Source organism: Callorhinus ursinus, unplaced genomic scaffold (assembly GCF_003265705.2).
Source record: "Callorhinus ursinus isolate GAN/ISIS: 27379988/994484 unplaced genomic scaffold, GSC_fseal_2.0 scaffold124, whole genome shotgun sequence".
Lineage (NCBI taxonomy): Eukaryota > Metazoa > Chordata > Mammalia > Carnivora > Otariidae > Callorhinus > Callorhinus ursinus.
The window spans coordinates 477,175-542,352 of NW_027397186.1; the positions used below are offsets into that span (position 1 = coordinate 477,175).

The window sequence follows — 65,178 nt, forward strand, 5'->3', positions numbered from 1 at the left end:
AAATTGTCCATCTTGTCACCTATTTTCTTGAACATATTAATTATGATTATTTTAAAGTCTATGCCTGATATATCCAATAGCTTAATCTCATATAGGTCCATTTCTTTTGTCTATTTTTTCTTCTCTTGTTTTCTTTTTCTCCTTTTAAAAATAATTTCCATTTGTCATGTCTCTCAGTGTGCTTTTGTTCCAATGTTGAACATTATGAGAGAAAAATTCTAGAAAATTGAGATGACATTTTCTTAATTTGTAGAGGATTTTATTTCGCTTTGCAAAGGCAGTATAGAAGTAAATTAGCTTAAGCGAACCAACAATTGAACTATTTTGAGGTTGGATTTCAATTTTTGTCAGAATTATTCTATTTCCAGTTCACCCTTACTTCTAGGGTGTAATCTTTCAGGGGTACTAACTGACAGCCTGGGGTATTTATCATTTTCTCCAACCTTGGAAGTCCCCAAACTCCAATTTTTATATTTCCCCTGTACTTTGAAGGTGCCAATAACTCTGTTTATCTTCCCAGCCTCTTAACTGCCTATTTCTACTTGGCTTCTTGGCTTCTAGCTCTACACCTATTAAGAATTGGTGAATGCATCAAGGAGAAAATTAACTCAGATGGCCCATTTCATTTCTTTGTAATTTCCTTTTCTCTAGGATATTAACCCATCAAACCCTGGCTGTCTAGCTGGCTTTGAGTTCTAGATTTTGAATCTACATTTAGCTCTGTGTAACTGCTGAAAGCTCTATTCAGGTTTCTGCCTCTTCACAGCTCCTTTTCAGCCTCTTCACCTATGTTGATAATGAACTGATCAATGCCTCAAGGGGAAAATAGATGTAAAATGTCAGTTTTGCCTCATTAAGTTTCCCTTCTCTCCAGGATTTTGATACCTCAATCCTGGCTGCTTTGGAAGCTCTCTGATGTCTTTCAATAATTTGATCTGTTTAAATACCATAACTATTTTTCAGCTTTTTTTGTCCTAAGTGGGAGGATTAGTCTTCTATTAGTAGGTCATTATAGACAGGAGCAGAGTATCTTTCACAACTTCAAGCATAATATTTTCATTACCATCCCATGCAAAATGTTTTCTAATTTTAATTATAATTTCTTCTTTGACCCATGGGTTATTTAGAAATGTATTTCCTAATCCCAAAAAATATGTGGACTTTTAGTTGCATTTTTATTATTGATTTCTAGTTTACTGCGCCATGGTTGAAGAACATACTCTGTATGATTTTAATCTTTTTGAAATGTTAAAACTTGATGTATGGCCCAGGATATGGTCAATTTTTATATATGTTCCATATGTTTTTTAGTTGTTGAGTGTAGCTTTATACCAACCAAAGTTTGAACTAACTAGGTCAAGTTTGCTAATCATGTTCAAGTCTTGTATAGTTCTGCTATTTTTATTTGCTTATTCTGTCAGCTATGAAAAGAGATATGTTAAAATTTTCCACTCTATTATTTTTTGTAGTTCTTTCCATTTCTGTTTTATATATTTTGAAACTATGTTATTAGCTGCATACAAATTTAGATTTGTTACATCTTTCTGGCGAATTATACATTTTTTCCTCATGAAGTATCCCTTTTTATCTGTAGTAATGCTTTTTGATGTAAAGCACATTTTATTTGATGTTAGCATATCTTTACTTACTTTTAGTTAGTGTTTTCATAGTATATATTTTCCATTTTTACACTTTCAAACTTTCTGTATGTTAAAGTTTTTTTTTTCTAAAGATTTTATTTATTTATTTGTCAGAAAGAGAAGAAGCACGAGCAGGGCGTTGGCAGGCAGAGGGAGAAGCAGGCTCCCTGCTGAGCAAGGAGCCTGATGCTGGACTCCATCCCAGGACCCCGGGATCATGACCTGAGCCAAAGGCAGACACTTAACTGACTGAGTCACCCAAGTGTCCCTCTGTATGTTAAAGTTTTTAGGTGTATCTTTTGTGAACATCTAGCTGGGTTTTGTTATTTTTATCCAATATTAAATATTTGTGTTTGAATGGAAGCATTTAGTCTGTTTTTATTTAATGTAATTTCTGATACATTTAGGGTTTAATTTCTCATTTTATTCAGTGATTTCTATTTGACCTGCCTACTCTATGTCCCAATTTCTTATCTTCTTTTCAAATTATTGAATTTTTTTATTATTCTTTTTTCCTCTATTACCTTGATAGTTGCACTAATTTACTATTATTTAGTAATTACTCTATGTATTACAGAATACATTCTTGATTTTCTAAAGTTTACTATGAATTGGCCCTTTTACCTTTTTCCTAGACAACTCACAGGATTTAAAATGCTAACTCCACTTACCCTCATCTCAATATTTATGCCATTGTTGTCATGCATTCCAACTTTCTATATGTTTTCAACCTAATTCTCTTTATATTTCAAAATTTTAAGAATTCTTACAATTGTTTCACATAGTCAAGACTCACATATTTACACTTTCCTTTGTGCTTGTTTTCCTGCTTTGAAGGAAGAAGTTTTCATTATACCTGAAGAACAACTTTTAGTATTTCTTCTAGTATGAATTTGCTACTGATATATATATGTTTTTGTCTGAGAATGCCTTTATTTCACTGATACAGGTAAAGGATATTGTCTATGGGAATATAAATCTGAGTTGGCATTAATTTACTTTCAGCACTTTAATAATATTCTTCCATTGTCTGGCTGTATTTTACCTGTTGAGAAGTTAGCTATCAGTCTAATTGTTGCTCCTTTGAAGGTAATCTAAGGTTTTTATTTTATGGCTACTTTATTTATGTATTTATGTATGTATTTATTTATTTTTATTATGTTCAGTTAGCCAGCATATAGTACATCATAAGTTTTTGATGTAGTGTTCAACAATTCATTAGTTTCATATAACACCCAGTGCTCATCACAACGCGTGCCCTCCTTAATACTCATCACGTGGCTACCCCATCCCCTTCCCCTCTGTAACCCTCAGTTTGTTTCCCAGAGTCCAGAGTCTCTCATGGTTTGTCTCCTACTCTGATTTCTTCCCATTCAGTTTTCCTTCCCTTCCCCTGTGGTCCTCCTCTCTATTCTTTATATTTCACATATGAGTGAAACCATATGATAATTGTCTTTCTCTGCTTGACTCATTTCACTTAGCATAATCCCCTCCAGTTCCATCCATGTCGATGCAAATGGTAGGTATTCATACTTTCTGATGGCTGAGTAATATTCCATTGTATATATGGACCACATCTTCTTTTTTTTTTAAGATTTTATTTATTTATTTGAGAGAGAGAGAATGAGAGATAGAGAGCACGAGAGGGAAGAGGGTCAGAGGGAGAAGCAGACACCCCGCCGAGCAGGGAGCCCGATGCGGGACTCGATCCCGGGACTCCAGGATCATGACCTGAGCCGAAGGCAGTCGCTTAACCAACTGAGCCACCCAGGCGCCCCACATCTTCTTTTTTTTAATAAAGATTTTATTTATTTGACACAGAGACAGAGAGATCACAAGTAGGCTAAGAGGCAGGCAGAGGGAGAGGGAGAAGCAGACTCCCCACTGAGCAAAGAGCCCGATGTGGGGCTCAATCCCAGGACCCTGGGATCATGACCTGAGCTGAAGGCAGATGCTTAACCGACTGAGCCACCCAGGTGCCCCTGTACCACATCTTCTTTATCCATTCATCTGTTGAAAAACATCTCAGCTCGTTCCACAGTTTGGCTATTGTGGACATCGCTGATATGAACATTGGGGTGCATGTGCCCCTTCTTTTTACTACATCTGTATCTTTGGGGTAAATACCTAGTAGTGCAATTGCTGAATACTTTAAGGTATTTTCCTTGTCTTTGATTTTCAGGAGTTTAACTATAATATGAATAGGTGTGATTCTCTAAAATTTATCTTGTTTCAGATTTGAAGGACTTATATGTGGCTTCATGTTTTGCAAAGTTCAGAAAATTCTCAACCATTATTTCTTCAGATATTACTTCTGTCTCATTCATTCTCTCCTCTCTTCTTAAATTTCTTTTTTCCTCTTTTCCTAAATTTCAAGTACACATATGTTAAACCTACTCTCTGTATTCTCTGTCTCTTACCCATTCTTAATTTTTTCATTCTTTTGTTACTCTGGGGTTTATTCTAGATCATTTCTTTCAACCTACCTTCTTGTTGAATAATTTTCTTTTCGTCTATATGTACTTTGTTGTTAAATCCATCTATTCAGGTTTTTTTCCCACTTGGTCATGGAGCCCAACGCAGGGCTTGAACTCATGACCCTGAGATTAAGACCTGAGATGAGATCAAGGATTGGATGCTTAACGGACTGAGCCATCCAGGTGCCCCCCATCTATTCAGTTCTTAATTAAGATTTTTTAATTTTTCATTTCTAGAATTTCTGTTCTATACTTTTTTATAGTTCTCATTTATCTGCAGAAATCCTCTATATCTCCTTAAACATACTAAGCATATTTATTTAAAATCTATGTCTGAAAACTCTAATATCTGAGGCCCCAATGAGTCTTTCTCTATTGTCTATCATTTCTGATGATTCCTGTTAATTTTGTCTTGTTTTCTTGTGTACATGGTTGTTTTCTATTTTGTGTCATATACTGTATTTTATAAAACTTCAGAAATAATTTGAGGATGACACTGTTTCCCTCCAAAGAAAATTTATATTTGTGCTGCTAGGCATCTAGGAGCATTAGAACTCTGGGATTACCTTATTCTACTTTCCAGTGATTGAGATTATTAAAAATTAAACTGATATCCTTGTGACAGTCTGTCTACCTCTTGTTATTCTGACTCTGAGGTGCAGCTTTTTCAGCATCATGATCTGAAAGACATTGAACTTCATCAGGTACATTTTTTGGCAAGATTTTGATCTTGATCTTGATCAATATCTGAACTTTGATCTTGATCAATATCTGTCTTCCTAGCCTCCATAGGCCATCCAAAATTCTGCATAACCTCTCAGCAGTCCCCTCAATAACTGTATATGCTCCATTGGGAAAAGTGGCCTAACATTAAGCTCAACTTCCCCCAATCCTGTTCTGAGCCAGTTAGTCTTAACTATCTTGTTAGCCCTCTAGTGCCCTCAGGGAAGTTAAAAACTATGTTTGGTCCTGTTTACCCAGATTAGCAGAAGGCTTGGTTTCATTCACTCATCTCCCATTTTTGTAATTCACCATTAAGGACTTTTGGTAAATTTTTGTTAAAGTATACCATATATACAACAAAGTGTACAAATCCTAAGTGTTCATCTCAATAAATTTTCATGAAATGAGCAAGAAACAAAACATTAACAGCATAGTGGAAGGTTCCTCCATCCCCCTACCTAGTCAATAATGCATCCCAAGGGTAACCACTATTCAGATTTCTAACACCATAAATTAATTTTGTGTGTGTTCTTTAAACTTTATGTAAATACAATCACATGGTACATATTCTTTTGTATTTTTTTGTTAACATAGTCTGTGAGATTAGTCCATATTGTTGCAGGTATGATATTCATTGCCATTTATGAATATAAACTCCATTTGTGAATATACTATATTTTATTTATCCATTCTACTGTTGATGGATATTTAGAATGTTTCCAGTTTGGGGTATTATGAATAGTGTTACTATAAACATCCTTATATGTGTCTTTTGGTGAACATATGCATGCATTTCTGTTGTGTGTAAGATCATCAGTTGTGCATATTTTTGGACTGAAGCCAAAATTAAGATTTGGAGCCTGGAGTGTAGCAAACTAAGCAAGGTAAATGCTGCCTTCTGTGGGCCTGTCTGGAAAGCCAGATGACCTTGCTCAAGAGGCAGATTTGTTCATCTCCTTGTCCCATTGACCTTAACAGTTGGTGCTGCAGCTAGAATGTGTTTTGTCTTAAATCCTATCCTCAGAAATAACATTTTAGCAAAAGCTACTGCAGAAAACTCCCTAAACACATAAAATCATGCACTTTTTTAAATCTAGTATTTCCAAGACACAGGAGCAGAAACATTAAATAAATATTTAAAATTTCCCTTTCATGCCTTATTTCATGAAATCTGCTTTCTCCTGGATTCAAGAGAGAAGATGGATATTAGTGGCTGAGCAGAGGGGGAGTGAAGAGATGGGCTATTGCCCCCAGGATTCTAGAAGACAAAAAGTATAAAGAGAAATAGTTGCTCCATGTGAAGATAAATTCCTTCCCTGGAAATTAGAGAAGGACAAATTTTAACAAGTAGAAATTAATTTTCTATTAATTTATAAAATTAATTAAATTTTCTTTTGGCTTTTAAGAGTGGCAAATAAATGGGTGACAGGTCTGGTGTGCTAGGGGAAGGGAGACAAGTGGGCACACTCTTGAATCACTGCTGGTGGAAGGGGGAACTTGGGGACCATGGCTCATTGGTGATGTGTATCTCAGGTGACCAAGAATTGTGAAGAGGTGATCTTCTTGGTCTTGCTATCAGCTTCCTGTTGAACTTAGAGAGATGTGTTTGTATCTGAGTGAGGAAGGAAGAAAACTTCCCTGGTTGGGTGCAGGTTGGTGTGAAAGTGAGCATTACCTGGGGAGACTTGGGGTCAGGGTAGGGTTGGGGGCAGAGACATGAAGGGGTAGAGTCAGATTTCCCTACACCTCCAGGCTACCCACCAGCTCATTTTAGTTCTCTAAATGATGAATGGGGTCAGGGGAAGAGTTGTTGCTGGGAAACAGGAGTGAAAGGTGAGAATCATTTGACAGAGTCCTGAATCAGTGAAGGGTAAGAATTGTGGTTTATGGGGCGCCTGGGTGGCTTAGTCGTTAAGCATCTGCCTTCGGCTCAGGTCATGATCCCGGGGTCCTGGGATCGAGCTCCACATCGGGCTCCCTGCTCCGCCGGAAGCCTGCTTCTCCCTCTCCCACTCCCCCTGCTTGTGTTCCTTCTCTCACTGTGTCTCTCTGTCAAATAAATAAATAAAATCTTAAAAAAAAAGAATTGTGGTTTATCACCCAGACCTTAAATCTTCAACGACGATCTTTTGGTTTCCTTGTTTGTCTGTAGGGGGCGGCACAACTCAAGGGAAAGGAAGAGAAACAGTATATGATATTTAGTAGAAACTGAAGTGTTTCTTCAAGGAAATGTGGGGCTTGAACTGGCCACAGGGGGGTGGTAGGAGCAAACTTGAAACCAGAGCCCACTCTGACACTCCCATCCTGTCTTCAAAAAAGAAAGAAAAAAGCAGTACTTAATCCCAATCCTTTTTGGCTCTGGGGGAAGCAGCGACAAAAATCAATGGGGCAGAATTGAGGGTAGATGGGTGTTTGAGGGGAGAAAGTGAGGTCAAGAGAGTACCTGGAGGGCAAGGAAATGGAAAAAGTAAGCATTTGGTGGTGCTGGTTGGGGGGTGATGAAAGTGTTTGGAGCACAGGGTGGAGGTTGTGCCTGAGACCTATATGGGAGAGATTTGAAAGCTAGATTTCTCACTCTGGAGAGAGGGCATTTATGTGCCAGTACATCTACCAATCCCCATTCTTTCTTGCCTACCTGTAGACATAAATTTAGGCAAGGAAGGAAGGAAATTGCTCCAAACAGTATGATATCCTGGAGATAAGGGGTAGGGATAGAGATGTCAGCGTCAGAATACAGGGTCTAGAGGCAACTTAGATTCTTCCTCTCCCAAACTTTGGTCTCCTTCCTTTTTACTTTGATGCCGGAAAAGTCAAATGTTGTACCACTGAGGAAATAGGGGAATGAGTTTAAAAGAGGTAAAAGCCAGAGAAGAAACATTTGAAAATTAAGACCCTCAGGGAAGAAAGAAATATATTGATATCCTTGTGTTCTGAGTGTTGACATGTCCATCCGATGAAACTCAGATAAAATATCTATGTATTTGCATTGCCCCTAGTCCCAGGTTGGATGGCAGTTAGTGCAATTTGTGTCCAGGAAAAGAATGTCCAGCAATCACCACAACTAGGTAGCTTTTAGAAGAGGGTGAACCTTCTGTGACCTGCGTAACTGGAGAATGTACTCAAATAGGTGCTTTAGTGAAAACAGGACTGGAGGTCAGGGGTAGAATTTACTACAGTGTTTACCTACTAATCAGAGGAGGTTGCAACCACATTAAGCTTCAGACAAGGTGAGGACAGTTAAGGGTTCTGAACTTTAGTCAAAGATCTAAAAAAGAACACACACACACACACACACACACACACACACACACACAGATCTAAGAAAAGCAAAGTCCATAGTATGAGGCTGAATGAACCATGAGCAGTAAGAACACAGGGACTCCCAAAGAGGACACTGTCCTAATAATAAAAGAAAATCACCCTTTCCCCAAATAAAATCACATTTTTTTGTGATGCTTAAGGTATTACAACTTTGAGGTGTGTACTTGACCTCTCTAAGTGTCCTTTCATTCAGGGAAAAATGTGGTTTGCTCAGCCCAAGGATGCTGGTTTTTCATTTAGCCATGGTATCAATCGTCATTCGACCAGCCTCTGCGTTGTTGGAAGCACGATCCCCACTCCCGACCCCGCTATTAAGGAGAAGGCTTTCTGTGCTCTGGATAACTTAAATGCAAGGGTTGAAAACCAGGGCCAGATTAAGATGTCCATCAGTGGAGTGTGTCGGGAGACTGTGTCACATTGCTGCAACTCATTTCTGCAGCGGGCCGGATTCAATTTGTTAATAAGCATGACAGTTATTAATCACATGCTTGCCGAGTCCGTTTCAGACTTGAAGTTCCCTTTGATATCCGAGGGAAGTGGATGTGCCAAGGTTCAGGTTTTGAAACTGTCGATGGGTTTGTCTGAAAAGCCAGTCTTGGCAGGGGAATCGCTGGGTGCCCAAACGCTGCTCTCATTCGTGTCCCTCTTGATCAGGAACGGAAACACACAGGCTCTCCCCGACACCCTGGCCTCTTAGATGGCCGCCTCGAGCGGAGCGGAACGGAACGGGACGGAATCCACCCAAAAGCCTGCTGGTGAACACACCCTCGTGTTCTCATTCAAAGAGTCTGCAGTGGGTGCTGTTGGAGATCCAGCCTTAGCCAGTCACCGCATCACGGGGTGCAAGTTACACTTGCTACGTGGAGGACCACACTCTTCTGGGCCAGGCAGGGGTCCCCCCAGAGCTCGGAGTAACTTCTTGGTTTTGCAGTCTGCAGGCCGTGTGCGCTGTCGGTTACTCCCTTGCGGCCTTCCTCCTGCGGCAAAGGGATCCTTTCAGCCGCCAGCCGTGGCTACGGAACATCCTCTAAGAGCATGGCGAGGGAGGCCTTGCCCGTGGCGGTCTCCCTGTCCAAGCCGGGCCGCTTTGTGGAGACCAGACACGTGTCGGGGCTCGTGCTGGAAACGCATCTGTTGCCGCTTAGGTCGAATTCTTTCCCATTTACTCCTTCTTCTATGCGAGCTGATGGACGGAGAACCTGTGCGTCCACGAAGGACACGCCCCTTGTCTGTGCTGTGCTGACTTAACCTCATCCACCCAGGCCTACGTTTGTATGTATCATCAATAAAGTTGTGCGCTTTGATTGGCGAAAACGAGACGTGGAACTTGTCCCTGAGTTTACAGTCTGCATGCAGAGGAAGACGGAAGTAGGAGACCAACGCTGACTCCCTGGGGCTATGCTCCCTGACAGGGGCGCGCTTGTGGGCGCTCACAGGAGGCGGGGGCGGAGGTGGGCGGGAGTGCTCAGGATCAGCCTAGAGAAGGGGCTGGGGGCCAGGGGCGGAAGCCAGGGAGCAGAGGTGGGGCTGGTGGCATCAGGACTGCAGGACACAGCACCCGGGAAGCCGGCGGCACAGTGCCTGGCACCTGGAGCAGGGAAATCCCTCGAGGAAGGGGTTTCTCCTGGACTGCTAGCCTGGGCAGGAAGGGCAGTATCCTTGGGGTCTGCCTACACATCCCCGGGGACCACCTGGCAACCCATCGCCGGGCATTCAGTGCCCAAGTCTAGCAACGATGGCTGCCGCTCGCTGTGTGGCCCCTTGGTGTCCTTCTCTCTCTCTCTCTCTCCTGTGAAGCGGCTGTTAAACCCACTTCTGGGCCCACTCCCTTCCTTGGGAGCCCAAACCCCAATTCCTGGCAGAGGAAGAAAGGTTGGCCCCCACTTCCTTCGGAGGAACCTCCTTTTGGCCCTCTCCCCGGTCCCTTCGGTGACCTCCGAGAAGGGGCCCGTGGAGCCCTCCGTGAACTCCCGGTCAGGGTGGTAGGGCAGACGCTGGGGTGCCTGGCAGGGCTATGGCCGGTCCATCGGGAGAGACGTCTCCGTCACCCCCATCCAAGCTCCCGGCCCCCCTGGGAGGAAAGGAGGAACCCAGCCCTGTGCACGGAACCACTCCGTGGACCTGGAGGACTCAGGCAGCCTCCCCGCTGAGCGCTGCCAGAGCCCTCCCAGCAGCCCTTGGCCCCTGCATCACCAAAGCCAGCTTCCCTGAGTGGTTGTGACGTGTCAAGCGATGGTCCTCTTCCCCTAAGCCCTGGCCCACAACACAGGCCACAAGAAGCTTCCCTTGGGCAGGGCTGCCTCTGTGCCTGGTGCCCTCTCCTGGTCTCCCTGGGATGCTGCTCCGGGCCACGGTGCCCTGGGCATCAGCACTCTGCCTTCTGCATGCTCTCCTCCACACACACCATAGTCGTATTTGTTCCTCCCTCCTCCCGGGCTTTGGGTGGCAGGTGGATTACAACTCTTCAGCTTGTACCCGACCCCTCACCCTTCGGGCTGACTAGCAGGTACGGGAGCTGGCCGGGTCCCAGGACCATCTCTGGGGAATCTTCCAACCTGCAACGGGGACACCGCCTCTCCCCAGGCACTGGCACCTTGGATGGCCAGCATGTGACTTGTGGTTACTGTGACAACACACCCCCAGCAGGGCTCACACACACACACACACACACACACACACACACACACACAGCACCCCCGCCCCCCCACCCCCGGGGGCTTCCTCTGCTGGCTGCAGGGCCCTGTCATGTTTCCTAAGAGTTGCTAATGTGACCAACACTTTCTCCCAAGCCAGCCTCACGGGGACTGGGCAATGTTTCCCAAGTAGGGGTGCCCTGCAGACAGCTCCCACACCCACTTGTCCCAGGGGAGCCTGTTTGGCCAATGCTGTCTTCAGCGACACCCCTTCACGCTCAGCTTCCTGAAGCACAGCACAAAGTCAGAAGATCTCCTTCCTCCTGGCTCGGGGTCCCAAATTAACAGGCACCTCCCCACTCCTCTGCGCTCTGCCAAATCCCCATTCGAGTGCTGCCACAGGCAGTTGTCCCCCCTCTCCAAGGCAGGCCTTTGGCCCTTTGGGGCCACAGCTGACTTCTAACACAGGGAGGACCGTGGAGACTGTCTGCTCATCTCCTGAGCAACTGTCTGTCACAGGGAAGCCCGTTGGCGTCCAAGGGTCTCCAGGGTGGGACCCTGGCCCAAGGCAAGAGCTTCCGGTGCCTCTGCTGGCACTGCCCTCCCCCAAACACTCCCCCCGTGTCGTGTAGCTCAGGCCCCTGGTCTGCCCTTTATGCCTTGGTTGCTTGCTGTGCCAGGCAGGAGCCCTAGGGGCGGCGGAGGGGGTTCGGGAGCATGCCTGCCAGTCAGGGCCCAATGGAGACATTCAGAGGCTGTCAGCCCCAGGAAGACTGTGGTGCACCGCTCCCACACACACACCTAATCCAGAATGGAACGGCGTGGGGCCACCAACACTGAACGTGCCCACCTGCCTGGTACAGTGAACAGATTCTTTCTGGGCTTCCCCGTGGTAAATGTTCGACAAGGGCATCAAAGCTGCAGCTTGTCACACTCCATGGGGAAGTGCCCCGCCTTGAGGGGGCCCACCCCAGCCTAGCCTGCCTCTTGGGTAAATCTGGGGGGCCCGTCCCCGTGGACTGCCTTCCAGCTCCACAAAAGGCCTGGTCTTGCTTCTTACGCATCTCCTGAGGACGTCCACTTTGGGTACCTGTAGGTACCGGCTGCACACCAACTCCCGGTGCCCTCCCCAGCTTGCTACCTCTCCTGGGGGTCTTGGGATTTGCCCTCCCCGCTCCCCGCCCCCATGAAGGGCACACACAGGAGGTTGCACACACCCGGCTTCCAGGCCCATACAGCCAGTCTCAGACTCTGCCTCCTCACCGGGACCCCATGCGCCGGTCTCAAAGCCGTTTCCACCACCAACCCCTCCCTTTGAAGTGCCACCCACGGACAGGCACGGCCCTCACCAGGTCAATCTCTCAGCTGCCACAGCGCCATTCCGCTTCGAGTTTGACAACTGTGGCCAGGGCTGGCCCCAGGCTCCCTTAAGGGCCCCCCCACCCCCAGTTGTTCTAAGATGCAGATGGGCGCCTCACCACAGTCCAGCACAGTCCCGCAGAGGGTTGGCCAATTCCTTGTCTGCTACACATGCCGCAGGCGTCACCTCACACTCTGTCACTTGCCTCCTCTCTTTGCTCAGGGCCTCCAGTTCCCCCTGAGGGCAGGCTCCTTCTCCCTTAGAGCCTCTTGTTTCTATGTGTGGCTTAGGCTGCCCTCCCTCATGCCCTGATTACAGAGAGAGTCTCCTGTATGGTTTCCTAATTCCTTCACACTCTTCCCCTGAAAGGGTTGTCTCACAGATCTCCTTGGAGTTTACCTTTGTGCAAGGTGGGAAGGGTGACCCAACTTCACTTCTTTCCCCCAGCGGGGAACAGGGTAACCCAGCACCACTTATCACTCCGTTCTCCTGCTGCAGTGTGGCACATCTGGGAACCTCATGCACCCTGCGGAGCATCCCCTCTGTGGCTCCCTGGTGTCAAGTCTCCCCGGGACACACCTTTCTCCCAGGAAGCTCTAACTGACTCGGGGACCCTCAGCTCACTGGGGGGCCCTATGGCAAGGGGTGTGTGTGTTAGCAGGGAGGTGGGTGTTGGTGCTTGTGAGCAGGCCTCTGCCCCAGGTTCCTTCTCAGGACATATTCTGGCCCAGAGGAAACTTAGGAACGCTGTCCCCTGACTTACTTTAACAACATGGGAAAGTGGGGACTGGTTTCTTCCCTCACCAAAGTAAGTTGATTTGTGTGAGAGTAGAGCAAGTTCATTTTCTATGTATAGAGTTGCTCTCCTTGGCTCATCGTTGTCATTAGCTGCACTTGAAATATGGCTGTTGGCACATGTTGAACTCGTGTTGCGATCGTTTCCCTCAGCCCTTTCCTTGATTTTTTTTTTTTTTTTTTGGTGTGGTACTTTCAATCAATCTGGAATTTAAGTTTTCTGTTTTTGTCAATGTTTTCTATTGAACTTTTGTGTTTTCATTTATTTAGGACAGTCTTCACATCCCACGTTTACTAGAATACTTTTGCCTATATTTCCTTCTAATAAAAATACAATTTTCTTTTTAGAATTAGCTCCTTTTTTAACCTACTAGTGGTGTGTATGTATAATGTGTGTGTGTTCGTGTACCTTTGCTTTGATGTAGACTTTGTATCTTAATTTTCTCTAAAGGTATAATTAGTTAATACTAATGCCATTTACTACAGAACCCAATTTTCCCCCATAATTAGGCTCCAGTTTCCATGTCTAGAACAGGAACACAGATTTATATGCATTTTCTCATTTAGGGGATCCAACATGCATGTAGTCTTCAGTCACTGAGCTTTTGATTCTACTTATCAGTAATTTACAGTTAGCTTAATGTGAGAAAATGACAAACAAAGACTGATACGTAAGCCATAGTAATAAATCCCACCCAATACCATTTACTTTTTTTCCAAAATCTTAGCTCAACTCTCTCTTGTAAAAAATAAATTTCAAAACAAACATTTAATTCACTTTAATGAGGAAAATAAAGAAGATTTTATCATTTTGGAGCAATGAACATCCAACTATGGCTGAAAGGTACACCCTGAGAATTAAGTGATTTTAATGAACCCATTGAGGTTTATTAAAACTGTGTTAACCTAACATCAGGAAGGGACACAAGATACAGGCACCAATGTCCCTGTTCATTTTGCAGTGTAATTGTCCCGGGATGCTGCGTTATAAACATTCTCATCGTCTTCAATGCTTGAAGCATCTGTGGAATTGGGATTGCTCATCCCAGTTCCCACAGAAGATAGACTGTGGTGAAGACATGCATCCGGTGTGCACAAATATCTCTAATGTTAAAGCAAGATAGCTCATGACACTTCCCTGGTGGGTCCTCACTGCGCTGGTCCACATCAGTGTCTTTCTGCTTCTGGAAAACTTGTTGGAGATAATGTGGAGACACCCATCCAGTCACCAAGATGCCGCAGATGATGCATGTGCTGGTAATTAGCTTCCCGACCAAGGTGACCGAGCGGGTGTCCCCATAGTCCACAGTAGTCGAGCTGATAGTGGCCCACCACTAGCAGATAGGGATGCTGGTGAGGCTGGGCATGTGGTCGTCTTTCTCCACAGAGTAGATAAGCACAGAAAAGATGGAAATGCCCACAAACAGAAAAAGAAGGAGCAGCCCAACCTCATGGTAGCTGTGTCTCAGTGTGGCACCTAGAGACCAAAGTCCTACATAGTGCCAGGCAAACCTGAGAATTTGGAAAATCCTCATAAGCCTGAGGATCTCAACCACCTTGCCCGTGTTCTCAATGTCTTCACTCTCTTCCTCCTTGGTGTCTACAGCCAAAGTGGCATAGAAGGGAATAATGAAGGCAAGGTCAATTTATGTTCAGAGCATTCTTCCAGAATTTCTTTTGACAGGGAGCAGCACCCAACAGGCTGGCAAAGTCGCAGGCGAACCAGGTGCTGCACGCAGTCTCCAAACCTTCCAGCATGGCGTCATCCACTTCTCCATCTTCCTTCTGGAACTCTGATATACTCTGGACACACACGGCCACAACGGAGGCCAGCATCACGCTCACGGAGGAGATGGCAATGAGCTTGGCAGAGAGGCAGGCAGTAGGCTGGGTTTTCCATTCGAATCCAGATCTTCTTCAGGAACTGACCAAATCACCCCTTGTCAAACTTCTCCAGCTCCTTCTCAGAGAAGACTCTTCAGAGGAGGAACTGGTATTCGCGCCATTGCTCTCCTGGTCCCAGTCCTCCTCCGTGGTTTTCTTCCTTGCGTTCCTGGTAACACTGCAGCCGAAACTGATGAAGAGCTCTTCAATGCCCTGGTACTCCATCTCCTGGCAGAACAAAAACACGCACAGTTCCTCTAATGACACTGCAGCTTTCCTGTGTAATAAAAATGCAAAACACATCTGAATAAGTTCCGATCAAAATAGTACACTCTTTATTGGCCTCATTTGTGGTAATTGCCCGGCTCCAGAATGGCCTCTTTTGAGTGGCAGGTGAGCAGCTTTCTGAGTCTGGTGTGAGGAAACTGCACAAGGGTGCTTTGGTCAATGCACTGCTTAAAGCTCCCCCCCCCCCCCCCCCACGTTAAAATTGACAAGTTCCTCCTCTTGTCCAGGGCAACGGAAAAAACTCACCAAACACCGCGGTGGATAGAGGAGGCAGGGAGCTGGACAGGAAGGGAGATGAGGAAGTTCACACTGCACCCTTGTGGTGTAGATGTCACACTCTCTGCCCTCATTCTGTCCAGTGGAATGTCCATCATCATCCAAGAAGCTCCGCCCTTCTTCCCTCATGGAATGTGTGGTGCACGTAGGCATTTCGTGGCCAAAAAGAAGAGAAGAATCCTGTTCTTTGGTTGTATCACCCAGAGCAATTGCTGGGAAATCGCTCTCCCAGATTTGGGTGAGATAAGATCCTCCACCGACGGGCTCCTTTGTCATCTGTAGAACATCTGTAGAACCCTAAGCTTCTCCTGTTGACTGCGTCTGCTTTGTGGCACGCACTCTGCCAGGAACTGCAAGAGTCCGGGCGACTCAGGCTCGCTGAGCTCTACGATGCCGTCTGCCCACCTGCCCGCTCTGCAGGGATCAGGCCTCGCCACGCAGCCCCGCGCCCGCCAAGGTGGCGGCGTGAGAGCCAGGTGGCCCGCCCGGGGTCTGTCTGTCCGCCTGTCCTTGCAGAATCCAATATGTAATGTTTTCATTGTAATTGCCCTGAGTTTATGGGTTAATTGGCAAGCATTGGCATCTTTATAATTTTCCCATCTAGGCACCCTTATCTAAATCCTTCTTTCACTTAGTGAAGCTTGCTTTTTAATGATCTTCCCCATTTCTTTTGTGGTTTTATTCCCATATATTTGTCTGGGTTTGTTCACTTATGAATAGGCACGGTCTTTATACCTTCCCTTGCAATGCTATTCTACTTCGATTCCACTGTACCTAGGCATATGTCAACACACTAGGCGTATCTGTGGTTTCTGCTGCTTGTGGAACAGCAATAAAAAAAAGGTGGGGGGAATGATCAAGTGCTTCACCATAGTCACTCCTAAAGAGGAGGGAAAAGGAAAATGACAAGAATTAAGTCCTATTGTTCCACAAATGCTTTCCCCGCCCCCAACTCTCCCTATAGACCCTTTCTTTCTTTTTTTTTTTTTTCATTTTACTTTTATATTCTCTTGCTCCCTCTCCCCTAGCAGTGGAGTAGCTCAAACTGGTTCTTCTGGTTTATTCGATCATGTTTTTTTAACCCTGGCAAGGTCTCCATTAAGTTTAGCCGTTAGTATTCTATTGTTCTTTGTTCTTGGATGTATGGATATGGGGTGATTTTGAAGGTACTTTGATGGCTCAAGTGATGACCACAAATAAGTACTTCAAATAAGGGGCGCCAGGGTGGCTCAGTTGTTAAGCATCTGCCTTCAGCTCAGGTCATGATCCCAGGGTCCTGGGATGGAGCCCTGCCTGCTCAGCGGGAAGCCTGCTTTTCCTTCTCCCACTCCCCCTGCTTGTGTTCCCTCTTTCGCTGTCTCTCTGTCAGATAAATAAATAAAATCTTAAAAAAAAGTACTTCAAATAACCATGTCATGTATCTCCCTTTGAATAAATATTTGCATCTCACAAGGACTAATTGTCAATGTGTAAATATGTATCTAGAGTTCTGTATTTTTCACTATCCAGACTTTTAAACTGGGTAGTAGATGGATTTGGTGACTTTCTAAACAGGATAGGGGGCCGGGGGGGGGGTGGAGGTAAAGGAAGTGATGGGGGGGTATGTTCCCACCAACCTTCTCTCTCAGCCTTTTCTAACCTCCCACTTGGGCTGCCCCATGCCAGACCCCACACTTTTTGAAGCTTGTGCCTGGGGAAGTGAGAAACTCACCCTAATGCTTTGAGATTTTCTGATATCAGATCTGGTCATTTCTAATCCCCACTCCCTCTAGGGTTTCGATATAGGGATTGATTTGAGCCAGGAGACGGGGCTGGTTGTGATTCCTTCTTCTCTCTCCCTCCACAAAATTCCTCTCCAATGGATACTTCCTTTAGGTCCCAAGTTCTCACTACCTATAGCATCTAGCAAAGATCTATAGTCAGAGTCTTCCAGGCCTGCTTCCTGATATGTAATGAGAGCTTTTGGAATTTAGCAAAACTCTAAATTGATGGCTATGAGGTTTTTTTTTTCTTTTTTTTAATTTAAATTCAATTAGGCAACATGTAGTACATCATTAGTCCCAGATATGGTGTTCAACAATTTATCAGTTGCACATAACACCCAGTGTTCATCACATCATGTACCCTTCTTTTTTTTTTAAGATTTTATTTATTTATTTGACAGAGAGAGCGACAGTGAGAGAGGGAACCCAAGCAGGGGGAATGGGAGAGGGAGAAACAGACTTCCTGCTGAACAGAAGCCTGATGCAGGGCTCGATCCCAGGATCGTGGGATCATGAACTGAGCCAAAGCAGACGCTTAACGACTGAGCCACCCAGGCGCCCCTCACGTGCCCTTCTTAATGCCCATCACCCAACTACCCCACCCACCTCCCCTCCAGAAACCCTCAGTTTGTTTTCTATAGTTAAAAGTCTCTCATGGTTTTTCTCCCTCTTTCATGACTTCCCACTCAGTTTTCCCTCCCTTTCCCTATGATCCTCTGTGCTGTTTCTTCTATTCTACAGATGAGTGAAACCATACGATAGTTGTCTTTCTCTGATTGGCTTATTTCACTCAGCATAAGCCCCTCCAGTATCCACATTGATACAAATGGTAAATATTCATCCTTTCTGATGGCTAATATTCGATGGCTATGAGTTTTAAAAATTAGCTTTGAGAACTCTAAGTTTCTTGAGCAAGGTACAGGCAGTAGCTTGCTTCTCTTTGTGTGAGGCTATAATCCTAAGTAGTTTTTTAAAAATTTTTAATTGTTATGTTAATCACCATACATTACATCATTAGTTTTTGATGTAGTGTTCCATGATTCATTGTTTGCCTATAACACCCAGTGCTCCATGCAGTACGTGCCCTCTTTAATACCCATCACCCGGCTAACCCATCCCCCCACACCCTCCCCTCTAGAACCCTCAGTTTGTTTCACAGAATCCATAGTCTCTCATGGTTCGTCTCCCCCTCCGATTTCCCCCCCTTCATTCTTCCCCTCCTGCTATCTTCTTCTTCTTCTTCTTCTTCTTTTTTTTTTTTTTAACATATCTGTACCTCTGAAACAAATAATCCTAAGTAGTTTTAATGGTGAATGGGCTACATGAGAACATTATTTACAGGGGGAATTATATTTAGTTTAGTTAAATATTTTTATAATATTATCATTTTTACTTGCTGAAGGGACTGCACCAGACCAAGGTTAAGAATGGGCAGGGACACAGGGGGCCAAGTGGGCAACCAGGACACTGCCCTCCCATGTTTGCCTCAGTCCTTGGGGGTTAGAACAAGAAACATTGTATGAAGAGTTAGGAAGCTCTACAAAGCATGTATCAGGCATCTCACATAAAATGATATCCACAAGGCTGTGCAAAGACAGATCAACCAATTCTTTACATTTCATCTTAAATTTATTTTAAAAAATTAGTTACATCCTAATGGTTCAAAGTTCAAAAGATAACAAAGGGTATACGTTAAAAATCTCCTTCCCACCTTTCTGTCACCTCTACCCAATACTCCCCCACCACAGGCAATGTTACCAGTTTCTTGTGCACAATTCTAAAGAATTATATATATATGTATATATTCACACACATATAATAATCTTGTCAATCATTTGATATCACTACATAAAAATGTTTTTTAGTTTATAGCCAAATAGTATTTTGTTGCATGAATATGTCATAATTATTTAGTCAGTCCCTTATGTGTGGATATTTAGCTTTTTATTCCCCATTTTTTCTTGATATTGCAAATAATTATTCAATGCTTATACATATTTCCTTTTCTTCCCTTCTCCTTTTCCTCTTTTTATACACCCAATTTTCATTGATCAAGTTATATTTTTTAGTGTTTCCCTTTGTGCTACTGAATATACTTAGACCCTTATTGCCACGTTTGCCTGCTTTAGATGGTATCTTTTTTTTTTAATTTTTATTTTTTATTGTTATGTTAATCACTGTATATTACATCATTAGTTTTTGATGAAGTGTTCCATGTTCATTGTTTGTGCATAACACCCAGTGCTCCATGCAGAACGTGCCCCCCTTGAATACCCATCACCAGGCTAACCCATCCCCCCACCCCCCTCCCCTCTAGAACCCTCAGTTTGTTTTTCAGAGTCCATCGTCTCTCATGGTTCGTCTCCCCCTATGACTTGCTCCCCCTCATTCTTCCCCTCCTGCCATTTTCTTCTTTTTCTTTTTTCTTAACATATGTTGCATTATTTGTCGCAGAAGTACAGATCTGCGACTCAACAGTCTTGCACAATTCACAGCGCTCACCTTAGCACATACCCTCCCCAGTGTCTATCACCCAGCCACCCCATCCCTCCCACCCCCCACCACTCCAGCAACACTCAGTTTGTTTCCTGAGATTAAGAATTCCTCATATCAGTGAGGTCATATGATACATGTCTTTCTCTGATTGACTTATTTCACTCAGCATAACACCCTCCAGTTCCATCCACGTCGTTGCAAATGGCAAGATCTCATTCCTTTTGTTGGCTGCATAATATTCCATTGTGTATATATACCACTAGATGGTATCTTTTGACTGCAGCTACTAAGGATAAGAAAATCAACATATTTATATTACCTCCCACCTTTTTCTTTCCTCTCCCAATTGCTGTTAATTATATCATTTCTATTTCATCTGGGTTATCACCATTACATTTGTTCCATAACCATAATTACCACATTTGCTTTGGTCTTTGTCCTAAATTTACATAGACTTGACATCAGTTGCTAGAGTTTTGCTACAGTTTCTTTCTTCCCTGTGTTTCTGTCACTTCTGCTTTCTTCTTTGTGATTCTCTTACATTTTCCCTGAGGCCTGACAGCTCATATTGTAGTTCATTCTTATCTTGCCATCCCTTTCTTGAGCTCTTGCTTAATTGCTTCATTAAAACTTTCTAATTCGTGGTGAAATATTTGGTGACAATTTTTATCTACTTTTTTTCAGATGAGTTTCCTTTATCTGCCATGCATTTTTCAGGTCCTTTATCTCTCTCTGTCTCTCTCACCTGTCTTTACCATTTTGATTCCCCATCTTTGAGGGATATCAGGTTTTATTGAACCAGTTTTTTTTTTTTTTTTTTAGAAAATCCATCAAAGACAAGGGTCGGAGTTGTTTTCCCTGATACCAAGAATTTTCCTTATGTCCCAAGTCATTAGACAGAGGTAGCTAAGGGTTCAGTCTCTCCTCTTCCTTGCTGCTTGGGGGAAGACTTATCTCCAATGCTACCTTGGGGACAGATTACTTCTTGCAAATTGACTTGTCTCTGTTATTCCTTATTTTGCCCATTTGTCTATGCTTCTTATTATGAATCTTCTGCTCTGTGGTGGCTCTTGTTGTCAATTTGTTCATGCTTCTTACCTTTAAGAAATATACAAATTCATTAACAGGATATTTCTCACATTAAATGTTTTTACTACAATACAAAAAGAAAGAAATACACAAACCATCTCTCCCCTTTCTGAAATTCAGTATTATCTAGCGGCTGACTTGAGGATGTAGAAATGCAACTAGAGAGTTCCTGGAAAATTAACTGAACAGACTGTCAAGCATAAAACCAATTTAAATTAATGGAGATGCTGTCTGTGAAGGAGTTAGAGCTCAGTGTACTCCCAGGCTTGGTTTTGACAGAGTCTCTAGTCAGGCCAAGAAAGGCAAACAACTCCATGTTTTCTGCCAGCCTTTCTGAGCTTTCTTACTACACGGCACAGGGGGCAAAGAAACATACAACACAGTTTCTTCCTGTCCTGGCAACTGAGCTCATGCCTATTAAGAGAAAAATGGGTAACACAAAAGATGCTTAAATCACATCCTATTGCATCTTTAGTTGAAGTGGCTTTTCATCACTAATTTTCCAGGCATTCATCACTCTCCATTGTATTTTCTGTTTTCTTTGCCTGTATTCCCCAGTACATGGTAAGCTCTATGAACACAAGAATGGTGACTGTTTTGTTTACTATTGAATCTCCATCTGCCTCACACATAATTCGTGCTCAGTGCCCACTCAATTTGATTGTCTAGCATTAAAGCTGCCATTCTGATTCTGGACAGGAGTTTGTGCTTATCTATTTATTTTTGAAATATTTTCAATAAATATGCATTATGTTTGCAAAGAGAAATTTGTTTTAAAAATGAATTAAACAACATTTACAGTACGGTCCTAATTAATTTTTAAAATGCAGAAGCATGAAAAAAACACCAGGATGTAACACACTCTATCTTGAGGTCTTGCTCTTAGGTCTCTTCTCTTTTCATGAAACTCATCCACTGCTATGGCTTCAGTTATCATCTATATGTTAATGACTCAAAAGTCAATATATCCTGAGTTTTGAGATTAATTTATTTAATGCCTACAGATTGCATATCCTGCAGCTTTTTCATGTTCAACATGTTCGAAATTGGAGCCATCATTCTCCAGTCCCACACCCAAATGTTTCCCCCTCTGGTCTTCCCTGTCTCCGTGGACACAACCACCAACTACCCAGTTGTCCCTGCCAGAAACCTAGTTATTACTGACTTCTTCCTTCTCCCTCATCCTATATTGCTAGCTTGTCTCAAAGTCTCACTGATTCCACTTCATTACTGTTTTTCTATAAACATTAATATTTCTCAGACCAATACATATATATGATAACAGTGCAATTAGAGAATTTATGATGAAAATGAATAATTTCCTTTCCTGCTCTTCCCTAGACATAGTACCACCCTCTAGAGTCCAGTGGCAACCTTTCTTAATTTTTCTGATTTTAGCTCCTTCTGTCACTCTGGTTTTCAACCAGGGTAATTTTGCACCCCCCCAGGGGAAATTTGTCAGTGTCTGGAGACATTTTTTGTTGTCACAACTGAGGACAAAGGCACTACTGACATCTTATGGATAAAGGCTAGGGATCCTGCAATGCACAGGACAGTCTCCAGCCCAAAATGTTAGTAGTGCCAAGGCTGAGAACTATTCCTGTGGTTATCTTCAAAATGCCAAAAATACACTTGTACCTCTAATGACCTTCTGCTATGAAAATAGGACACTGAAGCTCATTTATTTCATAATTCGTCCTCCCCCTCTCTTACTCCTAATGTTTATAGTATTATTAGTAATCATAGTTTAATCACACAATCAACAACTATTTATTGAGCACTACGTGTGCCAGGCACTATTCAAAACATTTGGAATTTGGTAGCAAGCAAGACAGAGATAGCCTTTATGAAGCTTGCTTTCTTAAGGAGGAAATAGGCCATGAAATCAATTAAAATAAAGAAAGTAGCTAAATGTAACTTTAAATGATATACATAAACATTTATTTTTTCCTAAACTTTCACCAGGATTTGTTTACTTCTCGCTTTATAGAATGAGGATACCAGCTCTACTGGTATCTACTCTCTTTTCTTCTTTTATCATCTTTTTTTTAAAGATTTTATTTATTTATTCATGAGAGACAGGGGGAGAGAGAGAGCGAGAGAGAGGCAGAGGGAGAAGCAGGCTCCCAAGGAGCAGGGAGCCGGATGCGGGACTCGATCCCAGGACTCTGGGATTACGACCTGAGCCGAAGGCAGACGTTCAACCATCTGAGCCACCCAGGCGCCCTTATCATCTTCTACATAGCAAGTTCTGCCAGCTGTATTTTATTAAGTCTTTTGCCAACTTGAAATATCATCCCCAAAGTGATATGTGAGTCATTTTCCAAAACTATACCAAATAGATTTGAGTATTAGGACACAACATGGCTCAGCAACTAGCATCATTTTATATAGTTATAATCATCTAAATTCTGTTCATGATTTTCAACTTCCAGAGTTGAAAGCAGAAAACTTTACTGGGAGACTCAGTTGTTACAGAATATAATATAAAAGTAAACTGGCACTTTCTATATAGTTATGGATGATATAGATGTAGATGTAGATATAGATATGGTATATAAAGAAGAAATATCAGCAGCATTCTCTCCATTAGAAGCTCAAGCTCCTTTTGCTTTCAAGACTCCATGAAGGCATCATAGCTTTAATGATGACACCAACTGACTCCTTCAGCTGCTTTCACAAGTTCAACCTAGGTCTTTTGTGGGATGTTGGAGTGTTGCCTTTATATCCATTTGGTCACTTCAGATGGTTCTGAGAGCCATGCAGCCATGGTCTACTTATCGCCTGTCTTCTGGTGTGGTAGAGCTAGGTGTTAAGTTTTATCAGGCTACGAATGCATCTTACCCTGGGGATATTTACTTAATAACTTAGGCGCTAGTTCAAACATGCCCCATCTTATCTGGAATAGTCACATCCTAGAGACATTTGGGATTAGCTTCCGATTTAATGTAGCCCACTATAGTTTCTTAGAAATGTTCTGGAATCCAAGGTCAAGGCTCTTGAGTCATTTAAGTGATACTGTTCTTAGACTCGAGATTCCATAGGTTCTTTTTCCTTATACATCATCAAATGCTGAACTCTGTCTTAATTTGTTGCCTATTTGAAGCAAGTACACATTTTCTTTTGTTTGTATATCTATCGTTATGTAAAAAACCACTCCAAAATTCAGTAGCTTAAAACAGCCATCTTATGTGCTCCTTGTTTTGTGGATCAGGAATTTGCACTGGACTTGACTGGTTGGTTCTTCTGCTATTCTTGCCTGAGGTTATTCATGTGGCTGAAGCCAGCTGGCAGATTAGCTGGGGGCTGATTTTCCTGTAGCTAAGGTAGCTAGATAGAACAATAAAAATAGAAGATGCCCAGTTCAATTTGAATTTCAAAAAAATAATAATTGTTTTAGTATAAGTTTGTCCCATGCAAAGTTTGGGGCACACTTATATCGAAAAATGTTTTATGTTCATCTGAAATTCAAATTTAACTGGGAGTCCTATATTTTATCTCTTTCTAGGGGTTATCAGTCGGAACGGTTCATGTCTATTCTACATGTTTTTTTCCTTCAGCAGGTTAGCTTGGGCTCCCACACATGGTGGTTTCAGATTAGGAAGGGTGCAAGCCCCATGGAAAATGCACTGTTCAAGCCTCTTCATGGGTTATGTTTGTTTATGTTGAAACTGCCCCCAAAATTTCAAATGGCTGGGTCCAGAGTCAATGTGGGAAGGGACTACACAATGGTATGGATACAAGAAGGCATGGTTCATTAGGAACCATCACTGTAATATTTTCTTAGAGGTTCTGCTAATTGCTTTTCCTCCCTTATTTGCCTCTAATTTTTCTAACCTCTCAACTGATTTTACAAGTCCCCTTTTATTCATGAGTTCACCCACTACCTCAAATCCTCTGCCATTTTGTTCCACTTTGGTCTGGTCAACCAAATGTGCTGTTTAGCTATTATCTTAACACTAACCTTTATTGCTTTCCCAAGTTTGGATCACCATTTCCTTGATTCTGTATTTCCTTTTGACTTGAGTACTACCTTGTTTAGTTGGAGGACATGTTCAAATGACTCCTAAGAGAAGGTCCACAGGAGATAAATTTTCTGAGTACTTTCAGTCTTAAAAACATCTTTATTGTCACCACATAACTACTTGATAGTGTGTTTAGAGATAGAATAATAGAGAAAAGCATATTTTCTAAGTATTTAAAGGCATTTATTCATTGACATTGACCATCCAGTGTTATGAATAAGAAGTCGGATGTCAATATGGTCTGTAGATGACTTTTCCTCTACCCTCGAAAGATTTTAGGGTCTCCTTTTAATCTTTATTATTCTAAAACTTACTTCAGAATGTGTCTAGGTGAGGGTCTTTTTTTAAGATTTTACTTATTTATTTGAGAGGAGAGAGCATGAATGGGGGAAGGGCAGAGGAAGAGGGAGAAGCAGACTCCCAGCTGAGCAGGGAACCCCACATAGGGCTCCACCGGGGGCTTGATCCCAGTACCCTGGGATCATGACCTGAGCCAAAGGCAGACGCTTGACCTAAAGAGCCACCCAGGCGCCCCGTGAAGGTCTTTTTTTATTGGTTGTATTGGGTGAACAACGCATCTTTCTTTGTAATTAAAAAAAGAGAGATACAAACAAAAATGAGATTATATGTATATATCATCCATAATTAATAAACATTAACACTTTCTTGTATTTGTTTAATATCTTTGTATTAACAGATCAAATTAAACTACATATACTGTTAGAGTCACACTTTCTTCCATCCCTTCCCAGAGGTAATTGATATTGTAAAATTGATGTGCAACTTTCAGTACCCATTTTAAATTGTTCTAGAAATATATCTATCCAAAATAATATATAGCATTGTTTTGTATGCTTAAAATTATATAAATGGCATTATCCATATCTTTCTACAAATTGCTTATTTCACACAACATTAGGTTTCTGAGAATTGTCTAGACTGATATATAGAGATCTAGCTCACTCAATTTTACTGCTTTATAAATTCTATTATATAAATATATGATAGATTACCTATTCAAAAACCTACACAGCAAACATCAACCTTACTGCAGAAACATCGACCATTAAAATGGGAAACAAGACAAGTATGCACTGTATCATCAATACTGTTGTTCTGGAGGTCTTTGACAGTGCAATGAGATAAGAAAAAGAAATGAGCTATAAAATATTGAACAAGAAGAGATAAAACTGTCATAATTTGTAAACTATGTATATCTACTTAAAAGTCAGAAAGTAAAAAGCAGCAAAATAATAAAACTAATAATAGAGTTCACAAAAATGTAGAATGACAATGCTACATCAAGAACTTTTATACAAATCAACAGTAATTGTTTTTTTTCAAAGATTTTATTCAAATATTTGACAGACAGAGAGAGATAGCGAGAAAGGGAACACAAGCAGGGGGAGTGGGAGAGGAAGAAGCAGGCTTCCCGTGGAGCAGGAAGCCTGATGCGGGGCTCGATCCCAGGACCCCGGGATCATGACCTGAGCTGAAGGCAGACGCTTAATGATTGAGCCACCCAGGCACCCCACAGTAATTGTTATTTTTGAATGAAAAAATATATATGTACAAAATTCAAAAGGCATAAAAAAACAGAGAAAAAAATGAGTCTCTTACTGACTTTTCCCATACAAGCCCAATATATCTGTCAGGAGGTAGAAACTGCTATGCCATTCTTTGTGTATCATTAAAAGAAAATTTATACAATCTTAGAAAATGTAAAATTACATATATGATGCAATAACATAGATAATATTTATGAAAATATACACAGCACTGTTTATTCAGCTTGCTTTTCTCTCACACAAATAAAGTAATTTTGGTTAGGGAAGAAACCAGTCCCCACTTTCCCATGTTGTTAAAGTAAGTCAGGGGACAGCGTTCCTAAGTTTCCTCTGGGCCAGAATATGTCCTGAGAAGGAACCTGGGGCAGAGGCCTGCTCACAAGCACCAACACCCACCTCCCTGCTAACACACACACCCCTTGCCATAGGGCTCCCCAGTGAGCTGAGGGTCCCCGAGTCAGTTAGAGCTTCCTGGGAGAAAGGTGTGTCCCGGGGAGACTTGACACCAGGGAGCCACAGAGGGGATGCTCCGCAGGGTGCATGAGGTTCCCAGATGTGCCACACTGCAGCAGGAGAACGGAGTGATAAGTGGTGCTGGGTTACCCTGTTCCCCGCTGGGGGAAAGAAGTGAAGTTGGGTCACCCTTCCCACCTTGCACAAAGGTAAACTCCAAGGAGATCTGTGAGACAACCCTTTCAGGGGAAGAGTGTGAAGGAATTAGGAAACCATACAGGAGACTCTCTCTGTAATCAGGGCATGAGGGAGGGCAGCCTAAGCCACACATAGAAACAAGAGGCTCTAAGGGAGAAGGAGCCTGCCCTCAGGGGGAACTGGAGGCCCTGAGCAAAGAGAGGAGGCAAGTGACAGAGTGTGAGGTGACGCCTGCGGCATGTGTAGCAGACAAGGAATTGGCCAACCCTCTGCGGGACTGTGCTGGACTGTGGTGAGGCGCCCATCTGCATCTTAGAACAACTGGGGGTGGGGGGGCCCTTAAGGGAGCCTGGGGCCAGCCCTGGCCACAGTTGTCAAACTCGAAGCGGAATGGCGCTGTGGCAGCTGAGAGATTGACCTGGTGAGGGCCGTGCCTGTCCGTGGGTGGCACTTCAAAGGGAGGGGTTGGTGGTGGAAACGGCTTTGAGACCGGCGCATGGGGTCCCGGTGAGGAGGCAGAGTCTGAGACTGGCTGTATGGGCCTGGAAGCCGGGTGTGTGCAACCTCCTGTGTGTGCCCTTCATGGGGGCGGGGAGCGGGGAGGGCAAATCCCAAGACCCCCAGGAGAGGTAGCAAGCTGGGGAGGGCACCGGGAGTTGGTGTGCAGCCGGTACCTACAGGTACCCAAAGTGGACGTCCTCAGGAGATGCGTAAGAAGCAAGACCAGGCCTTTTGTGGAGCTGGAAGGCAGTCCACGGGGACGGGCCCCCCAGATTTACCCAAGAGGCAGGCTAGGCTGGGGTGGGCCCCCTCAAGGCGGGGCACTTCCCCATGGAGTGTGACAAGCTGCAGCTTTGATGCCCTTGTCGAACATTTACCACGGGGAAGCCCAGAAAGAATCTGTTCACTGTACCAGGCAGGTGGGCACGTTCAGTGTTGGTGGCCCCACGCCGTTCCATTCTGGATTAGGTGTGTGTGGGGGAGCGGTGCACCACAGTCTTCCTGGGGCTGACAGCCTCTGAATGTCTCCATTGGGCCCTGACTGGCAGGCATGCTCCCGAACCCCCTCCGCCGCCCCTAGGGCTCCTGCCTGGCACAGCAAGCAACCAAGGCATAAAGGGCAGACCAGGGGCCTGAGCTACACGACACAGGGGGAGTGTTTGGGGGAGGGCAGTGCCAGCAGAGGCACCGGAAGCTCTTGCCTTGGGCCAGGGTCCCACCCTGGAGACCCTTGGACGCCAACGGGCTTCCCTGTGACAGACAGTTGCTCAGGAGATGAGCAGACAGTCTCCACGGTCCTCCCTGTGTTAGAAGTCAGCTGTGGCCCCAAAGGGCCAAAGGCCTGCCTTGGAGAGGGGGGACAACTGCCTGTGGCAGCACTCGAATGGGGATTTGGCAGAGCGCAGAGGAGTGGGGAGGTGCCTGTTAATTTGGGACCCCGAGCCAGGAGGAAGGAGATCTTCTGACTTTGTGCTGTGCTTCAGGAAGCTGAGCGTGAAGGGGTGTCGCTGAAGACAGCATTGGCCAAACAGGCTCCCCTGGGACAAGTGGGTGTGGGAGCTGTCTGCAGGGCACCCCTACTTGGGAAACATTGCCCAGTCCCCGTGAGGCTGGCTTGGGAGAAAGTGTTGGTCACATTAGCAACTCTTAGGAAACATGACAGGGCCCTGCAGCCAGCAGAGGAAGCCCCCGGGGGTGGGGGGGCGGGGGTGCTGTGTGTGTGTGTGTGTGTGTGTGTGTGTGTGTGTGTGAGCCCTGCTGGGGGTGTGTTGTCACAGTAACCACAAGTCACATGCTGGCCATCCAAGGTGCCAGTGCCTGGGGAGAGGCGGTGTCCCCGTTGCAGGTTGGAAGATTCCCCAGAGATGGTCCTGGGACCCGGCCAGCTCCCGTACCTGCTAGTCAGCCCGAAGGGTGAGGGGTCGGGTACAAGCTGAAGAGTTGTAATCCACCTGCCACCCAAAGCCCGGGAGGAGGGAGGAACAAATACGACTATGGTGTGTGTGGAGGAGAGCATGCAGAAGGCAGAGTGCTGATGCCCAGGGCACCGTGGCCCGGAGCAGCATCCCAGGGAGACCAGGAGAGGGCACCAGGCACAGAGGCAGCCCTGCCCAAGGGAAGCTTCTTGTGGCCTGTGTTGTGGGCCAGGGCTTAGGGGAAGAGGACCATCGCTTGACACGTCACAACCACTCAGGGAAGCTGGCTTTGGTGATGCAGGGGCCAAGGGCTGCTGGGAGGGCTCTGGCAGCGCTCAGCGGGGAGGCTGCCTGAGTCCTCCAGGTCCACGGAGTGGTTCCGTGCACAGGGCTGGGTTCCTCCTTTCCTCCCAGGGGGGCCGGGAGCTTGGATGGGGGTGACGGAGACGTCTCTCCCGATGGACCGGCCATAGCCCTGCCAGGCACCCCAGCGTCTGCCCTACCACCCTGACCGGGAGTTCACGGAGGGCTCCACGGGCCCCTTCTCGGAGGTCACCGAAGGGACCGGGGAGAGGGCCAAAAGGAGGTTCCTCCGAAGGAAGTGGGGGCCAACCTTTCTTCCTCTGCCAGGAATTGGGGTTTGGGCTCCCAAGGAAGGGAGTGGGCCCAGAAGTGGGTTTAACAGCCGCTTCACAGGAGAGAGAGAGAGAGAGAAGGACACCAAGGGGCCACACAGCGAGCGGCAGCCATCGTTGCTAGACTTGGGCACTGAATGCCCGGCGATGGGTTGCCAGGTGGTCCCCGGGGATGTGTAGGCAGACCCCAAGGATACTGCCCTTCCTGCCCAGGCTAGCAGTCCAGGAGAAACCCCTTCCTCGAGGGATTTCCCTGCTCCAGGTGCCAGGCACTGTGCCGCCGGCTTCCCGGGTGCTGTGTCCTGCAGTCCTGATGCCACCAGCCCCACCTCTGCTCCCTGGCTTCCGCCCCTGGCCCCCAGCCCCTTCTCTAGGCTGATCCTGAGCACTCCCGCCCACCTCCGCCCCCGCCTCCTGTGAGCGCCCACAAGCGCGCCCCTGTCAGGGAGCATAGCCCCAGGGAGTCAGCGTTGGTCTCCTACTTCCGTCTTCCTCTGCATGCAGACTGTAAACTCAGGGACAAGTTCCACGTCTCGTTTTCGCCAATCAAAGCGCACAACTTTATTGATGATACATACAAACGTAGGCCTGGGTGGATGAGGTTAAGTCAGCACAGCACAGACAAGGGGCGTGTCCTTCGTGGACGCACAGGTTCTCCGTCCATCAACTCGCATAGAAGAAGGAGTAAATGGGAAAGAATTCGACCTAAGCGGCAACAGATGCGTTTCCAGCACGAGCCCCGACACGTGTCTGGTCTCCACAAAGCGGCCCGGCTTGGACAGGGAGACCGCCACGGGCAAGGCCTCCCTCGCCATGCTCTTAGAGGATGTTCCGTAGCCACGGCTGGCGGCTGAAAGGATCCCTTTGCCGCAGGAGGAAGGCCGCAAGGGAGTAACCGACAGCGCACACGGCCTGCAGACTGCAAAACCAAGAAGTTACTCCGAGCTCTGGGGGGACCCCTGCCTGGCCCAGAAGAGTGTGGTCCTCCACGTAGCAAGTGTAACTTGCACCCCGTGATGCGGTGACTGGCTAAGGCTGGATCTCCAACAGCACCCACTGCAGACTCTTTGAATGAGAACACGAGGGTGTGTTCACCAGCAGGCTTTTGGGTGGATTCCGTCCCGTTCCGTTCCGCTCCGCTCGAGGCGGCCATCTAAGAGGCCAGGGTGTCGGGGAGAGCCTGTGTGTTTCCGTTCCTGATCAAGAGGGACACGAATGAGAGCAGCGTTTGGGCACCCAGCGATTCCCCTGCCAAGACTGGCTTTTCAGACAAACCCATCGACAGTTTCAAAACCTGAACCTTGGCACATCCACTTCCCTCGGATATCAAAGGGAACTTCAAGTCTGAAACGGACTCGGCAAGCATGTGATTAATAACTGTCATGCTTATTAACAAATTGAATCCGGCCCGCTGCAGAAATGAGTTGCAGCAATGTGACACAGTCTCCCGACACACTCCACTGATGGACATCTTAATCTGGCCCTGGTTTTCAACCCTTGCATTTAAGTTATCCAGAGCACAGAAAGCCTTCTCCTTAATAGCGGGGTCGGGAGTGGGGATCGTGCTTCCAACAACGCAGAGGCTGGTCGAATGACGATTGATACCATGGCTAAATGAAAAACCAGCATCCTTGGGCTGAGCAAACCACATTTTTCCCTGAATGAAAGGACACTTAGAGAGGTCAAGTACACACCTGAAATTTTTAAAGCTTTGAGTGCTCCAAGAATTTTTATGTTCATAGGGGAATAGGCGCTGTTTTACTGGGTGTGTTCGGTTGGCCTTGCCCCCACCTGAGGGCCTGTCCTCAGTGCCACCAGGGGCCCCAGGTTCAGTCCAATCCCCATCCTCACTCCAGGGCCGAGCCATAGTTGTGAAATCAAACCAAAGCTCAGGTTCTTCCTCATCCAGCTCCTGGTCATCGTCCCATTCCTCTTCCTCCTCCTCCAACTTGTCACTGTCATCTCTTCCTATGGTTAGTTTGTAAACACAGTAGCAGGCACCAGCCCCAATCATCAGTCCTGCTGCCATCCAACCCACTTCCCGAGCCCGGCCCATGCTCAAGTCCGTGCCAGCCTTTGGACAGGACAGGAGAGGGCCTTGTTCCACCTGATTGAGGAGGATTCTTAGGGCCAGGGTGAGTAATGGTGGAGCGTAGTCCTCTTCAGCCTCTCCAGGGCTCCTGTAGCTCCCTTGTGATGAATCTATGGGTGCAAAATCATATTAGGGCCTTGTGCTGAGTCTCAGTTTGTGCCTCACTACACAAATAGAGTGGAGTTTGAGTTCTGGTTGAGAGAGGTGGATTATTAGGAAACTACTTCTTTGTTCCTTTTTGTCAACCTCTACCTACCCTCAGGACCCACCATTTCTCCCCCAGGCCCTACAGAAAAGGGCAGGGGATGGGGCTGGGCTATGACAGCCAGGAGGGTGACATGGAGAGGCACACGCTCAGGTAGTTTCCTCCACTACCACCCCCTCCCCCAAAGATTCACAGGCAGGTCTCTCCCACCAACCTCTACCAATGTCAGGTAAATTTCTTCTTCTTCCCTCGTCTTCTGTTGTCAGTACTCCTTCCACGGAGATTGATGGACAGTCTGGCAGAAGGTCGGAAAGACAGCTGGCTTTGGAGAACTGAAAGTGTGGTGGATGGATCAGCACTGAGAACACGGGTCCTAATACCCACTTTTCTGCATTTTCAGCCTTTGACTTTAAAATATTTCTCACACCTTCCCGACTTTCCAAACGAGGGCTCCCCCCTCCTCCCCCGTTATCGTCCGCCATTTCCCCAGCAAAGGCCGCCACACCCCTTTCCCTGCACTGAAATGGGAGGGGGTGTGGAGAAAGAAGGGGCCAGGAGAGGGCGACTCGGACCCGGCCCGCGCAGATCCCAGCCCTTCCTCCTCCGCCACCCCCAACGCCACCCCCAGCCAGGGTCCAGGGCTCATCCCACCTTCACACGGACCTGCACGGTCCCAAGGCAGTTGGCTCCTTCCCTCGGCACGACTTTTGAGGCGACCTATGGGCCAACAGACCCTATAAACCTGCAAACAGGCAGGGAACCGAGGGGACGGAGTGCTTGGTGGACGGAGCAGGACTCGGGACACGAGTACCCTGAGTGTGGCACCTTGCTTCGGAGTCTCTGTCAACCGCCATCCACTCGCCTCACCCCCACCCAAAGTCCGCCGGTTCTCTCCGCTAAATGGGCACAAGGGGGGGGGGGGCGGTGGTATTTAGAAAGTAGGCGGGAAGGGAACCCAGCCCGAATCAGCCCGAACCTGGATCCGGGGCGCCCTTGGCCCTCTCCTCTCCCCACCCGCCTCTAAGCAGAGCCCAGGCTGCTACCGACCTCGCGGTCCGGGGCTAGTTTCCTTCTTCCTTCACACGCCTGCGGAGTAATGGGGGGCTGGTACCCAGACGGAGGCGACTAGCAGGACTTCTGCTCCAGGCAGCTCTTGGTCACGTGACGACCACGTCACCGGTGAGCTCTGGCCCCCAGTTTCCACTCCCACAAGCAGTGCGGCAGGCGCCAGCCTGCCCCGTACCTCCCCCCTTCGCATTGGGCCCTGTCATTCTTTTCCTCTATAACAATACCATTAAACCAGAAGTGGCCGTGGCTCTCTGGTGTTTGAATTTGCCTTTCTCTAAGTATACGAAGGGGCTGCATCTTCTCTTGGGTCTGCCATTCCTTATACTTCTTCTGGGGGGAAATTTCTTATCCTTTCCTTGGCTCTGAAACGCCTGCCCCCCAGTCCTTAATTTCTACCCCTTTGCACATCCAGTCTCTGCACCAAAATTGGGGGTGGGAGGTGGCATAAAAGGAAGCTCAAGTCGTGAGGTTTTTATTAATATTTTTCATACATTTATGTTCTATTTCTTCCTTTCTTTTTTATTGACTCAAGCTAGATTATTTTGTAACCAGAAAACATAATAAATCTATTTCACTTGGAGAAAAAAAATTTCAAGTTATGTACATTTGTGTGTGTGTTATACATATATATATGTAATAAACAAAATTTTCCAGTTAATAGAGAGGCCTCATTGATTTGGTTAAATTAATTTGTACCCTGTTGAAAATGTTTTCTACTGACTGCACAGGAAATAGCAGCTTTCAAACAGCATATTAAAATTTAAAAATATATCCTTACAAACAAAACCAGTGTGCTTTCAGATGATTTATAAATTGGTGGATAAAATGAATCTATAGTGAGGTGGTCAGTGTTTTACTTGTGGCCATTTTCAATAAGTGAATCACTATCCCTTTCTTACTCCTGGCTTAACTCATAGTATTAAGTGTCAGATGGCTGAGAACTTCATAGAATATTGCTGGATAGCTTTCACTCTGGCTTCAAAGGACAGACTTTATGCAGACCCTAAATTCAGTTGAATCTTACCGTTCAGATGAACTTTAGAAATCAGTAACTTCACAGGTTAGCCTGTCTTTTGTTCAAAAGTCTTTATTTAAAGTCTATTCTGAAGTTTCATGGTGTAACTCAGAAATTATCCATAAATTAGAGTTGTCCCTGCTCTCCCACCGATGGAAATGAGGCTTAGCGGGTGGAATTTTCATTTAATTGTGACACTCATGAGGTATCTCCGGGATCTGTTGTTCATGTACTATATGTCTGTCATCCCCGGCAGCCCCTAGTGCTCAGCATCTTCCAGTGGAGACAGCGGTGAGGGTCTGTGGGTGACTGTGAATCACTGCAACACCCCTGAAATCGGTGTCATTTTTCCCTCACGAAAAGCATAGTTTACAGGCTGCCAAGCAGTCACCACCAGCTGAAAAGAGGCCTTTTCACTCCCTACCTTCTGTTACAAGTTCACTGCACCACCCATACAAGCCCCTCAGAATAATCCCAGAACTCAGGGACAAAGTATGCAGAAGTTAGTCCCCAGACATTCAGCTGTCCCTGATAGGGAGTCATACTCTAAATATAGACCTTTCAGGCAGCCTCTTTCTTAGAACGTTGAAATATGACACCCCAGCAGGAAGCTCCCCCTGTGAGGGGCCCCTGTGTGGGGGAGGCCCTTTCAGGAGGTGAGCCAGGGAGCCCAGAGTGCCTTGCTGGTGAATATTCAAAAGTCAAGAACACATCACAACTTTCCGTCTTCCTCAAAACGTTTATAGTCCAAACTCCTTCACCAGTGTCACACCCCTTTTCTCTAAAAATGCTTACCACATTCGTTCTGCATCATCTGCTTCTACTGTTCTTTTTGTCTCCCTTTACTTTCTTCTCCTAGACAAGCGAATTCTATTTATGAAGCTTTACTAACAAATCTAACTGTCCATCATTCAATTTTTGGCTGCTAAGTAATTATATAAGTGGCTTTTGCTTGTTTTGAATGTATACATTAGAAAGAACTAAGGAGTTTGTAAAGCTTAACAAAGCCTCAAGGATAAAAGCGCCACTTTTCCCTCTCCTTACTAGTATAAAGTATCTCCCTCCCCCACTTTGGTATGTTTTCCGGTTATTCCAATGTGTAACTCCCCGACCACCATTTTCCCAGTCCGTCAGACTTTTCCCTGTCAGACCTTTCCCGTTTGAATCCACTCCCTCTCTAAAACGTCCCATACTCCATGGAAATGATAACCCTTTCAATTTCTCTCACTTCTTTGTCATTTAGATCCATAATTTCTACCGGGGAACCTAGAAGCTAGCATTTAAAATCTACTTTGCTCTCCATTATACATCCATCAACAACTATTTAAGGGCATGCTATTTGCCTGACATACCGTTTCAAAAGCAAAAAAGGAAAATCCTTAAGCAGTTCCTCAGACAAGCCTGTTAAAAGTTCCTGAGCCTGCAGAAGGCTCTGTGAAGCCACCGCTGAAAGGAACCTTTTGGCTCAAACTGGTATGTGGTCCCAGGTGATAGTTGTCTTAGACAGTGCTGCCAAACAAAAAAGGATCAGCAGATGCTAACATTAATGGGATTATAGAGAGTGAGAAAAAAATACAGAGAGAAGATCTTTATTTTAAGAAGCTATATTACTTTTTGTATTGTGTTATTTGTTTTTGTGTTGTGTATTAGTTAATTTTGTTTGGTTGCAAGGCAACAGAACCCAAACCTGGTTTAACTGAAACAATGAGGGAGTGTTGCGGACCAGGGTCAGCTCTGAGGCGGATAGGTAGGAGGAATTCACAGACAGTCTCTTCAGGATGCCATTGTTCTGCTCTTTTTTTAAATCTGCATTCTAGATTTAAATTTTAGTAAGAGAGTATTGAGTTGGTCTCTTTTGGGCACAATGCCCACCCTTTTGCTGGGGGGAAAAAGGGGGGATGTAAAATGTAAAATTCACTTCCTTTCTTTTCCCAGAGAGGAATGTAAGTTGTTTCAGACAGTTGATTTGCTGGAGCCTTTTCTTTTATTTTTTTATTTGAGAGTGAGAGAGCACAGAGAGAGAGGGAGAGGGAGAAGCAGACTCCCCGCTGAGCACAGAGCTGGTCGCGAGGCTCAATCCCAGGATCCTGAGATCGTGACCTGAGCCAAAGGTTCAACCAACTGAGCCACCCAGGCGCCCCTTGCTGGAGCCTTTTAAATGACTTTGGATGTTAACCCATTGTCCAGGCGTGAATGAGATGCTGGGGGCCTGCGTGCCACAAAATGCCTTAGTTGTGGTTTTCACATTCACTAAACATCAGAGAGGTACAGTTCAGAAATGGTGATGCACAGGATCGTATTCTAAGCCAGAGTGACCTGGCTTTCCTGACAGGATTCCTTAGGGTTGTATTTATATATCAGCGTCTTGCCCTCATTGTTGCATGATAAATGAAAGCAGAGGTCTCTATCAAGAAAAGACCCCCATTCATAGAGACTTGAATATAAATCTAGATCTGAACACCGGAACCCATGCATCTCTGCATCCCCCCCCCTTTAAGTGGGCCAAAAGGGAAACTAAGTACCGATAGGAGTGACAAGTGAATAATTTACCCTGAGAAATACAACTGTCAGAGGGTACTGAATGTTTTTGTCAGTTTTAACAGTCCATTCTCTCTGTAAGCAAGCTACTACTTAAGAAGCTGCAACCTCAGAAGTTGCTTGGTGAGCCTGCAATCAGAGCAAGGGTACTGGTTCACCTTAAGAAGTGGCTTTCAGTTAAGGAAGCTCGAAGTACTCTTACACATTATGGGGATGGCTCTGCCAAGGAAAGCTGAATGTTCCATTCATCTTAGCCAGGACTCCCTCTCCCCAGACAGCGCTTGGGTGGGAAACTACCAACCCTTAGTCCTCTGACTCTTCTTTTCACACACTCCCATGCTTGAATAAGCCCCATGCTGCACATGATCTTTCTCTGAACACAGTATCACGTAGTTGATTTGGTTTTCTGTTTGCTAAATTTCAGTCATATCCTAGTACTGCCTCCTAGAAGTTACACAGAACTTCTCCGGAGTTCTGCCTATACCCAAACTCTCCAGTCTCTTGATTGGCTCCCGTATTGTCTGTGGATTGTACAAGTTATACTTAGATAATAGCCTTATATCTGAACTATTAAGGACTATCCACTGTAGATCCCAACGTTCTGACATTATTTTTATCACTTTTCCCAATATAAAAAAAAATGGTTCAGTCATTGCTGACAGGTGAATCATTGAGCTCACTAAACCAGTCAGTGAAATGGCTCCACACTAATGACTAGAAGCCAGAGGCCAAGTTCAGCCAATTTTATCTTCGTCTCAGGGTTTCTCTAATACTTATTTATTTCAAGGTGATATTCTCTCTTTGAATCCAAGTATTTTTGTAATATTCTTTTATGCTACCTACTTTGTCAGTGTGCATGCCTTTTTGGACAGGTACCCACTATGTAGCTGTGACTTCTACTCAACCTTTTCTGTTACTGCCTTCTGAGGGCTCCATGCCTCTTTCTTGCTAACCGATGCAAGTGAAAGTCTGTCGCTCTCCTGTTTAGAACCCTGGCCTAGTCAGAAGATTTATGCAATCTCAGACACTCTAATGAGCTCATTCAGGGTGGTGTTACATGCTAGGCCTCAAGACATTAAGATTGTTTGGAGTGAGGTGTGTAGCACTCCCCATGAGTTAGAAAATGTGGGGCTTTTGGAGGCCATCACCCAACATCACTCTCCCAACTCCCACTCTTCCCCCCTCCAAATGAGAATAGCTATACAGTAATTTTTTTCTCACAAAAGAATGCTGGCTGGGGGCAGGAGAGGGCAGGACAAAAAGAACAAAAAAAGTATTAAGAAAGTAAAACAAAACAAAACAAAACAAACAAACCACACTCTCACTCCAGGTCTCCTTTTTTGATGGCTATTTCGTTCCAGATCTGGGACTAGATTTCAGAGGAAATGGTAGACATTAATAGCTGGGAGGCGGGGAGGTTGAAGGAGAGGTTGCTGTCCCAGGAGCTTAGGGAAGGAAGAGGCAATTTTTCAAAAAAGTACAAGTGGCCAGTAGCCCCTGGGGAAGATGCTGTCCCTTCCTGGTAATCCAAGGAAGGCAAACACAACTACGGGGAGATGGGATTAGCAAAGAAGAAAGAGTAACCAGGCCTGGTGTGGGGGAGGGAATGGAGGGGGGCGGGCCCTCTTCTGCCGCACTGCTGGTGGGAGGGGAAATTAGGGACCCGAGTTGGTGGATGACGTAGCTCTCACGTGACCAAGAGCTGACGTGTGCAGAAGTCCTTCTTGTTCTGGTCCTTGTTCCCGTCTGAGTACCAGCTCCCCATTGCCCTGAGGGCCAGCGGGCCTGCGGCAGAGGGAAGGAGGAGGAGAAGAAGGAAATTGTCCCGGATTCTTGCAGGTCAGTGCCAGGGAGATTCCATAAGGTGGGGGGGCCAAGGGCGTAGGGCGGAGACCGTCGCGGGTCCTGAGGCGCCTCCGCCGTCTCTTCCCCTCGCCGCCAGCTTTCCAAGACATCTGTCCCGCCCGCAGCCCATTTCGATGCTGCGAAATGGTGAGCAGGGGGCTGGTTAGGGAGGAGCCCAGAGAACGGGTGTTGGGAATCTGCTGGGAGCCGAGGCCGTAATCCGGAAAGGGAGCTGTGGCCTGGGTGTTGGCCCCCCAGTCCTTCAGGACGGCGCTGGCGGGGAAAGGCTGGACATTTGGGGAGGAGGAAGGTGCAATGTGATGTCGGCAGAACCCTGAGGGGGGTTAATAGGGGTGGGAAACCTTTGACAACCAGGCCTCTGAATTAGGAAAGAGTTTCGTGCTCTGGGGACTGGTCGTCCACCAAGCGCTCAGTAGCGGCCGTTTCCCGTCTTTCTGACTGTGGCTGTGCCTTCCTGACCATGGCTCTGTGTCTAGGGGGTCCGAGCCTCTCCTGGGTTGCCTCTCCTGGGTTGCCAGTCTTTCCGTAGGTTGCGGCACTACGCCAGGCAAGAGAAGAGGAAGGAAATTAACCCCAATCGGTGAAGGTCGATTTGAGGGTAAGGCTATCTGGGGACCCTAAGAGGGGCGGTGGTGGGGGCTAGGGAGAAGCCAGAGATGGCAATAATCTAGGTTAGGGCTGAGGCTGAGTGTGTTTCTTACACTCTCGGGACTGTGGTGAAATGGCGTTCGGTGTGTGTGTGTGTGTGTGTGTGTGTGTGTGTGTGTGTGTGTGGCGGGGGGTGGGGTGGGGGTGGGGGTTGGGGAGAATGACAGAAGGAAAACCTATCAGAGAGTTTGTTCATAATCCTCCTCTCTCAACACCACTTAGTCCCCATGTTTTCGATCTGTCATCCTGCAGGTCTGCTGTAGCAGGTGGTACCTTGAAGCGAGGGAGGAAGTTTCCTCGGATCAGTAGAGGTCGGTGTAGGCGTGGGGGCTGCCCGGAATGGGGGAGGGGCTGGAAATCAGCCACAGTTGGACAAGCTCACCCCATCCTACCTTATTTCCCTAATATCCCTCCCGTTTCGGGTTAGGGAAGGGGCAGGCGTATGCATGTTTCGGATGGCATAGAGGTTACGAAAATCTGACAGACTGGAGGGTGAATCAGGAAAGCCCATCAATCCATCAAGTTCTCAGTTCTCCCTGGCTCTGGTCTCTTGCAGATCGCAAGGGTTGTTGGGCGTGGCACACCTCCAGGGGAGGGAAAAAGGGACCGACCGCCTGTCTGGAGGAGGTTAGTGCAACAGTGCCACTCCCTGGGGACACCCGAGGTTGGGGTGGCTGAGGCCCCAACAGAGACTAAGGGCTCCATTGCGTTTCTCTAGGCTCAGGATGAGAGTGGGCTGGGGAGGGTAGAGGGAGGCTGAAAGGAGGAGGATATAGAGGGTTTGTTAACAGTCTACATTTCCTACCAACTACTCATTTATGACTCTCCTGTCCTTCTGTGCAACTCTCTGCATGGGGCAACACAGAAGAGAAACTCAAACCCCATTTCCTTCCTCCACCCCCAGGTCCACCTCCAGTGTCAGCTACTGTGGCCTTGAAGTGGCTGAAGACAATCACCTTCCACAGGCCTGCACCCAGGCCCATAGCCCTCCTCTCTCCCAGCCTGAGTGAATACTCTGTTCCTTGGTCCCTGCTATTGTCAGGGACGATTGCATGGGCTACGCCAGGAAAGTAGGCTGGGTGACTGCGGGACTGGTGATTGGGGCTGGAGCCTGCTATTGCATCTATAGACTGACCCGGGGAAGAAAACAGAACAAGGAGAAAATGGCTGAGGGTGGGTCTGGGGATGTGGATGATGTTGGGGACTGCCCTGGGGCCCGGTACAATGACTGGTCTGATGATGATGATGACAACAATGAGAACAAGGGCATAGTGTGGTACCCACCTTGGGCCCGGATTGGGACTGAGGCTGGAACCAGAGCAAGGGCCAGAGCAAGGGCCAGGGCTACCCGGGCTCGCCGTGCTGTTCAGAAACGGGCTTCCCCCAATTCAGATGATACTATTTTGTCCCCGCAAGAGCTGCAGAAAGTTCTTTGCTTGGTTGAGATGTCTGAAAAGCCTTATATTCTTGAAGCAGCTTTAATTGCTCTGGGTAACAATGCTGCTTACGCATTTAACAGAGATATTATTCGTGATCTGGGTGGCCTCCCAATTGTAGCAAAGATTCTCAATACTCGGGATCCCATAGTTAAGGAAAAGGCTTTAATTGTGCTGAATAACTTGAGTGTGAATGCTGAAAATCAGCGCAGGCTTAAGATATACATGAATCAAGTGTGTGATGACACAATCACTTCTCGCTTGAACTCATCGGTGCAGCTGGCTGGACTAAGATTGCTTACAAATATGACTGTTACTAATGAATATCAGCACATGCTTGCTAATTCCATTTCAGACTTTTTTCGCCTATTTTCAGCGGGAAACGAAGAAACCAAATTTCAGGTTTTGAAACTCCTTTTGAATTTGGCTGAAAATCCAGCCATGGCTAGAGAACTGCTCAGGGCCCAAGTGCCCTCTTCTCTTGGTTCCCTCTTTAATAAGAAGGAGAACAAAGAGGTTATTCTTAAACTTCTGGTCATATTTGAGAACATAAATGACAATTTTAAATGGGAAGAAAATGAACCTACTCAGAATCAATTCAGCGAAGGTTCACTGTTTTTCTTTTTAAAAGAATTTCAAGTGTGTGCTGACAAGATTCTGGGGATAGAAAGTCACCATGATTTTTTGGTGAAAGTAAAGGTTGGGAAATTCATGGCCAAACTGGCCGAGCGTATGTTCCCAAAGAGCCAGGAATAACTTCTTGATTTTGTAGTTTAGAAGCAACACACATTGTAAAACTATTCCTTTTTCTCCACCTTGTTTATATGGTAAAGGAACCCTTTCAGCTGCCAATTTTGAGTGATGAGTATCATTGTATCATCAAGGCTGATGTTTATCTGAGTTGGTTTTCAGGTCTAAGCTGGATGAATGAATATCACTACCTGTTCTGAAAACATGTTTGTTGCTTTTTATCTCGCTGCCTAGATTGAAATATTTTTACTATTTCTTTTGCGTGACAGTGAACCCGTTGGTCATAAGTAAGCTCCCTCCTGTCATTTGCATTAACTTTGTGTATCATCAATAAAGTTGTGTGTTAATGCTGAAAAGAAAAAAGAAAGAGACCATCCTTGTCCTTTGGTTTTATAATCTAGTTGGAGAGATAAGAAATATACAAACAAGAAGATAACAGAATATCTGGAGCATATACTCATTGTCAAATGTGTGCTCTCAGAGCATAGAGGAAGCAAAAGCTTCTGGGGGATATAATAGTCAGCTTCAGATTCCTAGAAGAAGTGGACCATCTAAAATGATTCCTGAATGGGGTAGGTCCTTAGGCTTTCCAAGAGCGGGAGTGAGGGGGCACTAGGCTGAGAAAGGCATGAAGGTAAGAACCCTTTTCCTATGACAGTGAGGAGACTAGTCTACTTAGAGTGGAGAGTGTGGGGAATGGAAAGTAAATAAATTTGGAAAGCTGAGCGAAGCCAGTTTGTGGAGAGCTGTTTGAATAGTATCCCACTGAACACCAAGAGCCATTAAATATTTTTGACCAGAAAGAATAATTGGAATTCATATAGAGGCCTCTCTCACCAGCTGTGCAGTGTTTATGAGGGTGTGGAAAAATGGATCCTACCAAACCCTGGTGGTAGGAATGAATTTACACTGAGTTTGTACAGGTTTGTGGAGGGCCATTTGGTAATACATATAAGCCTTAAAGTATGTAAACCCTTTGTCCTAAGGAAATAATTGAATAACTGGCTAAAGACTGTATGTACAAGGCTATCCATCCCAGTACTGTCCAAAACAGTAAGAATCAGAAGCAACCTAAGTGTCTAGCACACCGGATTGGTTCAATAAATTGAGGAACGTTCACATGGTATATATGTTAGCTATGTTGATTCAAATCCATATTGCCAGGAAAAGATATTCATTCTGCATTGTTATATGAAAAAAGTAGGTTAGATAGCAGTGTTCATAGAATGGTTCCATTTCTTTTTTGAATTAGTAAAACATATTTTAAAGTAGACACTACTATGGAATTATAGTTATCTAAACAGTAACTGGTATATTTGAGTGGAAGGATAATGAGTGATCTTTACCTTTTTACTTTTTATTCATCCACGTGTTCTTATTTATATAAAATGAATACTGGTTTTTTGGAAATTTTTGAAAAAGGAAGTGTTGGGAATGAAGCAGGTGGGTGGAGCATGTACTGAGTAGAAAACAGTTTAGATTAAAAATGAGATGGGTTAAAATTTCCTCTCTGAAATGCTAGATGAGTGATGAAGATGGGGTTTGTCATGAAGGTTAAATTAAATAATACATGCAAAATACTTAGAATGTTCTGGCACAGAGCAGTTAGCTAAGAAAAATGAGCACCCTTAGTTCCCTAGAATGCAGGGTTGATAGTTTTTTGTTTGTTTGTTTTTGTTTTTTTGGTTGACTTTTATTTTGCTGGGGGCATTCTGCCATGTGTCAGTGTCATTTAATAAATAATAGCAACAATAAAGGTTAGCATTTATTAAGTGACTAGTGTGTAGAGTTCTGTCATTCCTGCAAGACAACTGTTAAAATAATTTCTCAGAGGAATAAGGTTTTCTTATTTCACAGGACTCAGTGTTTCCTCATACATGATCTCACCAGCCTCCACAACATATTCCTAGTGAGATCAGGAAAGGGTAGAATCCTCTGTTCAGTGACCGTCTGCTTCCAGCCCCAGGCTTCCATATACTTACCTTAATGTTGTCTATATTAGATGAAAGGGTCAGGGACTAGTTGGCTTCAAGTTGTTGCATATGGTGACCCTATTGAATCACGTACAAGTGGAGACTCATTTGACACTAGTTTTATGGGTGGGCGTGGGAAAAGGCAGCTAACATTTTTCTTGCTCTGTTACTAGGTAGGAGAAAAAGATTTGGGAGGGGAAGGCTAATCCACTTAAAATAAATTGAGTTTGAGGAATTTATGTGATATCCAGATGGAGACAGCCTATTGTCATTTGAATGTATTCAGCTGGCACTCAGGGGGGGAGAAAAGATTTGGGAACCACCAGAGGATGAATGGTAATTGAGGACATGGGAGTGGATGTGATTCCCAGAGAGGAGGCACAGAGTGTAACTGTAAGGAACTGTGGCAGCTGAGGAGAGAAGCGCAGAATTGAAACTGAGTGTATGCCCTTTCAGACGCTTTTACTATCCATATTTCTATATATTCTCTACGTAAAATTAGATGATACTATAACTAAATTTTTGGAGCCTGATTTAAAATTTTTTTAATTTTCTCCTAAAAAATATTCATTGGAGATACTTTAGAAAATAGAGACTTGTTTTCTAACCCAGATGTGTAGCTTGAACACCTAAAAAAATATTCACAGGGCACCTGGGTGGCTCAGTCGGTTAAGCATTTGCTTAGATCATGAACCTGGGCTCCTGGAATCCAGCCCCTGCTTTGTTGGGCTCCCTGCTCAGAGGAGAGTCTGCTCTCCCTCTCCCCTCCCCCTGCTCCTATACACCCTCTCTCTCTCTCTCTCTCTCTCTCTCTCTCTCAAATGAATAAAAAAACTAAATCAATCATTTGGGGAAGGGTATGGCTCTAGGATTGTGGCCATGATTGTGGCAGATCACGGGGACAGGGAGGACCAAGTGTGCTCTCTTTAGAGATGATGGCAGCTCCCGGGAAACCGAGGAAATTAGAAACTGGGAGGATATTTGGTTTTGTTCTCATCTAAAGGTTTTAGGAATTTAAGTGGGTCTACCCCAGTCAAATGTGTTCATAGGTAATTTTACAAAAATGGAGTGTAGTTCTCTTATAAATTGTCACCCAAAGCATAATATTTCAAGACTCAGAAAACTGGCTTTCTTTTTTTAAATTCATATTATAATTTGCCTTGTCTCAATAAACATCCCAAGTGTGGGTTTAGCAAATTGCCGTGGTTCAGGCAAATTTTGTGTTTATACCTCTTTTTTGGTTAATTTCTCTGCTAAGTTCCCTTGAAAATGGCTTTTCTAAGAATGATTCTATTTTCAGTGTTATCTTTGTACATTCGATTTACATCACATCCCAGGCTGAAGGTTTTTTCTGGTTTCTCCGAACTGTGGCTCTTCCTTGCCTTTAAACAAGAACTATCTTGCTACCATCCTAGGGTACAGAACTAGGATAATGGCCCCTGGTCTGCCCTGCTCTGAGCTGTGGTTTTAAGCAGGATAACAGATATTTATATTTCAGAATGGTGTACTTCCACACTTGATCTTGTCCATTGGGTCCCTCTCAGGCCTTGTGTTAAGGGTTTGGACAATGTGTGTGTTTGCGGATAGGCCTGGGGGAAGGGAGAAGGGAGGTGGGGAGAGCAGGAGGCCCTACTGGAGGGATAAGTTCATCCTTACAGGTTCATGCGCATATAATTCGGTCCACCATTGAGATTGGGCTTAGTGTAACTCTCTGGCCCTGTTGACCATTGAAAGGGTAAGTGTAATAATACAAGATCTTTGTTTGAGCACAGAGTCCCCTGTTTACTGAGCATTTCTAAGTTTGCAGAGTAAAGAACATATTATCAAGTGGGGCAGAATTTCTTTTTGGAAAAAAAAAGTGATAATTTCTGTTGAAAAATAACTTCCAAGTAGACCAGATTCTTGGTGGTTGCTGCTCAGAATGTTCTCTCCTTAATATCAATCTCTATCAGAAACCAAATTATCATCAGAAGATTATTTATTTAGTGCTCAGGGAATCAGGGCAAGCTGACTTAGCTGGATGTTGGTGCCATCAAAGGAGAACCTGGTGCATCCATGTCTGCTCTGGGGATTGACTTGTTGCTGAAATCAAATACTTGTATTCAACAGTTAGAGCATTTTTCTCCCTGGACACAAATAAAAATTTTGTCTGTTTGGATACCCCCTTGACAGGGGTAGAATATCTGTGCATGGCAGTTTTATGACTATAAAGATGTATTATCAATTACCTTTCATACGGAGTTTGAGAGATGTATACTTTTACAGCAGGAGGAAACTAGTATTTGCAATACATTCTTCCCTACATGTTGATTAGTCTCTCCCTTTTCTGGATTATTTTTGTTGTTGATGTGTTGATGAGTAATGAAATTTGTTATTAAATTTTTCTGAAACCCAAGCAAAATGAATTGTCACCTCTTTAAATTCTTTTTTTCCATTTCCATTTCAGTCTTCTGTTCACTGAAATGTGATTTAACTGTGTTCACACTAATTTTTGTGGCTTTCTTTTGATAAGCTGTAATGACAATCCAGACATAATGACGTGGATTCATAAAGCAAAACTTTTAGTTTTTACTTTCTTTTATCATTTAAAATGAGTTAAATGGATTCTCTTTTTGGTATTAGAAAAATGGAATTTAGGCAAGAACAAATAAAAGCAACAACATTTAAAATATTTTATAAATCAGAAATCCATTCAAACTGACTTGGACAGTGATTCCTTATAATCAGTTACTATTTAACATCATCAGTCTTCGCCTCTTGTTAAGCTGGTCCTTGTAATCTACAGCTGAAAATTGGAAGTATTAAATCGTACCATGTAACCTATGAAAATTCAATAAATTCTGGTTGATTTTCTTCCAATATAAAGGTTAAATCTTTATGTTATGAATATCACAATTTGTGAATGTCTATAAATGTATATTACACAAACATGATTATGTTTGTTTAGGTGGATATGGTTATAATCGGGGAAGAATTAAGATATCAGTAACACCCTGGAATTGTTTTTCAACTGTTTTTAAATTGCTGATAGATGTCACAGATATATTTGTTCAATGTAGAAAGAGGACAAATTAGTGTCTGGGGAAGAAGGCCATAATATAGGCTCTGCATTGGCAGGCCACATTATGCTTCCAGCTGGGCATTTGACTATGAGTTCAATTTTAATCTTCTTTACTGTGTTTTCTTAAACCACAGAAATGACTCATGCCTATTAAAAATTAAAACAGATAAACATATAAAGCAAAATACAAAACTGCCCCCCTTCTCACCCATGTTTACAGTTACCTTACTATTACCAGTCTAATGTGTTCTGTGCATATACAAACATAAATGATATACATATTCACATTTTTATCAGAAAATGAACTCAGTCCATTGTTCTGTTTTGCAACTTTTATTTCACTTAAAATATATCACGTGTATCTTTCCAGTGCACCTCTTTCCTCATTTAACTTTGTTCATGCTGTCTTTCTCTGTAGATGATCTATGCTTTTAGGTAGTCATATCACTCAGCCTTTCCCTTTAGGGCTTCTAGGTTTGGGCTCATGCTGAGGCAGACTTCCCACCCCAGGGTTTTAAAATAATTTTTGATATTTTCTTCAAGTTTTTAAAAATGGATGTGTGTGTGTGTGTGTGTGTGTGTGTGTGTGTGTGTGTGTTTAATCTTTCTGGTATACACTTTTGTGAATGGTATGAAGTAGAGAAGTAATTTTACTTCTTTTTCCCAGCCCCAGACATTGAATATACCATATTTTACTCCACTTTTTGGCAGAAATTTTCATACATTATTAGTCATATTATTTACAAAATGTTATTCTTTTCTGTAAATGGAAACATTATTGCTCTTTTTGCTATCTTTGAGGTATGGTACATTGAGGACTGTTGGTGAAGTCTTCTATCACAGAACCATCTTTATCAAAGATGAAATTAATAGTATTGGGTTGCGATAGTAGTAATTCATTGTGCTATGAGTCTATTATGAAGACATTTAAAACACCAGAAGAATAAATACAATACACTTTGGGCTATGAGAATGCCACAATTTTTAAAGGCAATCTAGCAGATGACTTCGTGAGTATGACAACGCTTCACTCAAAACAATCTTAACATTGTCCTGGGACACATGACAGTGAATGAACTAATCAGTGTATTTGAGAATTTGAAAATCTGCTAGCTAATTCAATCTTCCAAGCAGGAAAGTTATTATATATTGTTATATGTGCCTTGGAACCAAAGATAAGACACTGATCTTTTTGAAACATGGAGTGAACTGTTAGATCTAGAGCGCTTGAGCACTATGAATTAAGACATTTCAGTGGACACTAACAAGATAAAGTGATATTCTTATAAAAAAACTGGAAGAGATAGAGATTTAAACTTACAAAACACACATGAGTACAAAATAAAAAATAATAAAATAAAAAATGAAATAAATATCAGTGGGACATTGACATTGAGACAATATTAGGTCACAGTCCAGCTTTTTCTTGCCCAACTTCTGGGTTCTATTTGTTTATATGTTTTATAATTTGTTAGTATTTTGATTTTACATTTATTGTTAGTATTTGTTTATAATTCTCTTTAACTATCTTTAACAGGTTTTGGTTTTAGGGTTGCTAGCTTTATAAAATTCATTAGTGAACTTTCAATTTTTTTATTCTTTTCTAAAAGGTAGAGCTTGAGTAACATGGGTTATTATCTCTTCTTTAAAGGTTAGATAGAACTGAACTGTGAAGTCATTTGATCCTGGTTCCTTGTTTAATGGTAGGTCTATAATCACATTTCCAATCCTATCTCTAGTAATTTGTCTGCTCAAATCCTCTATTTCTTCAGTTAATGTTGGTAACTTCTATTAGGAAATCATCCATTACCTCTAGAGTTTTTAATTTGATGTCATAGATTTAAATGTAAAATTATAATTCTTTCAATCACAACTATTTATGTAGTTAAACCCTTTATAATTCATAATTTGTATACTTTTGCTTTCCCTCTGTTTTCACTTAGTTGTACTCATGAAGAGTGTTTTATTGGTCTTTTCAAAGAACCAGCTTTGAATTTATCACTTTTACAGTTGTTTATCTTGGTCATTATTTTTATCTTTAACTTTCCTAATTTCTTCTATTTTTGGATATGTTCTGTTGTATTCATCTTTATCTAATTCTTCAAGAAGAGTACTTATTTCCTTTATTTATGGTCTTCTTGAACAATAATGGTAATTAAAACCTTATTTTTCTCTGAGAACAGCTTTTGTCATGCTCCATAGGCTTTGATATGATGTATTCTCTTTTTCTTTGCTCTCCAGATAGCTTGCAACTTTAGTTTTAATTTTCTCTTTGACCCAGTGGTTATTTTAGAGAGAACAATACTATATTATCAGGCAGTTAGATTTTATGGTGATCTTTTATTATTTATTTCTAATTTTGTTAAGATAAGAGGGTGTGCCTATAAATTCTCTAATTTTTTAAAATATATTTCCTTCTTCATTTACTGAGTTTTTAAATTTGAAAATTGTGTTTTTCAATCCCCAAAATTATTTGTCTTGCTTTAATTATAGGCCTTTCAGTGCTATCATTATTTATTTTACTAAAGATTATATTTGAATCCTTCAGTAGTTCTATTTTGGTGGGAGATAATATAAAATTTTCAGTGCACAGACAATGGATATGAATAGTCACTTATGGAAGTGATACAAGGGATTGGGGAAATTTGGAGAATGAAAAACTCCAAGGAAGGTCTTCTGGGAGCTATCCCTTGGAGGCAAGACTGGGCTTTGACTGAAATTTGATTGAAATCAATTTTATGATTCTGTGTTTATTCTTCACCATATCCACATTTTCTTCAAACACTGCTTCTTAGACATACCTAGTGATGCCTATCTAATACTACATTAACGATTTTTCAAAAAGTGTCTTGAGATTGTTACCCATAATTTATCTGTTCTCTTACTCCGTCTCCCCCAACACCTTGCAGATCTGTAATGTATCAAATTAGCAGCGTTTCAACTATTGTATTATGTGTTGATTACTTCAGTTGTAGTGCTCAGAATTTAGTGTCTAGGTGAAAGCAGAGTGCAAACAAGTAAGTTGTGTAGAGACCGTGGCTTGACCAACAGCTGATACCATTTCCCAATGTGCTCACCCTGCTTATATCTCCAAGGGAAACCTCTAAAGAGTGAGAAAGAAGAAAACATACAATTATTTACTAAGGGATGGGGTGACAGACATCGAAAACTATTGAACATTTCCGAGTACTTTCTCACTGGAATCCTGGAAAGAGAGTGCCATTTCCTCCTTCCCTTGAAGATGGTTTCTTATTTGTTCTCAAAGTAGAGATTTAATATTGCACTGGGGATTGTAAATATATACATATTGACATGTATGCATAAATGGTAGAATATTATATTTTAGATATAAATGTATGGTCTTGTTTTTCTCTTCCACAGTATTTCTTACTTTCCATTTTCCTCATTCCTTTCTTCAGGAAAGATTTATGGAAGGGATTTGGCAGCCCAAACATACGAAAATATCATACTAGGTTTGGTTGGTGCTCTGCACTAGGATGTATCTGGTTACAGTTTTATTTCTATTCAGCGTGCTGAAGACTCAGTGTGTTCAATATAAATATTCATGTCTTCCTTCAGTTGTGCCACAATCTCCTCAAGTATTTGCCTTTTCCTCATTCGCTCTAGTTTCTCTTTATGGAAAAGCTTCCAGGCATATTTTAATATTTTCCATTCTTTCTGCCATGTAGTCTAACTTCTCATTCATATTTTGCACCACTTGATCTTTTTGGGCTCCATTCTCGGTAATTTTTTGAGATCTATGTTTGAATGTCTCAATTATCTCCTTGCTTTTGAGTTTACTTCTGCTAGGGCCATACACATTTCACCAGTTCCAGATTATTTTTATGTTAATTTATATCCTTTGGGTTATCAAACATGTAGGAAGTGTGAATTCAACCCCACACCTATGGATGGAGTTGGCCTGGGTTCTGATTTCTCCCAGGGGGCTCTTTACCCACATCCTTACATAAAAGATAAGCAAAACAGTATTTTTGCTGTGAGGAAAGGTTTCTAGTCATCATTTCATGTCCTGGTTGTGCTTCTGTGGGGCCTGGGTTTAGACAGGAGCTAAGTACCAGCTTCCCATCTTCCACTGCCTAGAAGCATTGCCTTCTGTCACTAGGTGGGATTAAAACCCTGGCCTCCAGCCCTTAAAACCAATATCCATCTGTTTGTCTTTATCTCCTGCTCATTGTTGTTAGTTCCTTCTTTGATTCTTGGGGATTTCCATTTCATGATTATGAGCTTGACTATATTACTACTTTTAGAGGGGGTGCATATTCTATCATTTCTGTGAGAGTTTCAAGTGGGAAGAGGAAAGCTTTCGAAGTCAGTTCAGTCTGCCACTGACTGGAAGCTCCTCAGAAGTTTTGTTGGATTAGATTGTGTAGGTGACTTATGGTCATGTCTCTTAAGAGACATTTGGGGGTGGGGGATGGCTGCTTTATATTACTTCTAGCCAGGATAGTATAGGGTCTTACCAAGCTTTCTATATCCCAGCATAGCAATGGCAGGAAGCAGCAGAGAAAGTCTTGATTAATCAAGGATGACACAGAAGCAAGTAGAGAACCACCATGTCTGAAGGGGCCACAAGGAAGGAACGAGAATGGTGAATTTTGTAGATGATACCAGAACCATATGGACTCCTTCCTTCCAACACTCTAAGGCACTCAATAAGCATCCTCGAACTTAGACACAACCATGGAGAAAATAGTAGATCTTGAACTCATAGCATTTCGGTCACCCCCATGTAGTGAGCTACAATTATGAGTATTGTTATAGAAAATAAAAGTTGGATGTCTTAAACACTTGAATTTGTGGACTGAGATTTATTCCAATTACATAAAATGTATATGCATATATATACATACAGATTTGTTTATGGATGGTAAAACAGTTGGAAGGATATACCACAGTGTGTTAGCTATGGCATTCTGTAGCATGAGATTACAAGATATTTATATTGTCCTTTTTGCCTAGTTAACTATATTTCTTATTTCAGCTCAAATTTCACTGCCTTAGGGAATTTTTCCTGTCCCTTATCTACTGCCTCAGAGTGTGTCTTGATCTTCTGGTATATACTCTTGTATGTCTGTGTTCTAGTCCTTCTCTGTACTTACATGAAATTTTAATTATACATACACTTGTGTGATTTCTTGGTTAATGTATATCCTCCCCTAGTCTGTGAGCTTCATGAGTGCAAAGACCTAGTCTGTTTTTCTCACCATTGTATTCTCATTAACTTGCATAGGCACTCAATAAAGACTTATAAAATGAATCGATGAATACATTTCTGCATTGTTTGAATATTTTTATAATGACTGTACGAATTTCATTATTAAAAGAAAATAAAAATCATCCTATTTAGAAAAAAATATAAACAGACCTATTTAGTCTGATTCCTAATATTTTTGAGGGTCATACTTACCATCAAGAATATGTTGGTAATTGTATCCCCACTCTCCTGAAAAATCCACATACATCCTCCCTCCACTCCTAACACATAATCTTGCATATACTTTCCAGGTATTTTTTACTTGACTGGAGAACACTTGGTCTAGGTTAATCAGTATGGTCAGTGGTGAGAATTCCTTGGATACTGGCCTAAGCCTGGCTGAGGGGCCACCAGGGAGGCGGTGGAATGGCAGGCAGCAACCTTGCAGCAAGGCTAGGTTCCTCCTGGGTTCTCTGGAGTTTGGGGATGAGATACTCACCAAGCTGCACTCCTCAGGTCAGGTAAGAGGCAGGAGAAATGATTCAGGGCAGCTTCTACGCAGGCATTGTGAATAAAGAATGAGAACAAGTGGGTCTTGGGGGGCTCTCCCCACAGCAATCACTTCTCTGGGCTTCATGGAAACCCTCAGCAGCAGAGGTGTAGGAGGGATCTCATTCCGGTTTCCATTGGTAGGAACAAGGCTCCCATCTATGCTGGGACTGGAATTATCTCTATGGGAAACTGGGCCAAAGGTATTTACTCAGGTTACCACCTTGGTCACCTGTCCATATATATCCTTGGAGCGAGCAACAGAGTCAGGTGCCAGAATGCAAAGAAGGAGAGACTCTGGAAGGGGTCAGAAGACAGCACCTTCCCTCACTCTTGACAGAACAGGAAGGATCAGACCATCTCTGCATCCCTCACATTCCACACACTCATCTGTCTCAGCCTCACAGCTCTTCCCTTTGCCCAGAGTTGAATCTCATTGTTCAGAAGGATTCAGTCTAAAAACGTATTAAATATCTTAGCATGTTTGGGGCACCTGGGTGGCTCAGTCGTTAAGCGTCTGCCTTCGGCTCAGGTCATGATCCCAGGATCCTGGGATCGAGCCCCACATCAGGCTCCCTGCTCCCCGGGAAGCCTGCTTCTCCTTCTCCGTCTGCCCCTGCTTGTGTTCCCTCTCTCACTGTGTCTCTCTCTATCAAATAAATAAATAAAATCTTAAAAAATATATCTTAGCATGTTTATTAACACTTCTTCCACAGAAAAATGATACAATTGTAAAACTTAATTGGACTAAGGCACTTGAAATGATGCCTCCCTCTTAGGTTGGAAAATTTTTTTGTGACGGATTTTTCCTCATATTGATTCCTTGTTAATTTTTCAGTGAAAATAATTTCATTGCCTTTTTTCTGATGGTGAAAATGATTGCATGCCGATGCTTATTTTTAAAGGCTGAAATAGTACTGGAAAATATGAGGAAGTAAGTAAAAATCTCATGTTCACTCCCTGCCTCTATTGTTGACCTCCTGCCCACTCTCTAGCCCCAATCCTTGCCCACTCCACCCCCATTTTGGTGGATGGACATGGTTACTAGGGAAATGGAAGATAGTACTGCTTGTGGGATTGAAGGTGGAGTGAGGGGCCTGGGGCCTGGGGATCAGGCCAACCCTGAGAACGGTATTAGTGAGTCTGAAGACATTTGAAAACTGTTACCCAGAGTCAGGAAAAGCAGGCACTGTGACCAGCATCCTGAATGATTAATATCTTTTAATAACATTATATAATTCCTTTTACAAAACTCTTGCACACTGCGGCAGAGGATATTAGTGCTCTTCAATATCCACGCTGTCTGCTTCCTCCTGGGCACCCAGCTAGATGACAATGATCAGTGTCCCTTATGAATGAGTGTGGCCATAAGACTGAATTTAGTCCAATGAATTGCAAGAGTGATGTGTATCATTTCCAGATTTCCCTCATAAAACTCCATGCCTGATCTGCACTCTTTTTTCCTATCTACCAGTTGAATGGAGAGAACTCTGAGTATCTAGTGGAGAGTGGAGTATAACATTGAATGAGCATGGGACCCTGAAGGGCCATGTGCAGCAGAACCTCTCTGCTGACCTGGAACATTAACCTGAGACTCTTTTGTGAGTGGGAAATAATTTTTTTTTAAAAAGTCATACTATTTTTGAGTCTTTTGCTACAACGGTTTTAGCTTTTTATGCTACTACAACATTAATAGATTTCTTTCCTTCCTTTTTTTTTGGACTTCAGATGAGGAGGATTATAACTCTATTCCTTTCTTCATATCATACCATCTGCATTGGTCTAATCAAAACCTTTCCCTCTTTTCTTTATTCATTCATTCACTACTTTGTTTCTTCTCATCTCTATTCCTCACTTCCATTCTTCTCCCCAGAGGCTACTGTTCTAATATATTTGATGTGTATATTTTTGTTTGAGTTCTTTTTAAACTTACATTATTTTGTATGCATGAATTTTTGTGTATTTTTATTTTGGGGGGCAAACCCTGATATGCACCATACATTTATTAGTAAATATCCCTCTAAAATCAGCAACAATATTAAAAAAATCATTGCACTACTTGGTCAAGCAGAACTAGCAACTTTCACTTTTAAAAAAGTACAAATCTGTTATAAATTTCGATCAGCATACACATATATAATACAACATACTAGTTATGTTAAATGCTACAAGCCACTGTGAATCCAGTGGAATGGGGAAAAAAAGCTACACATCTAAGCTTTAAGAACCATTTTTTTTCTCTCTATATTAACATTTTCTCAAATACATATATGGGAAAAATGAGGTAACTGTAAAATGTGCAAGGAACAGACACCCCCACCTCCAAATTACATCACAGAACACAGATGCTGGGCCCAGCTAGAGCTGGGGGCTGGGGGCTGGTGCCCACTGTCAGACCTGAGGCCAGAAGTTGGTAAATAAATGAGTAAACAATGACAAGCCCCCACCACAGGAAATCACTGGTAACATGATGGCATCTATAGCAAGGTCGGCAAATCACAAACATCCTAAATAATTGTTTCATAAATTTTTTTTGGATGATTTTTTAAAAACTGGTGTGTTTCCCTCCCCTCCCCACCCCCATAGCTGCTCATTGGAATCATTGCTGTAGCCGAGGCACAATCCGTGAGCCTGTTTCCGCCTGCCCCAGGAACTTTAAGGATTCTGAAAACCTTTTGTTGGGGGTGGGAAAAGGTCGGGGGTGGGAGAGGGTGCTTCCCTGTGCAAAACACGTGGGGTTTCAACACTGCTATAAATATAGAAACGTTGCCTGGAGTTATATACAGTAAGACTTTGGGTTCTCCACGGGGGTAGGGCCAGGCTGATGGGGCCCCATAGCAGGCTGAGGGGAGGCAGGGAGCCAGGGCCCCTTGGGGAGAAGAGGGTGGTTGGAGCATCCTTGAAGTTGCAGGCGCCAAGGGCTGCCTGCTAGGATGTGCCGGCCCCACACGTGGTTCATTCAGGGCAGCAACCCCAGCTGGGGGTTGGACAGGGACCAAGCAGGGAGAAAGTGGGAGCCCAGCCAGACCCTATGGTGGGCCTCCACCAGACCTTGGAGGGCAGGGCTCAGGCTGGGAGGGGGCTCCACGCCCTCCCTGGTCGCTGTCCTCCTGGGACTTCCTGGGAGGAGACTTGCCCAGTCAGATGCCAGACGGGCCCTGGCCGGAGGGAGAAATGCCCTGAAAAGCATATGGTCCCGGAAGGCTCTGGGGATGTGTGCAGTACAGTGCATGGAATTATCAATCAGCTGAGCACAGACCCAGCCCCCCCGAACTCCACCCGTGACCGCCAGCTGCCCAGCCCGGCCCCAGCCCCAGCCGCACAGGTGCATGCAGACCAGACGGGCACCACCAGACCATTCCCTCCTCCTGGGCACTTGGCCCTGGTTGGTCCCTATATCCCCCCCTTTAAACCAAAAGAAAACAAATTGTTGAAAAAATCCAGACCCACAAATCCTACCCGCGATTTTGGGCCAAATGAATAAACAATAACAGCTGCTCCTCACGTTCATGCAAAACAACAGAGAGGAGAGATGGGGCGTGGGTCTCGTCCCCATCACTGCCAGGGAGGCATGGCCACCAGGAACACAGGAGGTCACTCTCCCCCGCATGGCCCAGGCCCCCTCAGGATACATGCCACCCCAGCTCAGGGCCTGTCTCCCGTCTGTTCAGGAGGCTGGCTCTGATTTTTAATTTAGAAATGGTATGGTGCTATGGTTCTCATTGTCTTTTTTTCCCCCCTGCTCAGCAGTATTTAAAAAAAATATGTTACATGTTACTCTGTGTATATCTAGGCTGTAGTTTCTAACTGTTGTATGATGTACCACAGTGTTCATCTACTTTAATTTACTTCCTCATTTTCCTAGAAACAAAATCTAGACTGTTTCCAACTGTAAAATACTACCTCAAATACTGTGATGAATATCATTATACATGTCCCCTTATATGCCTATGTGAAATGTGTTCTGGAATATATATAAAATAAATGGAATTGTTGGGCCACCGAGAATATGTATAGTTAATTTGATTAAGTACTGTCAGATTGTTTTTTGGAATAGCAGCTCCAGTCTAAAATCTAATTGGCTGTGTGTGTTGAAGTTCTTATATCTCTGGATCCTTGCTAACAATTGGCTTGTCCCAGCTTTCTAATTGTTGGCCAAATAGGTGTAAATATGTTTGTAATTGTATTTTAATTGATAATTATCTGACTAATAATAAGTTTGAACATCTCTTCATGTATTTCTAAGCATTTTAGTTTTCCTCTTCTCTGAGTATACTTTTTACATATTTTGCAAATTTAGGGTGGTGTGTTCCTGTCCTTTTCGATTTGCAGGAGTAATTTATGTATGCTAGACATTAATTCTTTGTTAGTTTAACATATTGCAAATATGTTTTTTCTATCTGTTATCAATTAACTTTGTTCCTGGTGTCCTTTATTGAATAGAAATTCTCATTTTTTATGTAATCAAATCTATTAATCTTTTTTGCTTTATGGTATGTAGTTCTGAGGTTTTGTTTAAGCCATTGTTATCCAATTGTAGGCCACAAAGATGTTCTTCTCTATTATGTTCTAGTAACTTCATAATTTTAACTTTGATATTTAGGTCTTTCATCCTCTGGTGTCCAGATTTATATTTGGTGCTAGGCAGGGGTCCAGTTTTATTTTTCCCCAAACAGTGAGCCAGTCTTCCTGATACTTTATACTAAACTGTGCATCCTTTCTCCACTGATTTGTGGTGCCAATTTTATAGTATATTAGGTTTCTGTATTATATCTGTCTCTAGGTCTTTCCATTTATCTATTTATCTCTTCCATATTGTTTTTATTACTAAGGTATGGCAGGGATAGCTAATACTCACCAAATGATCTTTGTACTTCCTTACTTTCCCTGCCTGTCTTGCATTTGGATTGGGGCCACATGACTAGACCTGGACAGGGTACTATAAGCAAAAGTAATGTGAATGACTTCTGGGCCAAGGTAGTTTAAACACCTGTAAAAAAAAGACCATGTATTAATATGAAGGAGCCACAAGATGGACCAAGCCTTGGATCAGTGAGTAAGTATATGGAAGACTGCAGAGCTGCCCAAACCTTATTAAATTTTATATAAACAAGACAAAACCTGTGTTTATTTCACTGAGATTTTGGGGTTCATTTGTTAATGCAGCATAGCTTATCGTTACCCTGACTAATACATATAGTTTTGTAGTATATCCTACTAACTGGTAGAATAAGTATCTCCTCTTTATCCTTATTTCTCAAAATTGACATAACATTTTCGAAGTTTAAGACTTCCATATAATGTGTCAATTAAGCTTTGGCAGATTTTCTTTTTGATGTTAAGCCAATTTTGCTTTCCAGTATTGGTTGTGACATATTTTACTACATTGCTGGATTCTACTTGCTGGTATTTTGTTCTAAATTTCCACATATACGTTTATAAGTGCAACATCTATAATTTTCCTTTTTCATACTGACTTTTTCTGGTTCTGATAAAAAGGTTAGTACTAGTCTTGTAAAATGCATTGGATAGTAATACTTCTTTCTGTTCTCTGGAAAAGTTTGTATAAAATTTGAATTATCTATTCCATCTGGGCTTTTTTGGGGAGGTAGAGGGACTTTTAAACTACTTTTTATTTCCTCAGTGGTTATAAGACACTTTGGGTTTTTCTTTATGAGTAAGTTTTGGTAAGTTCTATTTTTCAAGGAATTCATCAATTTCATCCATGTTTTCAAATTTATTATCATAAAGTTAGCCATAGTATTTTCTTTAAAAATCTCTGCTTATGCATTATTATTGTTTATTTATACTTTTTTTCTTGATTAGTCTCACCAAAGGTTTGCCTTTTTTATTATACCATACAAAGGAACAACTTTTGTCTCTGTTAATAGTGCCTAATGTATTTTTGCTTTCTATTTCATCTATCTTTTGCTCTTGTCTTTTTCATCTGTTTTTAAGTTTATTCTCTTAGTCTTTTTCTAGCTTAATTTGGATGCTTAGCTTATTGATGTTTAGTCTTTTTTTTAGTCTAACATAAGATTTTAAAATAATAATAGCTCTTTTGAGAGATAATTTATATACAAAACAATTCACTATTTAATATGTATGATTCAACATTTTTTAGTAAATTCACAGGGTTGTGCAACCATCACCATGATAAATTTTAGAACATTTTTGTCACCCCCCCAAAAAAACCCTGTACCCATTAGCTGTCACTCTCCATTTCTCCTCCACTGCCCCTCCAGCCCTCATCAACCACAATTCTACTTTCTGTCTTTATAGATTTGCCTACACTAAACATCTCCTATAACATAAAATTTTAAGACCACAAATTTCCCTTGATATACTGTTTTTACTGAATTCCACAAATTTGATCTTCTGTACTTAATTATTTTTCAGTTCTCAATATTTAAACATTTACATTATGTTTCCTTTTTTAACTCATGAATTATTTAGAAGCATGTTTTAAAATTTCCAAACACATGGGTTTTTTTAAATGTTATCTTGTTGTTATTGATTTCTATCCTAATTGCATTTGGTCAGATAAGATAGTGCTTATGATACTGATTCTTAGAAATTTGTTGAAACTTGCTTTATGGCCAAGTACATGATTAATTATTATAAATGTTCTATGTAGCTTAAGAAGAAAGTGTATTCTCCTATTATTGGGTGCAGGATTCTGTATGTCCATTAAATCAGCTTGTTGATTGCATTGCTCACTATTCTATATCTACAATTTTTTTCTCCTTGTCCTTTGAATACTTTAGAGAAGTATGTTGAATTTTCCCATGTGATTGTTGCTTTGTTCACTTCTTTTTATAGTTCTGTAACATTTTTCATTACATATTTTGAGGTTATTTTATTAAATGCCCATACATTTAGAATTATTTTTTTGGTGAATTGAACCTTTTGGCATCATTCAAAAACCTTTTATCTTGAAATAATAATAGATTTACAGGGAGTTGCAAAGATAGTACAGAGAGGTCTTCCATACCTTTCACACGGTTTCCCCAACCCCAATGGTTACACCTTACATAACTATAGTGTGAAAACAAAATTAGGAAACTGACATCAGTACAATATGTGTGCACAGTTTTACACTACTTTATCACACCACCACTGCAATCAAGATACAGAATTATTCCATCACCGCAAAGATCTCTTTTGTGCTACCTCTTTCTAGTCACACACACTCTTCACCCCACCAGACCTTAATCCCTGGCAACCACTAATCTGTTCTCCATCTCTATAATTTTTTCATTTCAAGACTGTTATATAAATGGAATCATATGGTATGTGACCTTTTGAGATTGGCTTTTTTTTCCCACTCAGTACAATGCCCTTGAGATTCATTCAAGTTGTGTTGTATGAATAGTTCTTTCCTTTTTATTATTAAGTAGTATTTCATGATGTACAGTTTATTTAACCATTCACCAATTTTTATCTTTAATAATGCTTTTTGTCTTAAAATCTATTTTATCTCATATTAATTTGGCTATGCCAACTTCCTTTTGGTTAGTGCTTGTATAGTATATTTTTGTATCCTTTTACTTTCTAAGTTTCTGTATACTTATTCTTTAGCATGTGGCTGGATTTAAAAAACCTGACAGTATCTTTTAACTACTAAGTTTAGCTCATTTTCATTTATTATGATTACTAATACATGAGAACTATTGAGCTTTCTATTTGTCTTGCTTTTTTGAAGCTCCACTTTTCTCATTTCTTACCTTCTTTTGGATTTTTTGTTAGTGCATTTTTTTTCTTTACTGCCTTAGACATTATACACTCTCTATTATTTTAGTGGTCACTTCTGAAACTTTATCATTCATATCTAATTTAAGTCTAGAGTTTATCAGTATATAAATAATAGGTGACAGTCCCAATTGCAATTAATATGGACTGGTATAAACTTATGTTCTTAGGCAACCTCAAAATCTATAATTCTCTTTTTGTTCTGATATTGCAGCATCACCATCAGACCTAAGGTGTTTTCATATTTCAAGGTGTGAGCCTCAATGAGAAATATGAGACAAATTGCTATTTATTTTCTTATAAGCAGGGCTTAGTGGGAACTATTTTTTAAAGGCCTAGAAAGACTCAGGATTTTCCAGGTCACCTATTTTGGTTACCAATGTTCCCAGTTTTGCTCAGGAAATGTGGTAAAGTGGTGAATTCAACTGATATTACATTTAAGTAATAGACTAATTTCTGAACTCTTTCTTTCTTTCTTTCTTTCTTTCTTTCTTTCTTTCTTTCTTTCTTTCTTTCTTTCTTTCTTTCTTTCTTTTCTCTGACAGAGAGAGACATAGCGAGAGAGGGAACATAAGCAGGGTGAGCGGGAGAGGGAGAAGCAGGCTTCCTGCTGAACAGGGAGCCCGACGCGGGGCTGGATCCTAGGACCCTGGGATCATGACCTGAGCCAGAGGCAGACACTTAACGACTGAGCCACCCAGGCGCCCCCTAAACTCATTCTTCAAGTTTTCTTGGTCCAACAGCTTTAAGTGGAAGGAAATTCTTGTAGTAGAATTCTGTAATGGCTCTATTTTGTCTTTTACACTGAATCAGGTATTCCATAATTTAGTCTACTCATTGTTTTCACTGAAAGTTGCTCAGCATCCTTAGAAACAAATATCTGATTCCACTTAATTCCTTTTCTCTATGACGTCATTCTATAGGAACAACTACCTTGTCATGTAGAACTTATCGTAAAAGGGAAAGCACTCAGTTAATTGTAGGCTATTAGTTTTCAACCCCAGATTGTGGAAGGAAGTCTCATTTGTACTATTCTCATCTCAACCCAAATATCCCATGTTTTCTTGAGACTCTGTTGTTTACTACCCTATTTCTGGCTTGCTTTTAGTCTGTAGCCACTTGCTTAAGCACCCAAAAGGAATATAAGGAAAGATACTCTGATATATTTTACAAGTAGTGGAAAAATTGAATAACCTGAGCTGATAAAAGGTGGAAACAAGTGCAGCTCTAGGGATTCCAAAAGCAGCAGTTGGTATCACTTCATCCTTGTGCTCTACCATTAAATAACAGCAATGTATTCTCGATCCTTGCATTTATCAGTTCGTATTATTAAAGAAAAGGAACATGATCACTTCACTTCACAATCCAATTGTTTACCCAAACCAATTAATTAGAGCAAGGAAGGCAGGACTATTCAATGCTTGTGAGGATTGTCCCACTTCACCCATGCTCTGGACATACAATGTAAAAGGTAAAAACTACAGTACAGAATGTATAAGGAATGTTTCACCAGTCACATTTAGGAATAATAGAACAGTATATAGTTGGTACTTAATTCCTGGTACCTATTATTATTTTGTGACTATTAGTTATTATAAATTAAATCTTTTCAAATAACTACTCTTCAGATTCAGCCACACCTGGATGGACCATGCTGTTGATCTTTCACATGGAATGTGATTTAAGATGCAAAACCTCGGACTTCAGGAAATGAAATATTTGCCTATTGTGTGATTCTTAGCTCAGTCATAATCCAGATTTACATGTCTCTGTGCAGGAATAGGTTTCATCTGAAGTGGATGTAAGTTTCCACTGTTAAGAAGAGCAAAGGAAGCTGAGTAGTTTACCCTAATAGCTGGGATTGAGCCAAGAGATACTGATGCATCCATCTTCAGTATATGAGCTCAGACACCACCTCTACCTCACCCAGAAGAAGACATTACTGTTCCAGGACTGACATCTTTTCAGATTCTCCTTACTAAGTGTTCAAACAATCTTGGGTCTAGCCTTACCCAGGGTCACCTTATTACTACAGCAATGATATTCTTTATTAAATGGCCATGGGTTTGATGTCATATGAATTACACTGGTCATAGTAAAACCAAGGAAGATCAACCAAGTAAAAACCTGGAGTCCTCCATCATTTCTCTTCTAAAGGGAGAAAAAAAGCCGTTCACCCATTATCATTATCACCACTGATTTCTTCAGAAAATCCTTGAAGATTCTGATTTTGCTTGAAAGCCCAGGTTTTATTGTTGGTGACAAATATAGTCAGTTGTTTTCCTTGAAGGTCCACACATTGATTTTTTAAAAAGATTTATTTATTTATTTGAGAGAGAGAGCGAGAGAGAGAGAGAGGAGGGGGAGGAGCAGAGGGAGAGGGAGAAAAGAGAATCTCAAGCAGACTCCTTGCTGAGTGTAGAGCCCCATGTGGGCGTTGATCCCACAACCCTGAGATCATGACCTGAGCTGAAATCAAGAGTCAGACGCTTAACTGACCAAGCCACCTAGGTGCCCCTCACACATTCATTTTTAAGAAAATGTCTGCCCAATATCCAAGTCTGAAAAAATGGAGTTTTTCTGCCATTCTTTCAAGTAAAAAAGCAGCTCATTCAGGGTATAACTCAAATGACCATGCAAGTATATTTTTTGGAACAACCACTGTTTTAAGCTATGCAACAGAAGTGCTTTGTGCACACTTCCCGTTTTATCACACAGAATATTAAAAAGCATGCACTCGGGCGCCTGGGTGGCTCAGTTGGTTGGGCGGCTGCCTTCGGCTCAGGTCATGATCCTGGACTTGCTGAATCGAGTCCCACATCGGGCTCCCTGCTCAGCGGGGAGTCTGCTTCTCCCTCTGACTCTCCCCCCCTCTCATGTGCTTTCTCTCTCTCAAATAAATAAATAAAATCTTTAAAAAAAAAAGCATGCACTCAAGAATTGAGATTTAATAAAATTAATATTTTATTATAAATAAGGACTCCTTTCACATTTTAAAATGAAACTAGATTTAAAATTTTTTTTGCATGTGTGGCTGTAAAAAAAGTCAATCACTACTAGTACAGTTTGGCTACGCTAAGGCTCCAGCAGTTTTACCCACCATTGCTTTTGCAGCATTAATGTAAATGTCAACCTAGTGAAAAATAGCAAATACCATGTTAGATTGTTTTGAAAATAATTTTGACCTTACTGTTTCAGGGATCTGCAGTGGTTTGTGGATACACTGAGAACCAGTGATGTATAATATGATTCTGATTCTGTGTAAAAAATACACAGAGATGACGTGAATATCTGAAAGAATTTACCTTTTAGTTGCAGGAGCCTTTTTAGACTGATGCTACGGACTCTTATATATGGTGAATGTTTTTTTTTTTATGCCAATAAAATAGAAGCATGTCACAGATTTTAATAGTTTTGTAATATTTTACTGTGTGGACATACCATCTATTGTTTAGCCAGATCCATAGTGTTAGACATTTAAGTTGCTTCTAATTTTTCTCTCTTAGAAACAGTGCTGAAATGAACATCCCTTGTGTATTTCTCTGTGTAAAATTATTTGATTATTTCCTTAGGAAAAAAATCCTACAGGTGGAATGCTTGTCTGAAAGTAGGTGCATCTTTATAGCTTCTTTTTCCTTTTTTTGTTTGATTTCAGGTTTTTATTTAGATTCTAGTTAGTTAACATATATGGTAAAATTGGTTTCAGGTGTAGGATTTAGTGATTCATCACTTATATATAACACCCAGTGCTCAACAAAACAAGTGCCCTCCTTAATAACCATCACCCATTTAGCCCATCCCCTACTACCTTGCTCCATCAACCCTCAGTTTGTTCTCTATAGTTAAGAGTTTGTTTTATGGTTTTGCCTCTCTTTTTCGCCAACTATGTTCATCTGTTTTGTTTCTTAAATTCCACATATGAGTGAAATCATATGGTATTTGGTTTTCTCTGACTGACTTATTTCATTTAGCATAATACACTCTAGCTCCATCCACATCATTGCAAATGGCAAGATTTCATTCTTTTTGATGGCTAAGTAATATTGTGTGTGTGTGTGTATATATATATATGTATATAACTTCTTTATCCATTCATCAATGTTGATGGATATTTGGGCTCTTTCCATAGTTAGGCTATTGTAGATAATGCTGCTACAAATATCAGGGTGCAAGTGACCCTTCAGATCAGTATTTTTGTTTTCTTTGGTTAAGTACCTAGTAGTGCAATTTCTGGGTCATAGGGTAGCTTTATTTTTAACTTTTTAAGGAACCTCCATACTGTTTTCCAGAGTGGCTGCACCAGGGTGCTTTCCCACCAATAGTGTAAGAGGGTTCCCCTTTCTCTGCATCCTTGCCAACATCTGTTGTTTCCTGTGTTGTTAATTTTAACCATTCTGACAGGTGTGAGGTGGTATCTCATTGTGGTTTTGATTTGTATTTCCCTGATGGTAAATGATGTTGAGCATCTTTTCATGTATCTGTTGGCCATCTGGATATCTTCTTTGAAAAAAATGTCTATTCATGTCTTCTGCCCATTTCTTAACTGGATTATTTATTTTTGGGGTGTTAAGTTTGATAAGTGCTTTACTAACCCTTTATCAGGTATATCATTTGCAAATATCTTCTCCCATTCTGTAGGTGTTTAGTTTTGTTGATCGTTTCCTTTGTCGTGCAGAAGCGTTTTATCCTGACGAAGTCCCAGTAGTTCATTTTTGCTTTTGTTTCCCTTGCCTCCCAAGATGTGTCTAGTAAGAAGTTGCTGTGGCCAAGGTCAAAGAGTTTGCTGCCTGTGTTCTCCTCTCTAATATCTTTATAGCTTCTTATGCAGATTACCACATTGCCTTCCAGATAAATTGTACCAATATATAATACCCATTTGTCCCTTTTCTATGTGACCCCCTCCCAGGAGTCCCTATCTCTATCCTTGCCTCATGTTACCATACACTTGCCTAAAAATGAGTGTTCTGTGAGGGGTGTCAGGAAAGCAGACTGGGTTTGAAAAATCTCTGGGACCTTCCCTATTTTCTACTTTCATTGCTTCAGTGGGTCAGGGAGGAGAACAAAGAAGATGCATCTGCTCTTAAATGAATTTAAGGGTGGGGGTGGGGTTCCCATAAAGGCCTCACCACTCCCCCTCTTCTAAGAGAAGACAGACCTGGATCTCTAACCGTAGGGGAAAAAAAAAAAACACTCTTTGCACTGAATCATTCTTTCTGTCACAATGCTTTGTCTCATCATTAGAAATGATAAATCACTTTAGCATTTCATGGTCACCAGAACTGCCCAAGAAAGAGGGCTTTCTTTGTCAGGACCTGCACCAGATCGTATAATTTCTTTTTTTTTTTATTGTTATGTTATGTTAATCATCATACATTACATCATTAGTTTTTTTTAATTTTTTTATTGTTATGTTAATCACCATATATTACATCATTAGTTTTTGATGCAGTGTTCCATGATTCATTGTTTG

General features: G+C 42.7%; 3 protein-coding genes and 1 pseudogene across 11 annotated transcripts; 2 read left to right on the forward strand and 2 right to left on the reverse strand.

Annotated features, from left to right (window-relative positions):
• The first annotated feature begins 8,197 nt into the window (after positions 1-8,197).
• LOC112820870 (protein ARMCX6-like) lies at positions 8,198-9,475 on the forward strand. The gene is made up of 2 exons (XM_025867978.1): positions 8,198-8,204; positions 8,302-9,475. The coding sequence occupies exons 1-2, from the start codon at positions 8,198-8,200 to the stop codon at positions 8,856-8,858; spliced, it is 564 nt and encodes a 187-aa protein (XP_025723763.1). The 3' UTR covers positions 8,859-9,475.
• Positions 9,476-13,626: 4,151 nt separating this feature from the next.
• On the reverse strand, positions 13,627-15,936 carry LOC112820816 (delayed-rectifier potassium channel regulatory subunit KCNS3-like; annotated as a pseudogene).
• A 14,140-nt stretch (positions 15,937-30,076) lies between these two features.
• Positions 30,077-32,999, reverse strand: LOC112824845 (protein ARMCX6). Of its 5 annotated transcripts, none has more exons than XM_073889964.1 (4): positions 32,885-32,999; positions 32,501-32,579; positions 32,052-32,169; positions 30,077-31,742 (listed from the first exon to the last, which is right to left on the reverse strand). In XM_073889964.1, the coding sequence occupies exon 4, from the start codon at positions 31,594-31,596 to the stop codon at positions 30,694-30,696; it is 903 nt and encodes a 300-aa protein (XP_073746065.1). In that variant the 5' UTR covers positions 31,597-31,742; positions 32,052-32,169; positions 32,501-32,579; positions 32,885-32,999; the 3' UTR covers positions 30,077-30,693. The 5 variants fall into 5 exon arrangements, with proteins under 5 accessions (XP_073746065.1, XP_025728693.1, XP_025728769.1 ...); XM_025872908.2 differs by having other exon boundaries at positions 32,489-32,579; XM_025872984.1 differs by having other exon boundaries at positions 32,501-32,733; positions 32,885-32,993.
• Positions 33,000-38,139: 5,140 nt separating this feature from the next.
• Positions 38,140-42,934, forward strand: ARMCX3 (armadillo repeat containing X-linked 3). Of its 5 annotated transcripts, none has more exons than XM_073889994.1 (6): positions 38,148-38,297; positions 38,401-38,450; positions 38,801-38,922; positions 39,225-39,283; positions 39,529-39,599; positions 39,877-42,934. In XM_073889994.1, exon 6 carries the CDS (start codon positions 40,025-40,027, stop codon positions 41,162-41,164), a length of 1,140 nt encoding a protein of 379 aa, XP_073746095.1. In that variant the 5' UTR covers positions 38,148-38,297; positions 38,401-38,450; positions 38,801-38,922; positions 39,225-39,283; positions 39,529-39,599; positions 39,877-40,024; the 3' UTR covers positions 41,165-42,934. The 5 variants fall into 5 exon arrangements, with proteins under 5 accessions (XP_025728419.1, XP_025728512.1, XP_025728472.1 ...); XM_073889995.1 differs by having other exon boundaries at positions 38,843-38,922; XM_025872634.2 differs by lacking the exon at positions 38,401-38,450 and having other exon boundaries at positions 38,140-38,297.
• Positions 42,935-65,178: the final 22,244 nt, after the last annotated feature.

What these genes read in the sequence shown, in the direction of transcription:
- LOC112824845 (XM_073889964.1), bottom strand. Translation starts at nt 31,596, where the DNA reads ATGGGCCGGGCTCGGGAAGTGGGTTGGATGGCAGCAGGACTGATGATT.
- ARMCX3 (XM_025872634.2), top strand. Translation starts at nt 40,025, where the DNA reads ATGGGCTACGCCAGGAAAGTAGGCTGGGTGACTGCGGGACTGGTGATT.